Below are 72,089 nucleotides of genomic sequence, written 5' to 3' on the forward strand. Positions count from 1 at the left end.
TTCTATATGTTTCTTGGGACAGAGACGTTCACAGGAGTTGAATGATGGAGACCTGGGGGGGTGGGACTGGAAGAGATTTAGATTTAAATAATTGATAGGAATAAAACATTAAATTTTATTTGTTTTAATGATAATGGGCTTCATAGTTCAATTAAAAGAAAAATAATGTATGCTTATATGAAGAAGATGAAAATTAATGAACTGTAGAGTCTGCTAACAGCAAATATGTCCACGCACATGAGGGTGAACCAGTGACTGACTTTATTTGAATTTCACGTGCTGCTTTAGGATACGAGCCACTTCCTGTCTGGAATGCATTGGTCTGTGGGAGTTATGTCAGCATGTTGAAGAGTCATTGCCTGCTCAGTGCTATGCCACAAGGAAGTGGTGACATTACCTTATCAAACATGGACTCCTGAGAAGGGAAGGGGGGGCCAATGCTATCTTGCGCCAATTGATTGGGGCAGCAATTCAGCCCATCTAACCACATGATCACTCGACCATCTACAATATAATTTTTTTTTAAAAAACCTATTTGACTGAAAAAGAATATGTGAAATTAAAAAGATAATAGTTGGTCAAGTGGTATCATCATCATTTAATTCTAAAGCAAAAGGTGTAGCAATATTAATAAAGAAAACATTACTGGTGAAAATTCAAAGTGTCATAAAAGATCCTGTGGTAAGATGTGTTTTGGTTCATTGTCAAATTTATTCTGAAATGTGGACAGTTATGAATATCTATGCACCAAATGTAGATGATGAGAATTTTATACGATACTTTTTTTTTACATTTGTCAGAGTCACATGAAAAAATATTAATAGGTGGTGATTTTTGTTTGGAACCTATATTGGATGAATCAACTACATAGGTAACAAAAACTAAAATGACTAAAATCACATTGAGTTTAATGAAGGAATTTAATTAAATAGATATTTGGCATAAGTTAAATCCTAAAGAAACAGATTATTCTTTTGATTACCATAAACATGATTCTTATTCAAGAATAGATTTTTTGTACTTTCTTCACAGTTACAGAGAGGGATTAATTTTGACTATAAATCAAGAATTTGATCAGATCATTCTCCACTTTTAATGGTATATACAATACCTGATAAAGAACCTTCTCCATATAGATTTGGGCTTAATACTATGTTGTTAGAAAGAGTGGACTTTTGTGATTTTATAAGAAAACAAATTCAATATTTTTTTGGATATAAATTCTAATTCAGTGGAGAATAAATTTGAAATATGGGAGCACTTAAAGCTTACTTAAGGGGACAGATTATTAGTTATTCAGTGAAAATTGAGAAAGATTATTTGAAAGAGATTAATCAGTTGGAACAAGATAGGAGAATTGGAAAAAGTTGCAAAATAAATTTTACGAAGAAAAGAAAAGACAATTAAGAAACAAAAAACTTCAATTTAATACTATTCAGACAAATAGAATGGAAAAAAAATAATTCAAAAAACAAAACAGAAATATTATGAATTGGGTAAAAGGCCCCACAAAGTTTTAGCCTGACAATTAAAAGCAGAACAGACATCCAGAACAATTAATGCAGTTAAAAATCATTCTGGGACAATTACATATAAACCACAAGAAATAAATGATTTTATTATCAATTATAGCAATCAGAATCAATTCAAGGTGAAAATAAGATTAATAAATTTTTGTATCAAATAGATTTGAATTGTCCTTTTACAGTGAAAGAGGTAATTGAAGCAATGAGTTATTACAAAATAGTAAGTCATCGGGGGAAGATAGGTTTCTGATAGAGTTTTATAAAAAGATTTAAGGATCTTTTAATACCTCCATTATTACAGTCATTACTATAGTAATACCTAAGAAACACAGAGATTTATTGAAACCTCATATAGACTGATTTTGTTATTAAATGCTGATTAGGATATATACACGATTCTTTATCCGGACATCTAAAATCCAGAATGCTCCAAAATCCAGCAAGTGAGGAGAGAGGCAACAGCGTGAGTCGGGCAGGTGAGAGGGAGAGACCGGCAGCGTGAGTTGGGCGAGTGAGAGACCGATAGACCGAGTCGGAAGGCCAAGAGACCGACAGAGTGAGTCGGGCGGGCAAGGGGGGGAGACTGGCAATGCGAGTCGGGCAGCCAAGAGACTAGCAGAGCAAGTCTGGAAGCCGAGAGACCAGCAGAGTGAGTCGGGTGGGCAAGGGGGGGAGGGAGACTGGCAGTGTGAGTTGGACAGCCGAGAGACCAGCAGTGTGAGTTGGGTGGGTGGGGGGGAGACTAGCAGTGCGAGTCAGGTGGTCGAGAGACCGGTAGAGCGAGTCGGGAGGCCGAGAGACCAGCAGCACGAGTCGGGCAGGCGAGAGACTGGCAGCGTGAGTCGGACAGCCGAGAGACCAGCAGCACAAATTGGGTGAGCGAGAGGGGTTGGGGAGACGGCAGTGTGACTGGAAAGGGGTGGGGGTGGATACGGCACCACAATTCGGATGGGCTTAAATCTGGCTTTCCGAAATCTGGAAAAATCCAAAATTCAGAACACACTGTCCCCCAAGGGTTCCGGATAAAGGATCTTGTACCTGTATTAGCAAATAGATTGATAAAATATCAACCGAAGTTAATACATATGGATCAAACTGGATTTGTTTAAAATAGGAAATTCACAGATAATTAATATATAAGAACTCTATTGTGAAAGTAGTGACTAATGGTTAAATTTCAACAACTTTTCGATTGACTAGATCAAGTTGACAATGTTGTCCACTGTTGCCTACTTTATTTGTTTTCACAATTGAACCCTTTGCTGAATTAACAAGACAAGGTTTAATAATAAAGGGTATTAAAGAGAATCAGGAAGAACATAAAATAAGTTTGTTTGCACATGATTTTTTGATTTATTTAACAGATCAGTTAAATTCGTTGCACCAATTTAAATTTAGATTAAAAGAATATGGAGAAGTATCTGGTTATAAAATTAATTGGGGAAAAAAGTGAAATTATGCCTTTAGTAAAAGGGGATTATACAAATTGTAAGAGGTTAATTTATTTTAAGTGGCCATATGTGGGAATTAAGTATTTAGGTATTCGCATGGAAGCTGAATGAGAACATTTCATTAAATTAAATGATTCCCCTGTAGCAGCTACTACAGAAGAGCTACGAAAGTAATACACACACACACACACACACACACACACACACACAGACACAGACACACACACACACACACACACACACACACACACACACACACACACACACACACACACACACACACACACACACACACACACACACACAGAGACACCAGATTAGTCAACTCAACTCAAGACTGATTTATTCAGAGTTAACAAGCTTCTTTTATATACCGCATGTTCCGGGCTCCACGGGACAAGATAGGATGTCACTACGAGTTTGCTGCCGATCCATGGGACCGGCAGGTTTAAATTGAGCCTTGTGAGCATCCTGCGCCTTCCAGCAGGAGACTCCACATATCAACATGCCGTTCCTCGGCACTCAGTATCTCTCACGTGCAGTCCATTAGGTGAGTATTCAGCTGTCCGTATTATGGTTCCACATGCCCACAAAACTGCCCGCTTGGTCCACTACACAGCTGCTACATCACCCCCCCCCCCACCCCAGAATCATCACCAGAAACTAAAACACCGCTTGCATTAGGTAGATGCCCACACCGTCTGGGCTGGGGGAATTGAATGGGTGCAGTGGGATCCACATGGTCAGGCTTGAGCCTGCCTACACTAAATAGCTGTGTATGCCCCCCAATGTCCAAAGTAAACACAACCCCATCCCTCTTAATCATGCGGAAAGGGCCCTCATATGGTCATTGTAATGGCACTCCTAGCACCTGTCTGCATATAAAAACAAAATCAGCATCCAGGAGCTGTGGGGGAACATGTTGTTTAGGGGTTACATGCCTGTTGGTAGCAACAGGTTTGCTGCTAGTGATACCACGTCAAAGCTGCTGAAGGATGTCCCGGTCAGAGTTGGTTGCAAAATGAATGTCCCCTGGAACTGTAAGGACCGTACCATAAACCATCTCTGCAGATAATGCAGACAAATCCTCCTTTGGGGCTGTGAGAACTCCCAATAAAACCCATGGCAACTCATCGACCCAGTTGGGACCAGTGAGTCAGGACATAAGTGTGGACTTTAGTTGTCAGTGGAAACATTCCACAAGGCCGTTGGACTGTGGATGGTATGCCGTGGTGTGGTGCAGGTGTGAGCCACAAAAGCACACAAAGGCAGACCATAATGCAAAGGTGAATTGTGCTCCATGGTCTGAAGTTATGTGGGTTGGGACACCAAATCTAGCGATCCAATTGATGATGAATGCCCTAGCACATGTTACAGTGTCACTGGATGGCAACGGGATGGCCTCTGGCCAGCATGTGAAATGGTCCACCACTGTTAGAATGTATCTCATGTTTTGAGATACTGGCAATGGTCCAACCAGGTCCACGTGTGTGTTCAAGCCTCCTGCATACTGCTGGAAAAGGCTGAAGAGGTGCCTTGGTGGGCCGCTGAATTTTGGCCGTCTGGCAGGAGGTACATGCATGTGCCCATTGAGTGATGTCTTTCTTTCGTTCATGCTATATGTATCTATTTGACATAAGCTTGACTGATGTTCTGATGGATGGATGAGACAAGCTGTGTATCTGTTCAAAAAGGCGTCGCCTCCATGATGCCAAAATCAATGGTCTAAGGTAGCCCAAAGACATGTCACAAAGAAGGCTTAGGTCGCCCTGTTGTGGTCCCACCCGTTCTATGTCCAGGTTAGTAATAGCTGTACTGTATGCCTGAATATCGGTGTCTATGGCCTGTTCACTGGCCAATTCAGGAATATCGATTCCACCCTTACTATGATATACAGTTGGTCTGGACAGCATATCTGAGACAAGATTGTCTTTTCCTGAAACATGGCGCACGTCCGTCATGTATTCTGAACCGTATGATAAGTGACGCTGCTGTCTTGTCGAACATGGATCTGCTATTTTGCTGAAGACAAAAATGAGTGTGTGTTGGGGAGCAGATCGGATCCAGTGGTCATGGTACCGTTAGTTTCAAAATAATTATGGAAAAGGATAGGTCAAGTCCAAAGATTAAGGTTTTTGAGTGGGGGAAAGCCAGATTTGAAGAAATGAGAAGGAATGGTTTGGGCTGATTTGTTTTATGGGAAGAAGGTAGAGGAGAATTGGAGGTCATTTAAAGGTGAGATTTTGAGGGTGCAAAATCTTTATGTTCCTGTTAGGATAAAAGGCAGAGCCAAAAGTTTGAGAGAGCTGTGGTTTTCAAGAGAGATGAGAAACTTGGTTCGAATTAAAAGGGAAGTTTTCATTAAATATAAGAAACAAGGTATAAATCAGATGCTTGGAAATTACATGGATTGTAAAAAACGAAAAGAAGGTACAAGGTGGCGATAGTGAACAGAGTGAAAGTAAATCTGAAGGGTTTTTACAAATATGTAAATAGCAAAAGGAGAGTGAAGGATAAAATTGGTCCCTTAGAGAATCAGAGCTGAAAACTGTGTGCAGAGCCAATTGAGATGGGGGAGATATTGAACGAGTTCTTTTCTTCGGTATTCGCTAGGGAAAATGATGTGGAATAGAGAGGCAAAAGGGGTGATTATAGAAAATGTAGGGATTAGGAAAGAGGAGGTGTTGGAACTTTGGGGCATATAAAGGTGGATGTCTCCGGGTCCTGATGGGATTTTCCATAGGACTTTGAGGGAAGTCAGGGAGGAAATAGCGGAGGCTCTGACAGTGATTTGTCATAAGTCACTAGAGAGGCGGGGGGGGGGGGGGTCATGGTGCTGCAGGATTGGTGTATTGCAAATGCAGTTCCTCTGTTTAAAAATGGCTCTAGGCATTGGCCCTGAAATTATAGGCCAGCAAGTTTGATGTCAGTGGAAGGTAAAATAATGGAAAATATTCTTAGAGATAATATGTATAAGTATCTAGAGAGGCAGAGACTGATCAGGGACACCCAACATGGGCTTGTGCGGGGAAGGTCATGTTTGACAAATCTTGTTGCATTTTTTGAGGAGGTGACGAGGAAAATAGATGAGGGTAGAGCAGTAGATCTAGTCTATATGGATTTCAGTAAGGCTTTCAATAAGGTTCCACATGGAAGGTTGGTAAGGAAGGTTGAAGCACCAGGTATTAATGTTGAGATAGTCAGATGGGTTCAATGGTGGCTAGAAGGTAGATTCCAGAGAGTCATGATGGATAACTGTCTGTCAGGATGGAGGGTGGTGTTGAGCAGTGTGCCTCAGGGATTGGTGTTGGGTCCCTTGATATTTGTCATTTACATTAATGATTTGGATGATGGAGTGGTAAATTGAGTTAGTAAATATGTTGACAATACAAAAATAGGGAGAATTATAGATAGTGAAGATGGCTTTCAGAGACTGCAGAAGGATAGGCTGAAAGATGGCAGATGGAGTTGAATACAAATAAGTGTGAAGCGGTTCATTTTGGGAAGAATAATCAAAACACGACATATGCAGTGAAGGGGGAGGGCATTGAGGAATGCAGAGGAACAGAGAGATCTTGTAATAATGGTTCATTGTTCTTTGAAAGTGGAATCACATGTGGATGGCTTTTGGTATGCTGGCCTTATAAATCAAAGCATAGAATATTGGAGTTGGGAGGTGATGTTGAGACTATTCAAGGCATTGGTGAGGCTAATGGCACAATTTCACTTTTATCACAATTAACTTTTTAACCAGATATTTCTCCATAATCTGTTAATTTTTTAAATATAATGAACATAATGAATTTTCAGGATCTGTTACATAAATTAAAACATCATCAGCAAACATACTAATCTTAATTTCCTTCTTCTTAACTTTGATTCCTTTAATACGAACATCTTGTCTTATTGATTGTGCCAATGGTTTAATCGCCAAAACAAATAATGCTGGAGACAAAGGGCAAGCTTGTCTAGCAGGCCTAGTTAACAAAAAAGAAGTAATTTGTCCATTAGTAACTACTCTAGCCAAAGGATTTTTATATACAGTCTTAATCCAATTAATACATTTTGTTCCAAACTGAATTTTTTCTAAAACTTTAAATAATTCCATTCTAATCTATCAAAAGCCTTTTCAGCATCTAATGATAAAATTAAGGCTAAATATGACATATTCTGAGATACATGAATTAAACAGATGAATTTAGCAATATTATCAGCAGAATACCTCTTTTTAATGAATATGAATTGATTTAAATACTCATTCAATCTATTCAGTAAAACTTTAGCTACAATCTTACAATCCACATTTAATAAAAATATAGGTCAATATGACTCAGGTTTTAATAGATCTTTGTTCTTCTTGGGTATTACTGTTAGAATAGCATTGGAAAAAGATTCCGGTAATGAATGAGTTTGAGCTGCTTGCTTTAATAAAGGCATTAACAAATCTTTAAACATTTTAATGAATTCACACATAAATCCATCTTCACCCAGAGATTTATCATTTTGCACAGCATTTAAAGCCTTAATAACTTCTTTCAACATAAAGGGGAAATCTAAATCTATTCAGGCTTGGCAATTTCCCTACATTGTTTTTTGATTGATTCGTATATAACTTAGTATAAAATTCTTTAAAAGAAACATTTATGTCTTGTGGTTTATAAGTGTGATAAAATATATAGAAATATTTTTGGGAGATAAATTAGGAAAAGTAGAGTAGGTTATATACACACACTTTAAAAACAGATTTTATTTGAAAATACTGGAGAATTCATATTATGAGCAACTTTGCAGAAACTGTGGAAAAGAATTGACTATTGTCTTTAAAGCAACAGTAAGATACATCCTGCCTCCTAATACCTCTTTGAAGTGCTTTTGACAAAAGTGCTCAAAGGTCACTAATGGGTTCTTGTTTATATAAAAACAACAGATGAACCAGAAGACAGACTTCTATTGTTTGCTGGAAAAGGTTATGGGGCCAGTCAAACAAGCTGGCAACCTTTCACTGTGTGAATCAGAGTCTCGGAGTGAAAGAGAGAGAGAGAGAGAGAGAGAGAGAGAGAGGGGGGGTGTCAGTCAGTGAGAGAGAGAGGGACAGATAGAAGCTTGCTGGAACTGAGTGTCAAGCAGAGGCTATTGGAACTGAAACAGAAGCTCCAGAGTGGTGGATGGCTAAAAGTACTGGCTGTCTAGTATTTCCCTTGGAATAAGAGAAACAGAAAGGAACTCTGTGGTAACCTAAAAGAAAGATGTTATCTTGAGAACCCTAATGGGGAAAGTTTAAGCAGCAAGACACTGAGGTGACCAATGGTGGTACCTCAGATGTGGAAACCCTGGAACAACACATCTCTCTCTACAGAACCTTCCTGAGAGGTAACCATTTATCTTTCGAGCACCAAAGCCTGCTGAACTTTATACATGTTAAATTCTGTGCACAGTATAAGAATTGCCTGCAACCAGTGAACTTGGAAGAATGAGAAGTGATATTGGACTGTGAATCAAAGAACTTTTCTAAATTTATACTCACATTACATACAAGTGCACTTAGAATTAGAATAGGGTTAAGTTGGGTTAAGTTAAGTAAGTTAAAAATAGAGATAAGTTAAGGTTTGATTCTGTTTTCAAGTTTAAAGATAATTAAAAGCAAATTTTGTTTAAGTAACCATTTGTCGTGGTGATATCTATTGCTGCTGGGTTTTGGCGTCCTTTGGGCTCTTAACAAGTAATTTTAGAATTCTTCTTAACAGCATTAATAACCCTTGACATTTGTTCCATTTTCAATTACCAAGCCAAAACCCTATGTGCTCTCTCTCTCTCCCCCAGTTCAATAATGGTGAATGATCTGATACGATTCTTGGTTTATATTATGCATATACAACTCATCCTTGCAATTGAGCTGAAATTAAAAAGACATCTATTCTGCAATAAGAATAAATCAAGATGAATAAAATGAATAATCTCTTTCCATTGAGTTCAAATTTCTCCAAATATCCACTAAATTCAAATCTTTCATTAAAGTCAGAATTATTTAAAAATTTTTTGTTTCTATTAAATATTTTTGAGATTTATCAAACATTGGGTCTAAACAACAATTAAAATCTCCACCAATTATTACATCTTCATTTGCTTCTGTAGGATTAAGGAAAGTATCTTGAATAAATTTCTTATCATCTATATTAGATGCATAAATATTCATAAAAGATCAAGATTCTGAATAAATTTGGCAATTTACCAAAGCAAATCTTTGCACAGAGTCAGTAGCCACTGATTCTAATTTAAATAGCAACTTTTGATTAATTAAAATAGTTACCACTCTTGCTTTAGAATTAAAAGAAGAAGCCATAACTTGACCAACTCATTCTCTCTTCAACTTTTGATGTTCTTTCTCTGATAAACGAGACTCCTGCAACAACAAAAAAAATCAACTCTTAACTTGTTAATATAAGCTAAAACACACATTCCTTTTAATTGGGTTATTGAGCCCATTCCTTTTAAATGCTACATAACTCAATCTACGTGTCCCAATAATATAATTTCAAAAATATTTGACTCCCATTTCCACTCTGGCATGTCTCAGCTCCACAGCCAATCTCCAAATAACAAAAAAAAATTAAAAAAACAAAAAAATACTGATAGAATCAGCACTAAACTCTTTTGTAACGGGAAATGGCTCTCGCCACTAGTGGCACATGTCCTCGGAAGGAGAAGGAAGTAAAAAGACAGAATATCATAAAGAATATCAATCAATCAAGTGTGATAAGCTTCTTGAAGATCTCTATTAACTTGATTTCAACTTCATTTTCAGTCAGCTTCTGGCTTGAAGATTCTTCCCTCAATTTATCTTGGTTCTTTTACATTTGCTGAGATGTATAATGCTGACTTCCATTTTGCTTATTATTAGGTAATGAATTGGCAAATTCCAAAGCTTCTGATTCATTAGCAAAAAATTGTGCTTGGTGTTCTCCATAAAATAAATGCTGGGTATTGAAAAGCAATTTTATATCCTTTCTTCCATAAAACTGATTTTTCTGGATTAAATTATTTTCCTCTCTCAACAATAGCATTTACTCAGGTCTGCATAAAAGAATATTCTATTATTCCAAATCATTAACGGACCTTGCCGTTCCCTGGTTTTTTGAACTGCCCATCTCAATATCATCTCTCTATCTTGGTAATGTAAACACTTAATCAAAATAGAGCATGGCAGTTGTCCTGGATACTATTTATTTTTAACAGCCGATGTGCTCTATCAAGTTCCAATCTATTTGGAAAGATTTCAGACCCCAGAATTTCAGGCAACCAGTTTAGATAAAAACTTTACTGGATTAGTGCCCTCAAAATCTTCAGGAAGTCCAACAATTTTGACATTATTTCTTCAACTCTGATTTACCAACATATCCACTTTTTGCAATATTTTTTTTCTGAACCGCCCATGCCGTGAACGAAAAGATAGAAAATTCTTTAATTGTATCCTTACATTCTTCTTCTTCCATATGACACCCTTGAAAATCTTCTTCAAATTTTTGAACCTTAATTTTAATTTTGTCAACAGTTTTTATACATTTTGCTATTTCAGTCTTCATTGCAGTCATTTCTTTCTTAATATCTCCCAATTGTATTATAAATTCTGTTTTTCTTCTGCAATTTTTTCACTCATTAAATTCATTTGCTCAGAAATTTTATGAAAAATTTTGGGGTCCAGAGGTTCTAGAGTAACTTTACCTGGAATATATTGACTTCTTCCTTCATCTTCTGATTCCTCTCCTTGTAACTTCTTTAACTCTGATCTCTTCTTCTTCTTCTGTAGATGTTGTCAATAACTGTGTGCGAGCCCTTTGCTTGGTTCTCATCTGGTCAGCAACGCTGGTCAACATGGGGCTCACAGGCTCAGTACAGACTATTTCCGTTGTGCACGTTCGCAGCTGTTCCTGAGTCACATCTACAGCTTTCCTCTGTGCTCCAGCACCACCTTCCTCAGTTCCCTGAGGAGGTGGCACTGGAGATTGAATTCTTACCTGAGGAGGTTGCATCGAACAAGGCTAGAGAGGAATCAAGACTGGAGGTTGATCTTTCAAGGTAGGCCCAGTTTCTTCAGTTACTGTTGGTTCTGTTGTAGCTATTTTCTTTACAGGTTGAGCTTTACATTTTCTTGTAGCCATTGCTAGAGATCTTAGAAGAACTTTAAAGTTATTCACTTACAAAAAAAAAAATAAAGTCAGGTTTTAATTAATTCTGCCAGGAGAGGTGTTTCCCAATGTCTTCCACCTATGCCATCATGCCACATTCCCTGAATGAGAATTATTGTTTTGAATTATTTTTAATTATGTGTTTTATTATATGGGTTTAAACTAATGGTAGTCTATTACTAAATTTTGCAACTGTTGAAAATAGTCACAGATATTCAATGACAATGACAAATTGGTCAGTGTAGGGATGGAGCTTTTACAGCCATTTTTCTGACCCTTCCCTGCACTCACCACACACACACACACACACACACACACACACACACACACACACACACACACACACACACACACACACACACACACACACACACACACACACACACACACGTCAATGTAGCACTTAACAATACCAAGGAATAGGCAGCTTGCCATTTCAGGGCTTGAGAAGATTTAGCCAAATTTTATGTCCACTGTGACTTTAGTGGCCATTGGCAACACATCAGACTTGGAAGTTGGCACCTCTTCCTTAAGGAACCAAGTAGTTAACAGCCACCAGCCACGTCGAACTGGTCTTGTGGACATACAACTCTTCAGAAAGGTCAGGAAAGTTAAGCTTCTGGGAATAGCCCATCTCAGCAACCATTTCTTTTACAAAGAAGTGAATTCATTGCAAAAGAAAAGCAATGATTATATCAATCCAAGGAAGAGGACGAACAGCACCAACTTTCAGAATCTTTTGAGAGTAAAGCGGAAAATTGCTCACAGGAGGTTAATTAAATATGATGAAACCAAAATTAAATACCTATGCTTCATATGCAGTGCAGGAAGAAGAAATCACACATCTCGCAATATGCAATGTTACCCTGCCACAGCTGGAGAGGTGGAGAGGTTCCACAACCTAAATTTCAATGCAACAGAACAACTCAAGGCTGCAAACAGATGTTTGTGATTTTGGTCAAGTTGTAGGGCAGTTGTCATAGACATGAAGTCTGCTGGAGCTAGTAGCAAAATATTTCATTCACCCCAGACTCCAGCAACCACAAGGAAAATACTATTGTACCAATCTGGGATTTCTACAACACAGAGTGCATTGGCTGTGTTCATGAGTGCAGTGTCCAGCGCTCACTTGAAATAAAAAAGGTTGGATTGTTTAATAGACATCTACAATGCAGACACCAGTTGGAGTTAATGAAGGGGAATGTTGGCTGTTCCTTCTGCCAACAGAGCATTACTCTTTGATTTCCTGATGAGGGGGAGCACTTTGGAGACATTCTGTGAGGAAATCATTGATATTTTCTGTAAGAGAGACAGAAGGCCATTTCTAAATTCTTTGAAGTTCTGGTATAACTGCAGACTAGTTTTATTCAAGCCCCTCAGGGAGAGGGTGGGGGGTGGGGGGGGGAGAGAGAGAGAGAGAGAAAGATAAACTCTGACAGCGCTGCGCTTTGTGCTTGTTCAAATTTGTTTTCCATTTTATTCCCCATCTCACCTGGCTTTTATACAACCCAATGGTACAAACATTGAATCCCCATTTTCAAGTAATTAGTTTCCCCTCTGTTCCTACCTCTCTCCTTCTGATCTACCCAGTTCCTCCTACAAAGCTCCTTGCTTTTTAACACAACCACAACTCACTCCCTTAGAACCCAGTTTCTTTCCCCCTGCCCCACCTCATTCCATCAGTCTATCAGCAACGCACTGGGTCCCCAATCCCCTGCCCTCATCATTCCAATCAGCCCACCATTCCTACCTTATCTGGTTCCATCATCAATTTCTTTTCCATCATATTCCATAATATGAAGCTAAACATAATCTGCTGGAGGAACTCAGCAGGTCAAGCAGGATCAGTGAGAGCAAAGAATGGTCAACATGTGGGCAAGATTGGACTTCCCGATGGCCACAATTTTGAATTGTGGCCCAAACCCTTGACCATTCTTTTTCTCCCACTGATGCTACTCAACCTGCTGAGTTACTCCAGCAGGTTATATTTAGCTTCAGATTGCACCATCTGCAGTCTCCTGTGTGTCTCTATTTCTCACCTCCCAGCCTTCATTACTATCTCATACCTTCCTTCCCCCAACAGTAATGTGAGTGTGTGTGTGTGTGTGTGTGTGTGTGTGTGTGTGTGTGTGTGTGTGTGTGTGTGTGTGTGTGTGTGTTGGAGAGGGAGATAAAGAGACATTCACACACCTGAGACACAGCTTCAAAAAGAGATGAAAAAGGAGTAGAGATTTGAAGGGATCCCTGCTGGGGAATTGATGATGTATAATGACATGCTTGAAAGTTAACAGAGTGTAAGCAGGCAACAGCAGAGCTTCATTTGCATCTGTTCAATGGGTAGCATTGTCTGTGTTTATGGTGAGAGTGGTGAACAGGTTAGACAGTGATGAGTGTTGTAGATCAAGAGAACCCAATATGCAAATGAATGACAAATGTGAAAAGCCCCTGACTGCTTTCAAACTGCTGCCTCACTTTTAATAAGTGTCTTTCTCTTCAGTGATCCAAGCCTCCAAACTTGTAGTCAGGTGATCAATACCTCAACATACAGATTACTCACTCAGGTGATTCAAATAAGATGCTATCATCAGAACCATGCGGATGGCAGTTTTGCAGAATTCTGTTTGCCACCCACTTGCTCCAGACATAAGCAGTCTGGTGGACGTCATGCATCTATTCATGACACCAGCAGCTGAGCTTCCAGGAAGCTCAAATGGGAAGAAGTCACAAATGACCAAAGTCACATAGTGGAAGAAAATTCTGCAAAAAAGGATTCTGACAAGATGACATAGTGAGACAACTAAAGCTCTACAGTTCATTTGATCTCATCAGGTCAAAATGTCAACCTGTAATCTTTCCTTCATCTGTATTTTTCTGCACCATTGAAATACTGCATTTTTTTTATCTTGCACTAACTGTAACAATTAATATTTATCTCTATCTTTAATGTTTATTATCTCTTCCTGTGCTGAGTTAATTGGATGTACATTATTGGAGTTGTTTTTATAACAAAAGTGTCTGGCAGCAGCAAGATTTGAATATGAACACTGTGCAAGTGTTACACAATTATTTATTTATTGAATTAATTTATTTTACATTTAAATTTAGAAAAGCTCATGATGCCCAATCACACAAAATTATCCTACACCCCCCCCCATACATTTAGACGTTTAAATTTACATTTAAATTTAGACAAGTTCATGATGCCCAATCACACCAAATTATCCTGCACCCCCATACGTTTAGACTTTTAAATTTACATTTAAATTTAGACAAGCTCATGATGCCCAATCACACCCAATTATCCTACACCCCCCCCCCATACGTTTAGATATTTAAATTGACATTTAAATTTAGACAAGGTCATGATGCCCAATCACACCCAATTATCCTGCACCCCCATACGTTTAGACTTTTAAATTTACATTTAAATTTAGACCATCTCATGATGCCCAATCACACCCAATTATCCTACACCACTCCCCCCCCCCCCCGCCATACGTTTATTTTTGAAGGGTAGAAGGAAATCCACGCAGACACATGGAGTACATACAAACTCCTTACAGACGGCGCCAGATTCAAACCCAGGTCCCTGGTGCTGTAATAGCTTGTATACCTGCTACATTAACCATGCCCAATGATAAATTGAGTAGCATCACCTTGTCCCAAACTGCATTTTCTGGTAATTGATCACCCTGTCAGTTAAGACATGTTACTGATTCCTTGCTAAATTTGTGCTTCACTGGTCCGGATCCTCACAAGTAAACATTTAAATGGAGATAAATGTTAAGATTGGTGGGTCTCAAGCCTGTGCAAGGGAACATACTGGGTGGCTGAAGGATAGAGGGAGGAATGGAAATTGCCATAGCAGAATCTTATTCAAAGTTCAGATTTATTGTCAGAGTACATTCATGACATCACATACATCGAGGGTGGCCATTCCAAAGGAGGACATGGTCATACCATTTATTACCATATAGATATATGGTAATAAATAATAACCTATGACCATGCCCTCCTTTGGAGTGGCCACCCTATATACAACCTGGAGATTCTTTATTCATGAGAGCCACGCCAAATTTCTACTTATCGGTAGTGCAAAAAACTATACTCGGGAAAAGATACGTATAAAAAAAAGAAAGAAAATGTAACAAAGCAAGGAATGTAAACAGACTGTGCAATACAGAAAATAAATATTCACTAATAAATAATGTGCAAAGTAAGTGTCCTTAAATGAGTCTGTTGTTTAGGAGTCTGATGGTGGAGGGGATGCACATTGACCACCGCCAGTGGGCTGATATCGCCTCAAACCGTGCATCTTGGCGCCTCACAGTTTGGCGGGCAGCAACCTCCTTTGAAGAAGACCGCAGAGCCCACCTCACTGACAAAAGGCAAAGGAGGAAAAACCCAACACCCAACCCCAATCAACCAATTTTCCCCTGCAGCCGCTGCAACCGTGTCTGCCTGTCCCGCATCGGACTTGTCAGCCACAAACGAGCCTGCAGCTGACGTGGACTTTTACCCCCTCCATAAATCTTCGTCCGCGAAGCCAAGCCAAAGAAAAGGTGGAGGGGATGCAACTGTTCCTGAACCTCCTTCATGATGGATACTGTGGACTGGGAGTTTTCCTGAATTTAAATGGTGTTCTAAGATTGTAATTTTTTTTTTTCATTTTTCTTGCTTGCATTTTCATTGTCTATATTGTTATTAGCTGGTAAAATTCCAGATATCTTATAAATATTGTCTCATGTAATGTAAAAGCAAAACACACTCTGGCATAAAATATATGATTATAATACTTACTAGGACACTTTCAAATGGTTTCTATGGAACAGTTCGTGTTCTCATTAATCAAACACTGTTGACCACTTACAAGGTCAGAACTGCTCCTCACTTCTCTGAATGGAATAAGCTGAAATACAAAAGTAAAATATGAAAGTCTGCAGACACTGTAGTTGAAGTAAAAACACAAAGCTGGAGAAACTCAGCAGGTTAAACATTATCCTTTATATAGCAAAGATAAAAATGCATAACCGACATTTTGGGCATGAGACCTTCTTCAAAAATGCAAAAATGTCAGCAGGTGTCTGAACAAAAGGGAAAGGGAGAAGGCATAAGCAGGAGGTAATAGATGATGAAGGGAGGGAGGGCAGTGCAGTAAGCAAGGGGAGGAGGGATGGGTAGGTGAATAGTGAGGGAAAGGGGTGGAGAGCTGATGGGGGAAGGGAAAGAAAGGGGAAAGGAGAGCAGGTTAGCAGAAGCTGGAAAAGTCGATGTTAATGCTATCTGGCTGGAGTGTGCCCAGACGGAAAATCAGGTGTTGATCCTCCAGTTTACAGTTGGTCTTGGTGGGAGAGTACATGAGGCCATGGACGGGCATGTGAGTATAGGGATGTGACCATGAATGGTCAGCCACTGGGAAGTCCCTGCCACTGGTGCAGACAGAGCAAAGGTGCTCGATGATCTCCCAGTCTCTCCAATGTAGAGAAGGCCACAAAGGGAGCATCAGATGCAGTAAATCAATCCTGCAGATACACATGAAGTGTTGCATCACTTGAAAGGCCTGTCTGGGGCCCCAGACTGTGGTAGGGAGTAACTATATGTCATTTTACATTCACAGTATCTGAATGAGAACTTTTATTCCCATACTAGAATTACAAGCTTCATTCATTATTCTAAATATTCTCCTCTGAAATACTGATTATGCAGTTGGGTTAGAGTATTCTTCCATTGGAAGCAGTGCAGAGAAGGCTAATGAGTTGATTCTGGATAGGAAGTAATTGATATACGAAGAAAAGTTGAGAAGGTTGGGCTCTATTCTTGTGTTTAGAAGAAATGAAAGTTATCTTCCTGAGGAAAGGCAGAGGAGAATAGCAACGACTGTTTCACAAAATGGGGTGGGGGGATATATGTTCTGAGAAGATGAAATAACAGTTTCAGAATGTTGGGAATGAATTTCTTCTCTCATTAGATCATAAAGCTTTGGAATTATCTATACAGGAGATCCATGGAGATAGAGGCATTAAATATATTTAAGGTGGAGTCTGCCAATATTTGCACTTGGGTAAGCTAAACAAGGGCAAGACTTTCTAGCTAAATGGTTGGCCTGAGGGAATGGAGCAGGGCAGAGATGCATGAAGGTACAGGTGCATAGTTCTATGAAAATGGTGGACACGGCTGGACAGGGAAGTGAAGAAGGCACTTGACATGCCTGGCTTCTTCAGTCAGGGCATTGGGTGCAGGAGCAGGAACATCATGTAACAAATGAGCAAGATGTTGGTGAGGCTGTACTTGGAGTATTGTCACCCAGCCACAAGAAGGTTATCATTAAGCTGGAAAGGATGCAGAAAATATTCACAAGAATGTTGCTGGTTGGCTTGAATTATATGAAGTGGTTGGATAGTTTTAGAATTTTCTTGGAGTGTAGGAGGCTAAGGGAGACATAAGGAGACATAAAATCATGAAGGACATCAATAAAAGTAATAGTCAAAGGCTTTTTATAAGGGTAGAGGAATCTAAAACGAGCGGGCAGAGATTTAAGGTAAGAGGAGGGAGATATAAGAGAAGCACCTTCTTCAAACAGAGGGATTGGGTATATTGAAAAGCAGCAGGAGGAAATAGTAGAAACCAGTTCAATTGTAATGTTTGAAAGACATACAGACAGGTATATGGCATATGAGCTGATCCCAGGCAAGTCAGATGTGATTGAGAAGAAGGGCTTTTTCCCCTTTCTGAAGAACTTTGCCTCTGTGACTCTGTTGAACATCAAGGGACTTAAGGGGTTTGAGGAGAAAGTGGTGTTAAGACTAAGATTGGATCAACCATAATTTTAGGAGCTGAGTGGCCAAATCGCACTCACTTATGTCCCTATGTACCATGGCCAAAGTGGTGTGCCACTTATATTATGGACTGACTTGCATGCATAGTGTGCAAAACAACGTTTTGCTCTGTATTCTGGTACATTTGAAAATAAACTATTTAATTCAATTTTTTTTTTAAATCCCATTCGCTCCAAATCAAATGTGTAGCCATGGGCACTCGCCATGTAATTGATTTTGGTTTCTTCCAATTGGCTATTATTTGATTACAGTGATATTGTGGTCAAGTGGCAGGCCTGGACATTCAATAGCCAAGACAAATAATTCTAGAGACTGGGTTCAAAGGATGGTGCCCAGAAATTTTAAATGCAGTGGATTAAGTCAATTCTCCAAAATTCAATTGAGTAATTGGTGATTGTTGTAAAAGAGCATATATTTCACTGGGGAAGGAAACCAATTGTCATCAACTGCAGTTCCCATACAGTATAGTCCCAGTACAGGGGACTCTAGTCTGCTACCTGAAGAGACCCAGCAAATTACCACAAAGTGTTCAATAAGCTGATTCACTGACAAAGAGCAATAGATCATCCATAAATTAATTTTTTAAAAATTCACTGTCTTAACTATGGAATATATTAATATTTGCAGACTTTATCTGGAATTTTCACTAAAGCGACAATGAATTACAAGAATCCAAAAGGATGTGAAAATAAGAGTATGTTTATTCCATTCGTAAAGATTCAATTTGAGATCTTCTAGCCTGAGATCATGAAGTCATGAAAACAATAAACTGAACATGTATTTCAATGAGGAATAATCAACAAAGTGCAAAAGTCCAGGTGTTGAGACAATATTAAGGATTATAATTGTATTATTTAAGTGTGATTTGAAAATGGAACTGGCAGGTGAAAGTGCAAAATTAGCTAGCCTCAAGATTTTTTTTTCTCAACAATTTGCAGATGAATAGAGCATATTTTCTACCAAACTGGTTAAAAGCAACAAGGATTACGTGAGCAGTTTCTCCTCTGTTCCCCTGATTGAGATCAGGAAGCTTAATACAACACAGGAATTAAAGATTGTAATCACTTGATCAAGTGTAGTTCACGAATGGTCCAGGGAATCTCAACCACTTGCTCGTCAGGGGTGGCTCAGTTTGCATTTTACTGGCAAATACTCAACCTGATCTTGTAATATTGTGGTACTTTAACCCTAGAACTTTTTTTTTTCAGAAAATTAGGTTTTAGTAATGTGGCCAAACCCCAATTTATTTTACATGACATGAAGAGCTATTTGGACATTTTTTTTAATCCTCTGATTCAGTGTCCTCATTTATTGCTGGCTATGGGCTGTGAAAGATTCTGTTCACCACAGATGGTAAAGAAGCCTTTTGGCTAGAATCAACAAAATTATGTTCAAGATAATTCATCTGTTTTATTACGTTGATCAGCAATTTCCTCGATCTTTCCTGAATTGCCTTTGGGTATCAAAAAAGTATTCATTGATTTTTGCCAAAATTTTTGTCAGCACAGTTTTCTTTTCCTCTTCCCTCAGGATATTTTTATGTCTTTATTTATACTCTTGAAAGCTTTTTCTTGTTGAGGAGCTCCGGTGTGTAATGCAGCAAGCATGGATTTTGCTTTTTTTTACTGTGTAGTTAATTTAATGAATGTAAACGTGCTGGAAATGGTTTGCAGCTTGTGTCCACTGCCATGCTAGTCTATAAACATCCAGTCCAGACTTCTATTGGAGATGCCGGAAATTAAACTCAAGCTGGGGTGGCATGGTTAGCACAATGCTATGACAGGGCCAGCAAATGGCGCTGTCTGTAAGGATAAATATGTTTTCCCTATGTCTGCATGGGTTTCCTCCAGGTGCCGGTTTCTTTCTACTGTTCAAAACATACTGGGGGGGTGTAGGTCATTCGGGTGTAATTGGTCTCGTGGACCAAAAGAGCTGTTACCATGCTGTCTGTATAAGCTCTCAAATAGTTAAAAATATGTCACTGTGTCAACTGTACTCTGTCATGCATTAAGAAAGTTCACATTGGTGATGAGCTGTGTTTGTATGACTTGCAGAGATCAAAAAGTTGAGAAAAATTGTAGATTCAACTCAATGAAAACAATGTAACCTTTGAAATTAATGAGTACACTGGCACAGCTAAGAGAGTTGCTATGGTCCAAAGGTTTAATCCTCACCTCTGTTACTGTCTGTGTGGAGTTTGCATGTTCTTCCTGTAACCACAAAGGGTTTCACCCAGGTGCTCCAGTTTCCCCACATAAACAAAAGTCATGCGGGTTGATGGAGAAAATTAGAGTGAACCAGTCTATACCTGGCATTGATAATAGCCAATAAATGACCAGAGTTGTCCATCAATTGTTATATCTAGATCTGACTCCCATCTCACTCTGGATTTATGCAAATCTCACTTTGGACTCCCTCTCATCAATAAAAAGTACATTCTCGAAATAAATTTATATACACTTCCTTCATGGAGTAGTTTCTCCATTTCAGTGAGTCCCGGTAAAGTCAAATTAGCCCTAAGGAAGGCTCTGAACTGGAGGAAACAAAAGGAGGTCTTATTGGGCAAGTTATGTTTCTTCTTCAACTGTTCAAAAGACATGAAAAGCCCTTTTTCATAGCAATCATCCTGACGTTGGATTCCGTTATGGTACCAGGCTTCCAGAATCTTGTTGTTCAAAGTAATGGGTATAAGTTCATTTTGTCTTAAAGGTGATTTTGGTGATAGTCCTCTTTTCAGTCCAGAATTTCCACAGGTCTCACACCATATTCTAATCATGTGTTTTAAAATGGGTTGTCTGTCCTGTTGGCTATCATTCTGAAATTCTATTTATAAATAAAATCATTGTACACGTTCTCTTTTCGGGAGTGCAATCCAATTTGTACCCATGAGGAGGGATCATCACCTTCAAGAAATGAAGATATAAATCTCATTTGGGCCGCCAAATAATAATTTTTGAAACTAGGCAACCAGATTCCTCCTAATCTATAGTCCAATGTTAATTTTTCCATGGATACTCTGAGTATTTTAAATTCCATATAAACAGCCCAGCATGCTTATTAAGGGTTTTAAAAAAGGATTGGGGTTGCGGAATAGGCAAGGACTGGAAAAAATACTGCAGTTTCAGCTTTATTTATTCACCTTCACACATTTGATTCTGCCAATTAGAGTGATGGGAAAGTTCACCCACCTACTCAAATCTTCTTCAATTTTACTAAGTAACGGGAGGTCATTAAGTTTACACAAATTCTGAAGCTCATTATCTATCATTATTCCAAGATATTTAATATACCCGAGAATCATTTGAATGGACTTGTTTGCTGTACTTAGTGTAATCAAAATTTGTTAGTGGGATAGTTTCACTTTTTTCCCAGTTTATCTTGTATCCTGAAACTTCATCATAAGCTTTTAATATAGTCTGTAATTTAGTAAGGGAATTAACTAGATTTGTTAAGTAGAAGAGTACATAATCTGCAATAAGATTAATTTTGTGATGTGTCTGATGCACTTTAAAACCTCTTACATCTGAGTTTTGTTTGATTGCCTCTGCTAAGGGCTCAATAGCCAAGACAAAAGTCCTGGAGATACAGGGCAACCCTGTCAACTCGACCCGCTCAAAGGAAACGTTGCGGAGATCTGTCCATTAGTTGCAGCCCTGGCTTTGCGTATGTAATAAAGAATTTTGACCCAGTTAATAAACAGTTTCCCAAACCCAAGCTTTGTCAAGACTCTAAACAATATGGCCATTCCAGTCTGTTAAAGGCTTTCTCAGCATCCAGGGCCACAGTGTCACTCGGTTCACCCTTAGACTTTGCATAATGGATAATATTAAAGAGTCTACATAGGTTGTTTGCTGATCATCATTTAAAATAAAGCCACTCTGGTCTGGATATATTAATTTCAGCAGGTATTGGCCAAGACTGTAGACCAGGGCCTTAGAAATAAATTTATATCTTGAGTTAAGTAATGAAATGGGCCAAAATGAAGAGGATTTTAATGAGTCTCTGTTTTTTTTTTAAAATGAATCACAGGAATTATGACATTAGAATTTTTTTTAAAAGAAATGTGAAGTTAGAGGGATGAAACCAAGAATCAAATTTTAATGGGGTATATGATATCATTCAAAATGGCACCTTAAACCAGCAACTCTTTGTGTGCAGCTCTAATGGGAGTAATCAAATATTCTTGTTCAGAACTTCTAAAAATCAAACAAAAAAATGAGAAACATAAAATCAAGCTTACCCAACAGCATGGAGGTCCTAAGATAGCTTGAAATCAGCAGAACCAGCAGAATCGGTAAAATTGACAATCTCCGTAAGGCTGAAGGATCATTGTGGGAGACTTCAATCAGGCCAAGATGAAGAAGTCTCGATCATCACGTCACAAGAATGCATACCGAGCTATACCACGACTGCAAGTCTGACCACCTGGCTGTACATCTACTCCCAGTATACAAGCAGAGGCTGAAGACCACAGCACCAGTGGTGAAGATGGCGAAGGTGTGGTCGAGGGAGGCAGAGGAGCGGCTGCAAGACTGCTTTGAATCAGTGGCCTGGAATATATTCAAGAACTCATCCATAGACTGGAATGAATATGCAACAGGTGTCACCAACTTCATCAAGACCTACGTGGATGAGTGTGTGTCCATGCGCAAGTAATGGTGTTCCTCAACCAGAAGCCCTGGATGAATCAGAGAGGGTGAGAACATGGGCATTTAAAGCCAGGGATTGAGATCTTTACAAGAAGCCCAGGTACGACATGCGGAAGGCCATCTCCAAAGCAAAGTGGCAACTCTGGAGGAAACTAGAGGCAGAGACAGATACACGCCAGCTATGGCAGGGAGTGTAGGCCATCACAGCCTACAAAGTGAAGGCAAACACTATAGATGGCTGTGATGCTTCATTACCCGATGAGCTGAACAATTTCTATGCCCATATTGAGAAGAACCAAGCTGTGCCTACTAGAATCCCTGAACAGGCTGAGGACCCTGAGATATCTATCTCTGAGGGCGATGCCAGAACATCATTCAAGAGAGTGAACCCTCACAAGGTGTCCTGCCTTGACAGCATACTGAAAATCTGCACAAACCAACTGGATGGAGTGTTCACAGACATTTTCAACCTCTCAGTGTGGCAGTAAAAGGTTCCCACCAGCTTCAAAAGGGCATCAATCATCCTGGTACCCAAGAATAGTAGTGTGGGCTGCCTCAGTGACAACACTCAGTAACACGAACTTCTAATATGATGAAATGCTTCAAGAGGTTGGACTGCAATTTGCTTATTGTCACAATTGCTCCTCAACACTATCACTGGGTCTCCACTCAGCTCTGGACCACCTTGAAAACAGCAATTCATACATACAACTGCTCTGCATAGACTACAGCTTGGCCTTCAAGACCATTACTCCCTCAGTGCTGGTCAAGAAGCTACAAACTCTGGGCTTCTGTACCCGACTCTGCAACTGGATCTTTGACTTTTTTATCAGAAGACCACAGTCAGTACAAATTGGAAACAACATCTCCTCCTCACTGATCACCAACACAGGCACACCCCAAGGATGCATGCTCAACTTGTTATACACCCATGACTGTTTAGCCAGGCATAATTCCAATGCTATCTACAAGTTCGTCAATGACACCGTAGTTGTTGGCAGAATCACAAACGGCATTGCAGAAGTGTACAGGAGGGAGGTAGATCAGCTTGTTGAATGATGTAATGACAACAACCTTGCGCTCAATGTCAGCAAAACCAAGGAGATGATTGTGGACCAGGACGAAGTCAGGGCAACGCGAACTAGTCCTCATCGAGGACTCAGTAGTGGAGATGGTCAAGAAGTTTAAATTCCTGGGTGTCAACCTCTCCGAGGATCTGTCCTGGAGCCTCCACGTTGATGCAATCACAAAGGCTCGCCAGCATCTGTACTTTGTGAGGTGTTGTCATTGAAGACTCTCATAAACTTCTACAGGTGTACTACGGAGAGCATTCTTGCTGGTTGCATCACTGTCTGGTATGGAGGCACCAACTTTCAGGACAAGAATTAACTCCAGAGGGTTATTAATACAGCCTGCAACATCACAGGCACCAGACTTCACTCCATTGAGGTGGTGTCTGAAGAAAGCAGCCTCTATGCTCCAAGACACTCACCACCCAGGCCATGCCCTCTTCATTCGGCTACCACTGGGGAAAAGGTGCAGGAGCCTAAAGACGAGCACTCAGAGGCACAAGGCTCAGCTTCTTCCCTGTTGCCATCAAATTGCTGAATAATCAATGAACCAAAGACACTGCCTCACTTTTCATGCACAATTATTGTTATTATTATTTTATTTTTTAAGTAAATGTCGTAAGATGGTTATAATATGTATTTTGTGCTACAGTGCTATGGCAAAACACCGAACTTCACAACTTGTTCACACATGAAATCCTGATTCAGATTCTGTATTGCAGAAGAGAAAATTAAATAACAGCATTAAATGAATGACATTTTTTCAGGGCTGCCAAGAAATCTTGTGCCAGGGTGTCAGTGTTAAATGTGAATGAAGTATGTAAAGACATTTTTGAAAACAATTAATGAACCAAAGTGCAAATAATCTGTTTAGAGAAGATCAAGGAAGCAAGAGCATCTCAAGAGTGAGTTTCAATAACCAACAATGAAATTAGGTCAGAAATTCTGAATGATTTTGTGGAACTGCTTAATTGTTTAAAAGAGCGAGGAAAGTAATGAGACTAGAAATATGGGACATAGCCTCAACATTTGGGGGAATAGATTTAGGATGGAGAAGAGGAGGAACTATATTTTTTTCTGTAAAGTTGTGAATTTGGAGAATTATTTGCACAAGGAAGCAGTAGTGGCTGCTTTATTTAACATATTTAAGACACAGATAGATATATAGTAGGGTAATTAAGGGTAATGGGGAGAAAGCAGGAAAGTGGAGCTGATTCCACAGCCAGATCAGCCATGCTGTAATTGAATAGCAGACCAGGCTCAAAGGCCAAATAGTATCCCTGCTACTATTTCTTATTTTCTTATATTGCTTTTTGGAAGTAATTGCATCTGACTACAAATCAGTGAGAATTAAATAGGAATCCAGTGATATAAATAGTTTCTGTAAAAGAGATATGCCAATCGACCGATGATTATCTTTTTATCTCCAGACATTACCTCAAGTGGTAATGTCTGGAGATAAAAAGATAATGACAGGGTAATTAAGTTGAAAAATTTGATGAGTGAGAGGAGGATGTGAATTATTTTAAAATTTGTTTTGTTTCAGATAGCAATTAGAACATGCCATCATTGAGTACAAAGCAAAGTCAGGCAGTGTAGCATGCAGCACAACACTCACCAACAAGCTAAATATGTTCTCCACTTGATTTGAACAGGGAGAAAGTGAGGCAACCACATCCACCTCAACTACTTCGTGTTCCCCTGATCTTGCCGTCATAGCTGCTGAAGTCAGGTCAACCTTCTCATGGGAAAGGTACTGGTCAAGACAGAGTCCTGGGGCATGTCCTGAAAACCTGTGCCGAAAAAATCAGTGGATGCATTTACAGATATCTTTAATCTCTCCTAACAACTAGCCATAGTTCCCCGATGTTTCAAGAAGGCCAGCATCAGATGACTCCAGAAGAAAAGCACAATTACAGTCCTAAATGACTATCGGCTGGTCGGTCTCACATCCACTATCATGAAGCACTTTGAGAGATTAGTCATGGCTCACATCAACTCCAGCCTTGCAAATAGACTTAACCTATTTCAATTTCCGTACTGACCAAACAGATCCAAACCCAATGACATCTCCCTGGCCATCCACTCAGCCCCAGAACACTTGGGCATCAAGATCATGTGTCAGACAACTGTTTATTGACTACAGCTCACCTTCAACACCACGGTCCCAGTAAACTCGTAAGCTCCTATCAAAACATCAAGATCTTGGCTTCAGCAAACCCCCCCACTCTACAACTGGATCCTTGACTTCCTGTCCAAACAAAGGTCTTTCAGTGAAGCTGGATAGCATATCCAGCACAATCACATTCACCACCCTGCAAGGATGTGTACTTGATCCCTACTCTAGACCGTGGGAACCCAACTGACAATACCACAGTCATTAGCTAAATATCAAATAATGATAAGATGGAATGCAGGATGAAGATTGAAAATCTGGTGGACTGGTTCCAAGATAACAACCTCTCTCTCAACATTGGTAACTCAAAGAAGATGATCATAGACTTCAGGTGGGGGTGTTGGTGGTAGACCCCATTCCCCCGTCCACATCAGTGGCGCTGAAATTGAGACAGTTCTTGAGAGTAAAATTCACCTGACCTGGACCAACCATATAGAAGTGGCGGTCAAAAAAGAACAATGCCTCTACTTCCTGAAAAGGTTAAGGAAGGCTGGCATGTTCCCCTTGAACCTCAAAAAACTCTATAGATGCACCATTTCAAGCACCCCAGCTGGATGCATTGCAGTGTGGTATAGAAGCAGCTCCACCCAAAACTGGAAGAAGCTGTGGAAGGTGGTGAATGCAGCTCACACAAGCCTCCCTTCCTTCCATCAATTACATCTACATCTCCAGCTGTTGAGGGAATTGTCAATATCCTGGGAAAAAGTTAGTAAGCATTTACTTTATCCATGCCCCTCATGATTTTATAAACCTTTGTAAAATCATCCCTCAACTTCCTACAATGGGGAATAAAAACCTATCCCATCCAATCTCTTCCCATCACTCAAACCCTCTTGACCCAACAAGTGCTGATAGATCTCCTTTGCATCCCTTCCAGTCTATTGCTCTCCTTTAAATAACTGGGCAAGCAAAAATGCACACAGTACTCCAATTATGATCTCATTAATGCTTTCTACAGGTGAATCATGATTGTCCAACCTTTGTACTCAGTACTCCACCCAGTAACGTCAAGCAGACCATACGACTTCTTCACCACCTTATCTACCTGAGTTGTTGATTCCAATGAACCATGCATGTAGAGAATCCTTGGAGTTCACAACACTCTCCAGGCCACTATGACAGTCCTATCCTGGTTTGACTTATCAAAGTGCAACACTTCACTTGCTACTTGTTGGCCCACTGTATTAACTGGTGTAGATCCTGTTGTAAACTTAGGTAGCCTTCCTCACTGTCCACTACACCATTAATTATGACGTCATCTACAAATTTGCTCATCATTTTAGCTACATTGTCATTCAAATTGTTAATATTGATAACCAACAACAGTGGAAACAGCACCAAACCTTATGACATACCACTGTTCACAGGCCTCCAATCAGAAAACCATCTCTCCACTACTTCTTTCTGACTCCCTTCCACTAAGCCAATTTTGAATCCAATGGGCCAGCTCCATGGGTGACCTTGCCACGTGTGACCTTTTGAAAAGGCATGCTAAAATCCATAAATGAAACATCCACTATCTTGTTGGCATCTGTACTCCTTACCACCTCTTCAAAAAACTCTATCAGATTTGTGAGACACAATTTCCCATGCACAAAGCCATACTGCCTACCTCCAATCAGACTCTGCCTATCCAATTGTTGGTAGGTAGATCGTCCTTCAAAATTTCTTCCAGTAATTTTCCAACCACTGTCGTCAAGCTCACTGGTCTACAGTTCACTGGCTTGTCCCTGCTTCCCTTTTTAAATCTTTGGCTTGGCTTCGCGGACGAAGATTTATGGAGGGGGTAAAAAGTCCACGTCAACATTAGCCACCCTCCAGTCTTCACTCTCCACTGTCCAGCACTTCACCTGAGGCCAAAGATGATGCATATTTCTCAGAAGGAGCATCTGCAATGTATTTTCTAGCTTCCCACAAGGTGCGTCAGTTCTTCATTAGGCCTTGGAAATTTGTCCACCTTCACTCTAAGACAGCTAATGCCTCCACTCAGGGATGACTGAAAATCACCTAGGATGTAAAAAGTCGTTATTTACTCAAGTTTCTCTTGAAATCGTCATCGTAAATTAGGATTATCCCAACTCAAGTTGAAAACCGATTAATATTAATTTATAATAGCAGGTGCAATGTGACAAATAAACTTCAACCTGCTGAACTTGAACTTGAATTTAAAACTAGGAATACTATTAAACTCTTCTATCTCTTTATTTCCCTTTTTAAACTTTTCATTCCTTCCTCTATCTGAGCAGGTACGAATAAACTTCTAACATTCTGCAAGTGCGAAAGAAATAATTGGAAAGGTCAAAATTAAAGACTCTCATTTATCTTAGAAATGAGATAAGGATGTAGATGCATCTCAGGAATGACACGTGGAATAAATAGAACAATTAGCTCAGGAAGTGAATAACACATGAACACATTTCCAGATGAACCCATTTGCATTTCTCATAGTTCCCTGAACTAACTAGTAGGTTGTTCTTTAAAAGGTGTAAAATTGGATTCTCAAGTTAAATAGCAACTCCTTCCATGGATTAATCTTTCCTATAACAAATGATTTTTTGTGATTATCTGATAACATTGCTGGTAATTCTAAGAATCAGCACAGGCTGCAAGTTGCTTCAGCACACCTGTAGGAATTTTCTTTTCCATTCATTTGTTACTTTGAGGTTTAATCATTAGACTGGATGACTTTTGTCTTGTGTGACCCATTGTGTTTTGGTCCTGGAATTTCACCAGATCATTTGTTATGTCTAACTTTTTTTTTAAAAACGGAGGAAAGAAATTACAAATTGAAACATAAGAATGTACCTTTTTAAACCAGCAGACATTTTGCAAAATAATAGTTAATGGTATAAGAAAAGATGAGAGAACAAATTGGTTTTGGGTCAGAAATTAAATAGGATTTTGCATAATAATGAATACTGGAGTTGAAGAAACATCAATTATTAAACCTTTGGAGTTCATAATATTAATTAACATCCTCCAGAAAATTAGAAGATAGAATCATTCCAAGAATTTACAGAGATTTAAGGGACAACTTTAATGGTGAATTTAGGCGAATCATACAGATGGATTCCTGTGCAGGAAAGAAACCAGTAATGTTATTGATGTGAAGTCAGTTAATGCCTTGGTCCCTTTTTGATTTCTGAATTCATGAAGGAATTTTGCTGGCTGAATCAGTGGTGTCATAAAATAAGCAAGGAACATATCCTTCTAAATCCTCAAATGGCCACCGTTATCTGCAACTATCCAGAAAAAACTCGATAAATGATTGAAACACTTCATATATAGTTTGCAAAAAAAAATGCAGTGAAGTGAACACAGAGCATGAGTTCTTGCTTTGCTTTTCACATACTGCCTCCAGCTTTGACAAAATAGAAAAATTACAAATCTGCTTGCGGGCATCAACGGTAAAATTAATTGTTTGTCATGAATTTGCACATTTAATGGAAATTAATCTTACCACAAGCATTTAGGGCTGGTAGTCATGTTAAAACAACCCTGTTATTGAAATAATTTATTGTCCCCACAGAATGTTCAAACGTAGAGGATCAAAAAGAAACTGGAGTCACGCTTCAGCTGGTTAGAGATACATTTGCAAGCTTTTTAAACTTTTCATCTGCATAGGCACAATCCACACTCCTGCAGTTTTCAGACAGCAGAGGTGCTTTTGAAACTCTGAAATGCAAATCAAGTAGAGATTTTTCAGAATCGGCATTTAGTATGCAATACAGGCCACCCAGAAGGCCCAATAGCTATGGCTCGTACAATTCCCGGAGGACTCAGTGGTCCAGCAGGTCATGAGGCATGGGCATGACCACACCAAGCCCGCCCCTAGCACTGCAGTAGAGCACCCAGCCCCTGCAGGGGCCCCCAAGAGCATAACCACGGCCACAGCATCGCTCCAGCCCTTTGCTTCTACCATCAGCACTGGGGAGCCAAGGCTCGGAAGTGTTGTCAGCCCTGCTCATTCCAGGGAAATGACCAGGCCAGCTGCTGTTAATGGCTGTGGCAGCTGGCCAAGGACACAGCCTCCTCTACCTGCGGGACTCGGTCAGCGGCCAGCGGTTCCTCGTTGACACTGGAGCCCAGATCAGCGTCATCCCGGCCATGGCCATCGAGTCCAGGAACCAACCTCATGGACCTCCCCACTGTGTGGCCAAATCCGGACGATGAAGACAAGACAGTCCACTTCCAGATCGGCCAACAAAATTTCACGTGGAGGTTCACTGTCTCGTCCCTCCTGACTGCCAGCCTGGGTGCAGACTTCCTCCTCTCACACGGGCTTCTGGTGGTCATCTGAGGTAGGTGCCTGGTGGATGCCCATACCTTCCAGGCCATTCGCCTCGACGCCTCCCGCTCGGAGCAACCGCAGATGGCCACAATCAGCACACCCAGAGACGAGTTCCAGCGAATCCTGGACGAGTTCCCAACACTCCTCAAGCCACAGTTCTCCGCTGCCTCGCCGCGCCATGGGGTGTTCCACCACATCCCCACCCAGGGCCCACCGGTTCACGCCAAGGCACACCGGCTCTCATCTTATAAGCTCCAGGTGGTGAAGGAGGAATTTTCGCACCTGTTGGAACTGGGGATAATTCGGCAGTCTGACAGCCCATGGGCCTCACCGCTCCACCTGGTCCCGAAAGCCTCCAGTGGCTGGTGTCCCTGCAGAGACAATTGACGGCTCAACGAGGCAAAAGTTCCTGACTGTTACCCCATCCCTCATATCCAAGACTTTACGGCCAACCTGCACAGTGCGAGGGTTTTATCTAAGGTTGAGCTGGTGCATGGATATCACCAGATCCCGGTGCACCCTGAAGACATACCCAAGACGGCCATCATCACCCACTTTGGCTTGTTCGAATTCCAGCGCATGCCGATTGGGCTCAAGAATGCTGCTCAGACCTTCCATCGCCTCATGGATTCTGTGGGCAGAGACTTGGATTTCGTCTTTATTTATTTGGATGACATCCTCGTTGCCAGCAAGGACCAGGCGCAACACAAGGCCCACCTACGCACCCTTTTCAACCGGCTGGCCGATTTCAGCCAAATGCCAGTTTGGGAAAGAGTCCATGCAGTTCCTGGGCCATACCATCACGGCCGAAGGAGCCATGCCTGCTGCTGCAAAGGTCACCTCTATCAAGGAATTCCCACACCCGGACAGCCTCAAGGGGCTGCAGGAGTTCACAGGTATGGTCAACTTTTACACCACTTCATCCTGGAAGCTGCGTGAATTATGCAGCTGCTATTCACCCTTATCGCAGCCAAGCACAAAACACTCGCTTGGAATGCAGATGCCTGCACTGCATTGGAGGCCACCAAGGACGCTCTCACGAAGGCCACCATGCTCGCCCACCTACACACCGACCTGCATATGGCACTCTCTGTCGATGCCTCTGCCACAGCCATCGGTGCCATCCTGGAGCAGCAGGTGAATGGGCATTGGAAGCCGCTGGCATTCTTTAGCCGCCTGCTTTGCCCGCCGGAACACAAGTATAGTGCCTTCGATCGCAAGTTACTGGGCATGTACCTGGCGGTGCGGCATTTCCACTATTTGTTTGGAGGGGATGACTTTTACCGTCTTCACCGACCACAAATCCCTCACCCAGGCACTCAAGATGGCAAAGGATCCCTGGTCATCCCCCCAGCAGCGTCACCTCTCCTTCATGTTGGAGTTTTCCACTGACATTTGGCACAAGGCGGGGAAGAACAATGTGGTTGCCGATACACTCTCGTGACCAGCCATCTATGTGCTGATGCCTGGCCTCGACTTCGACCAGCTCGCCCGGGACCAGAAGTCTGAGACAAGGGCCTTCGAGACTGCCATCACGGGCCTGCAGTTCCAAGACCTCCCGACTATGAGCGGCGAAGGCACCACCCTGTGCGATATCTCCATGGGCACCCCATGACCAGTGGTTCCCCAGCAGTGGCGCAGGCAGGTCTTCCATCACATCCACGACATTTCACATCCGTCCATCAGGTCCACAGTCCGGATGGTGGCAGAATGGTTTGTATGGCATCAGCTGCGGAAGCAAATCGTGGGCTGGGCCAGAACGTGCACCCATCGCCAGACGTCCAAGGTGCACAGGCACACCAGGGCACCCATACAGGAGTTTGAGCACGTACGGGAACGGTTCAGGCACATTCACTTGGACATCGCCGGGCCCTTACCTGTTTCCCGGGGCAACCGTTACCTGTTTACAATGGTGGACCGCACCACTCGCTGGCCTGAGGCAATCCCGATGCCAGACGCCTCCACCGACTCCTGCTCCCGAGCACTGTCGCATGGTTGGGTCGCCTGGTGCGGCCTCCCGGGTCACCTCACAAGCAATTGGGTGCCCAGCTCACATCTGCGCTCTGGGCACAGTTCGCCAACAGGTTGGGGATCCAATTACACCGCACCACAGCCTACCACCCACAGGCCAATGGACTGGTAGAACATCTGCACCACCACCTTAAGTCAGCACTCATGGCCCACCTCACCGGTCCCGAATGGGCAGATGAATTGCTTTGGGTGCTCCTGGGCATCCGCTCCACTCCCAATGAAGATCGGCAGGCGTTATCTGCTGAGCTGGTCTACGGTGAGCCGCTGGCACTATCTGGTGAGTTCATCAATGCACCTCGCAATCCCCAACGGTCACAGCACGAACTACTTCCTCACCTCAGGGCATGCTTGGACTCATTCAACCCCCACCACCGCCCAGGCATGGCACCCACCCCTCTTGTGTTCCTGGCTAACTGCTTTCCGCGGAGTACATTTTTGTTCAGTGGGGCCCGACTGCAGCACCTCTGCAGCGACAGTACGAGGGGTCATACAGGGTCGTACAGAATTCGAGCTCCACATTCACACTGGACATTGGTGGCAGGCGGGAGCTGTTTACCATGGACAGGCTGAAGCCTGCGCACCTTGATCCCACTGAGCCTGTGGTCGTAGCCCAGCCCAAGAAGCGAGGCCACCCAGTGAAAAAGGACATTGGTGCCAGTTCTGGGGGGAGTGGCTGTGTGGTGGCTCACCACTAGACAGGCGAACTGGCCCCGCTTGTAAGCCACGCAGCAGGGCAGCCAGCCAAAATGGCATGATCGGAGGTGTTCCCTTCCTCCCAGCACAGGGCTCAGAAGCCCATGCTGAGGGACCACGTGATGCCTGGGTGACGCCAGCACCCTCCAGCGTGGTTCTCAGCCAGGTCCGGGCTGGGAGTATAAGTACATCCCAGCAGCCTGCAATAAACGAGTCTGCTCATTGAGCTCAACCCGTCTGATTGTGTGTGTTCTTTCAGGAGCAGGGTAGCTGCCGCTACAAGGCCACCTTTCCCTTCCCTGCACTTCCCTAGTTTGGATCCGGGCCAGCTCAAGTCTTCTGTGCAATAAAACCTTTTGTTCCCCTCAAGTCTTTGTCATTGCAATTATTGGGGCCACTGATAGTGCCCAACACTCCTCTTGGTGTTTCATCTCTCTTCACCAATGAACTTTAGAGAGAGAAACATGGAAAGCACAGAAAAAGAAAGAGGATGAATTGGAGACAAAGTAGATGTAGAATTTAAAGAGTGAAATGAGCAAATTCAAGAATGTGCTCAAAGTCTCCTTGGAGGAATTCAATATCCATTAGTGAAATTTTGCAAATCTCTCATACATCATCACTCAAGGTACACAAAAGGATGCAAGGTGCACAAAGGTCCGAGCAAAGTAAGGGCAATGGATGTTATGGGAGGGAGGGGAGAAAAGGAAGATCTCCTGGAAAGTCTGTGTAAGATAGAGACAATGGAGAAATTCAGAGCGAGCTTCATCATCACGACTGCTTACGATGTCTTGCCATCTGCCATGAATCTCAGCCAGTGGTTTGGAGAGGACCCCACATGCTCCCTCTGGCTGACTTCAGCAACATTAAAACATATTTTGGTGGGCTGCAAGACCAGCATCATTTAAGGCCGATATACCTGGTGTCATAACTAGGTGCTGCAGTGTCTTTCATCAGTGTGGGAATATCGGTGGACAAGGTTAACACTCTACCACCCCCTTCATCCCGCTGGCTGCCAACAGCATTTGTCTGGGAAGGTGAGGTTCAAGTCAGAATCACCACATCAAGATCAGATTCCGGGCAACTAGGCAGGGCACATGATTGGAAGATGGCGGCAAACTTAGGCCAGAGGCTTGGCTTCCAAAATGAAATCACAGAAACTAACCTCAATCCAGACCTTGTGCTGTGGTCGACCTCGTTCCATCTCATTTATATAATCGAGTTTACAGTGCCCTGGGAGGATGCAGTGGAGGAGCCCTATGAATGCAAGAAACTGAGTTACGCTGAGCTTGCACTGATGTGCAGCAATGTGGCTGAAAGGCAAGGGTCCAACCGATTGAATGGGGCTGCAGTGGATTTGTAGCGACATTGACATCAAGGCTACTCCGGGAGTTGGGAATGCGAGGAAATATACACTGACAAGAAGTCAAAGATCTCTCCAGAGCTACTAAAAAGAGTAGGTTATGCGACTGGATGAGGAGAAAGGATTCCACCTGGGCACCAAAGTGAGTGAATGGCATCTAGGGGGTGAGCCCAGGAGGCAGAGATTCACTGCTGAACGCTCCGAAGGTGCCGTGGGTCTATCAACGAAACACTGAGGAAGGAGGGCGCCCACTTGATAACCCAGAAGATGCCACCACTCACTTGGCTACCCTGCAGAGTCTACGCAGCAAGTCTCAAGAGTGCAGTAAGGGATATTAACATCTAGTCCTACATAACATACCAGGAACCAAGAAGCACACAGAAGCTCTGTATAAGCAATAGAAGGATTGCACCTTTTCTCAAACTACAACTGCTTTCCCCATCAGACACCTCCTGCCCATCTGTGGAAGAGAGAGCCGTTTTCACATTGATCTCCACAAAGATGAGTTGAAAGAGACTTAGGTGAAGCATAAATATCTGTACATGTCTGTAGCAGTGAAGGGACTCTTTCTGTGCTTCCAAAGACTGATACATTTATATTTACATCATGTCATGGATCAATGAAAGATAAAGTGTGCAAGAGAGCGCCAGAAGGACAATGTATCTTTAAAAATAAAAAATGCACGTGTTTGACATCAGTCCAACCAGAGAGGTATCAGATTTAATAGACATGGACATTTACCTGCAGTCTTGAAATATTTGGATATTACTATTTCATTATTTGGCACATGTGACACCAAAATGTAAACTCTTCCCTTTTTGTTCTTAAATGTGCTTCTAGGTCAAGAAAATGTCAACAGGAAACATTGTTTTAAGCTTTGCTGAGTTCGATGAAATCAAACGATTTGATTCATGTCTGCTGACAGTTCATGGTCACCTTACAATAATAAACTATAATGTAATCTAGATCCTCTCAGTTTACCATCTTATTTATGCTGAGTATCACCATTTACATTTGACATTTTAATGCAAATTACTATTTAATTCTGGCAAAACAAATTAAAGGTAGGCACACAATCAGTTTAAAGAGGCAGCAGTACAGAAATTTATTCTGCACAATCCATTGGAGACACTGAAACATTTTTCAGGCCTTAATGGAAAACTTGCAATTTCAAGAGGACTAGCCTTTTAATAAAAATGAATTCATTGTTCAATGTATACTTCTTCAAGTATGTAAATATGTATAAGAGGCAATAGATTATTCTTATACCTTTAAAAATATCTTCAAAATCATAAGTCAATTAAAAACCTGCACAATTTCCTTGGTGAAGAAAGTGATTAAAAAACAAAATAGCAAAAAAAAACTCCAAATTCACTTTCGCAGGGATTCTGGAAATGAGAGGGTTGGTAAATTATCAGGCATAGCAATTGCTAACTCGTTTAAACCAATAACAGAAGGCTTTTTCACCCCGCTGAGTAAAATGGGGATTCTCTTGAATTGGGGGTGTGAAAATGTTGGCCCGGGAAAATTATCTGGGACCGCAGCCTTAGGGCTGCGGACCCAGGTAATTTCTCCAGGTCACTCTCTCCCTGCGGTGTGAATTAGCAAATAGTGAGCAGTGGAAGCATTGTGTCATCAGCGCTTGCATGCTGTGTTACAAAGGCAATTAAAATAAAGAATCAAACTAATGAAATCCTGACACTTAGCGTGCCTTTGGGGCACTTCGGCATCTCGTGGTGGCAGCTCAATGCGGGATCAATAGCTGTTCTCATTACCAACAATCCTCTATGTAGCTGGAACTGGTCTGCATTTCCTAGAATGGTTCCAGCTGCATGGGGGATTATGGGTAATGAAATCGGCCTTTGATCCTGTATTGTACCGAAGTGGCCCCGAAGTGGATGGCTGAAGGTGAGGGGGGCGGACAGCCGGGGGCAGGAGGGGGTGTCAATGGATGGCTGGGGTGGGGGGGCGGGGTTCTCATTAAACTTTTGGATCATGGCACCAAATCACAATCTCATTCAACGCCGATTGGAGAACCGGGTAAAGAAATGCTTCACGACACATGGTTCACGTGATGATGAAGTAAGAACCTTGTATCTAGTTCTCATATCAGTGAAAATAAGTTTCAATGAAGAATGGGGAGCGATGTAAAAATCCAATTCCGAGATCCTGAGAACTCTGGTTAGAGTAGCCTCTTACTCCTGTGAGTGCATAACATGTCATCGCTGGGGGTAGGACCCCCTAAATTTCCAGGGAGGGAAAATTACAGGTAATTTGGACTGCATGTGAAAAACCCGGGAGGTCCGGCCTTCCTGAGAATTTCACCCGGGTCCAAGTAGGGTCATCGCTTGCCCGTGGTGTGAAAAGGCCCAGAGATTGATTTAAAAACTCTCCAAATGCCATGACTCAAGGGACTGAAGTAATTCAAGGTGAAGAAGGGCTTGGCATGAAGATGTAGGCAATAGTACAAGGCTAAATGCTCTTATTATTGCGCCACCTTCAAGTGTATCTATTTACCCAGGTAATAACTAAAAATAAGAGACCTGCGGAGACTTGCAGTCAGCCATAAACCAGATGTATGGGGAACTGTGTTGTTAATTTTGCAGGACGGGCAAGATGCTCCAAGTAGCAATCGAGGTCACCAACGCACTCAGTTTTTCTGCCTTTTGACAAGTAAAGTGATAATCTATGAACTAGTTAACCGGAGTATAAAGTCAATGATCAATTAAGCATTCAGCACTTTGACTTCTGTCTTCTCCCTGGAAGACAACAGGAACAGGTCAAAACTATATTGCTACATTTCTCAAAACACAGGAGTTACTGATCACCAATAGATTCCTGAACATTTCTTTATCCTCCTTGTTTCTTCTCACATCAGTGCTGGGTGCCACTTCTTGAATTTGTGTGGATCTTTACAATTAGTTCTACTGGGAGGCTGTTCTCCTGAAAGTTGGAATACAAATTCCAAGCTCATTACCATGATAGATGATTTGCTCAAGGAAGCACATATGCTGACTGTGTAGCTTGTTCTAACCATACATGCTGGCATCTAAGATGGCTCAGTTATAAGTCGATCCCCTGAATTTCACCAAAAATGTAGGTTTTGAGCTATACTCACTGTATAAGATTACTCCAAGTTTGGCACTAACCACTCACCAGTGGAGTAATGCTACTAGGCATGTTTAATGTACTAATTCACAATATTTTAAAAGCAAATTCCCCAATAAAGGTTTAAATTTTGTTGGCATACTTAAAAATAAACCACCGTTTAAAGCCTTTACAGAGCCAACGGCAGTTGGACTGGTGGATGGACCCCATGGGGGAGCGCTGAGACTTTGCTGTTAAAGTTTGGATTTTATACTTGGCGTACAAGATGACCCTTGGTTTTGGGGTGACATTTTTAAAGTTTAAGGACCATCTCATACACTGGCGTGAGAGAAAAGGGCACAATACACAAAGACTGAAGTGAACTGGCACCCAGCTTTATGGAGACTTGCTCATTTCTCTCCAGCTCTCAACATTCTTCTCTACGAGAATGTCTGGGCACATTTATCTAAACACAATAATAATTATGAGTTTTTGATTTGCACAATGTATATTTGCACCAAAATTCTTATTTTCACCAGCAGAATGGGTGCTTTGTAAAGGAAGTAAAGGATCCCCATGGTGTCAGTATAGTTAAATTTATAAAATAAATACATCGATAATAGATACTTACAGCACAAGGTAAAGAATGGCATTACAATCATGCAAACAGTCTTTTTTGTGGTGTTGGAGCAGCCCTCGATGACTGTAATGAGTGGAAGTTCAAGAGTCAAATAGCTTTTGGAAAGAAACTGTTCTTGAACCGAGAGGTGTTGGTCTTCAGGTTTTTGTACCTTCTCCTTGAAGGTAGCAGTGAGAAGAGGTTCTGACCTGGGTGATAGGGAGACTGTTATGATGTTTCCTGCTATCTTGAGGCTGCAAGAGTGGGAGGTTGGATCCTGTGAAGGACCTGGCTACATTTGGTACTTTCAGCAGCCTTTTCTATCCCTGGGGACTCGGGTTACCAAATCAGTCAGTATACTTTCCACAATGAAAGAATATTGACCGAAAGTTCAACGACATGCCAAATCTCCTCACACTTCTAAGGAAGTCGAGGTGTTGGTGTGATTTCTTCATAGCTGCCTCGATGTACTGGTTCCAGGACATCTCCTGATATATGGACTCTCAAGTACTTGAAGGTACTAACTCATTTCATCTCTATTTCCATCAATCCAGACAGGTACGTAATCCCTTGGTCTTCCCTTCCAAAAATCAACTATTAGCTCCATGGTATTGGTGGTGATGGGAGCAAGATTGTTATTCTGACACCACCCAAACAGGTTGGCAAGAATTTTAAGGGTTAACATTTCTGAGTCCTGTCTGTTTTTAGTCAATGCATTCTGTCAGGTCTCATTTTGTAGATCAATTGGAGATGCAACCTTGATAATATTGCAAGGTGAAGAGAGTGTGCACATGACTAAGAAGCGTCCAATGTCCATGGTCTTGAAACACTGGAGGTGAATCAGAATTGCATCAAAAATTAAGGGGAGAAAATATAAATGTAATCATCTCATATATTTCATGGTATTGTGGTTCTTTTTTTGCACTCACTCTAACATTAGATCATGAGGCTTTTTCAGCAGGTTATGATTAATGATACAAGGAAAACTAGTGACATGATTTCTTGACTCATCCAACTGATGGAAAGCATGCACATGTGTAGGTGGATGAGGCTGAACTGATAATCGTGATTAAAATAATGTATGATCGAGGATACTGTGAGAATAGTAATAATTCATCCATACTGAGTGAGAGCTTGGATTTGGAGCAATACGTCAATGAGCTTGTAATCATTAAAGTCTCTTAAGAAAATCAAATATATCTGCTTATTCACATTATGTGTACATGATTTAACAGAAAAATGAAAATTTCTCCTGATTTATTTCAATATACAACCAAAGGTAATATAACAGACATATACTTGAGATGTTATTGGCAGATGGATATTGGAAGATTTGTATGCATTATAATGTCATGGAATAAATGTGCAGTTAATCAAGACAGCAATATATTTCTTTGCATCATTGAAATATCATCGTCTAAAGTGCTGCATAGTAACAATACTGAATTTGGTTAATATTATCAATGATTAAATGCACGTCAAGGTTAGGCTAGGTACATAGAATTACCTTGTTTCCAAATGTGTTCCAGCCTCCATTAATCACAACAGATAGATCCTGTAAATTCTTCTTTGGCTTGGCTTCGCCGACAAAGATTTATGGAGGGGGTAAATGTCCACGTCAGCTGCAGGCTCGTTTGTGGCTGACAAGTAGCCATTGTTAACAACATTACAGGAGAAATATGTAGCACTTTGTGCTCATTCCTTAGAGCTGATGTGCCATGATGTGCCCTGATTGATCTTGCAGATTGGCATCCAAGAATGCCCCCTGATTTTACTTTTGGCTATGGAAACAATAGATTCACCATTTGCTCTAATCTCTGCCCTCTCATTAACCAGTTCCCCCGAGAATACAAGAAATTCTGTGGCTGTTCTCATGTCGGACAATCTCTTCATCCATGTTAATGCGCCATCCAGACAGCTGTCCAGCACACAGGGAAATGAAACAGTGTTTCCCTAAAGAGTAATGTTTTACATTTTAAAAAATCATAAACCAATTTTAGTCTCCAAAAGCCTGACTATTTGTGGATGGATATTTACAAATCTTTTGGAAGAATGTTAATATGCATCAACACTGCTAAATTAACACTGTTAATTAGTAATTAATTTATTTGGGTCAGTGTGAAAACATGTCCAAATGCTGTTTATTTTAATTTTTCATAACATATTGTGCAGTTATGAGGTTTGGAATTGAATCTAGATCTTTGGTTCAAATCAGATCAAATTATCAAGATAAAAATGTCTCTCTTTTGACTTTGTTTTGTGCTATTAATTGATTTGAAAAAGTAAAAATTGCAGATGCTGAAAATCTGAAAGCAAAGAAGAAAATGCTTGAAATAGTCAACAGATGCCTCCAGATGTGCTGAGTATTTCTATAAATTTCTATAAATTGATTTGAAGTTGACCCAATTTTCCGGACAGTATGACATTCCTCGTGGCTCCAGTTAGAAATGGGAAATTACTGTTGGCAAAGTAGATGGCAATTTTCTGAATTTTGGTTTACTGGATATAATCGTGAAAATATAGAGGGAATTTTACTTTGCTTCTCATTGTCAAACACTTGGAATCTTCCAGGCAACAGGGTGAAAGTTCATCCGCAGTTGAATGCACTCAATGTACAGTATACAATAAAACCATTTGGATTGAATTACATTCCCAAACTTTGTTCACCCTCATTTTGATGAAACTGAATTGTGGAAATGGGACACATCACCAGCACAATCTTGGAATTACCACCTAAGGCCATGGATTAATTACCGGGTCCATATATTATACTGGGCAAAAAAAAGACCATACCATCATGCCTTTACTGAAAGAGTTGCTCAAGTAATTTCATGTCACTGCCTTCCCAATAGCCCATTTAATAATTTATTCAATTTACTTTAGAAAATAATTAGAAAGTAATTATTTCTTCCATTTTCAGCATCCCTTCTGGTCATATATCCTAGATTATGATAACCAACTGCATGAAAAGATTGTTTTCATCTCTAGAATTTTTGCAATTTTCTTGAAGGTATGCAAACTCCACACAATCGTTTCAGCCTGCGTTTGCATGCATGCATTCACAGGTTAGAGTAAAGCCCTCGGAGAATTCTGGTGAAACCTGGAAGAACACCTTTGGTTTCCTGACCCTGAAAAACTTAAATCAAGAAATATATTGTCCTACTTCTTGAAACCATCACTCATTTATCCCTCGTAATTACAATTAGGATGCTTTGCGGACCACTATTATTTAACATTAATCATGTCAGAGGGAATGGAGACAGCACTGGATGAAGCACAATTGAAATTAATCAGTCAGTGGATCCTGAGAATTTGTTGACAGTTGGAATTTTATCAAAGAGAATTCTAAATCCTAGTTCAAAAGCATACCAATGATACAAAATTAAAACTGGAGTATCCATAAATTCAAAATATAGGATCTCAGTACCCCAACAGTTCTTTGGCTTTAATTTAGAGGAACAAATGTTAAAATAGTCACTAAATTATCATTGTGTATTTTTAAAATTTAGTTTATGTTTGATTGTCCAACTTCTGCAGCATGTGTAAGCTTCATAACATCTCATGTGTCCCATGATTCACGTCTACATTGAGATTCCACCTGCTTGAACGTTCTGTCAATATCTAAACATGAGAAGCACGTCCATTCCCTGGGCAACACCAGCCAAGCTGCATGTTGACTGGGTTGTAGACACTAGAAATGTGTTCTGATATATAAAAAAATAACTGGAAATGAGTTTAATCAAGAGTCAAGCAAACTTGTGAACATTGCCTGCTTTCTTTGTGCCGTACAAGATTTCCTTTGGCTCTGGACATACTTCTGATGCAGTGATTTCAACAATGGTGCAACTATTATTTTTGGCTCTCAGTTTCATAGGTTATAAAAACAATAATTATTCCTTAATCACAGAAAAAGCATGTTTTACTCATCCAATTTCTTTCCAAAATAATACTATTTACAAAGCTAGAGAAACACATGAATTGGAGGTGCTGCATGTCTGAGCCAAACAAAGAGAAGTTGGAGGACTTCAGCAGGAAAGAGAAAGGTTCAGTCAAAATTTGCATTACACTGTTGGCACTCCACCACGAGGAAGGAGGAGTTTCCCGGCCGTCATCCTTGCCTTATTCCCAATAACATGTAGTAGTGAGCTCCAGGACAGCAAAGGTATAGTGACCAGAGAACTTTCAAACTGTACCACTGAAGACTTGCACTCAAGAGCCAGTTGTATTGCTGGCAAAGCTTCTACAGTGGCAGCTGTTTAAAATGTCCTGTTCGCAACCAACGTCCTGTTCTTAAACTCTCAGCCATCAGCAAAGTGATGGAAGGTGTCTTAATTGTGCTATCCAGTGATGTTTATTCACCAATGCCCCACATTTGGTTTCACAGGAACCACTCAGCTCTAGACCTCATCACAGACTTGGTCCAAACATGGACCAAAGAGCTGAACTTCAAAATCCTGGTGAATGTGACAGCCCAAAGTTGTTTTTAATTAAATGTAGCATCAATGACCCTGAGCATCTAAATACAAAAACTTCAATGGCTGGAGTCATATCTTGCATGAAGTAAAATAGTTATAGTTGCTGAAGGTTTATCACCCAAACTCCAGGTCACCATAATAAACAATCCTCAGGGCTGTCATGCGTGCAATCATTTTCAACTGCTCCATCAATGAACTTTATTCCATCATAAGCTCAGAAGAGCATAGTGGTTAACACAATGGTGTACAGCACCAACAACCTGAGCCTGAATCCGCCACTGTCTGCAAGGAGCTTGTATGTTCTCCCTGTGTCTGCGTGGGTTTTCCCCAGGAGCTCTGGTTTCCTTCCACCCTTCAAAAAGTACAGGGGTTGTATGTCAATTGGGTGTAACTGGGCGCCACGGGCTCATGAGTTCGAAGGGCCTATCACCAAGCCTGATGTCTAAATTTTTTAAATAACATTAAATATAAGAGATGATTTTTTTTTTCTCCAGCTACTCTTTAGCCTCTGATGGAACACTGTAGAGGAGTACCAGGACAGGCAATGGAGCATGGGTCGAAGGGCAGGGTAATTTGTGTTTAACAAGGCATAACTTATTTTATACATTGGAATTGAATCTGTAAACGCATACTGGTTTGTATTTATGTATTGCAGCCAAGATACGGTGATGAAGATAAAGGGCTGATCCTTCCTGATGCTAACTACATATGCAGCTGAGTGAGTGTCAACAACAGGGCCAAATTAATGTTCATTTTATCAGATTGTTGCTTAGCATTCCATTATCAATCACGACTGGACATGGAAGCACTGTGGAGAGTGCTGTCATTCTTTGGTTTTAGGTTTGCTTGATTCATTTCTGGATGCACACTTTTACCATTTCTCAGCATGCAGTCTTGTGCCAGAACAATGATAGCATATGCAGAGCAATTATCTCTGTGCTGTTGGTAACTGTCCAAGTGATATTGATCGTTTGTGATTCTTTTTCAGATACATCTAAACTGGCAAAAGAAAGAAGCTTCCATCACATTCTCATGAATTAGAGCTGTAGACCCATGAGTAATGGCATCTAAGGTTGACCCAGAACCTACAAAATAAGTGATACATTCTCAAACATTCAGGTGAACGCCCACGAATCCAAGATCCTCTGACTGCACGACGAAAGTGGTTCATCCTGAGTTGACTTTCTTTCCACCTCCCCCCTCCACCCCCACCCCCACCAATGATCAGTGAATTTCTTGATTGTACATCCTCACTAACACTTTTAGTAAAAGTACCTGGATGAGGTTTGTGCATCACGGAGAATGAGTTGGAAAGACTCCAACAGAAGAACCCAACGCAGCATCATTTTCTTCTTCCCCTTCTCACTATTGCACTTTGCAGGATATTGGAATAAACATTAAAAATGTATCAATGTCAATACCAAAACTATAACAAAATAGCTATTGCAAACAATTCTTTGTCAGCACGCACTAAACAACCCCTTCAGGGTTGCTGGTAATTGCCTAAAGTATGACTGCTCACAGTATTATTCTTCTTCTTTGGCTTGGCTTCGCGGACGAAGATTTATGGAGGGGGTAAATGTCCACGTCAGCTTCAGGCTCGATTGTGGCTGACAAGTCCGATGCGGGACAGGCAGACACGGTTGCAGCGGTTGCAGGGGAAAATTGGTTGGTTGGGGTTGGGTGTTGGGTTTTTCCTCCTTTGTCTTTTGTCAGTGAGGTGGGCTCTGCGGTCTTCTTCAAAGGAGGTTGCTGCCCGCTGAACTGTGAGGCGCCAAGATGCAAGGTTTGAGGCGATATCAGCCCACTGGCGGTGGTCAATGTGGCAGGCACCAAGAGATTTCTTTAGGCAGTCCTTGTACCTCTTCTTTGGTGCACCTCTGTCACGGTGGCCAGTGGAGAGCTCGCCACATAACACGATCTTGGGAAGGCGATGGTCCTCCATTCTGGAGACGTGACCCACCCAGCGCAGCTGTATCTTCAGCAGCGTGGACTCGATACTGTCGGCCTCTGCCATCTCGAGTACTTCGATGTTAGGGATGAAGGCGCTCCAATGAATGTTGAGGATGGAGCGGAGACAACGCTGGTGGAAGCGTTCTAGGAGCCGTAGGTGATGCCGGTAGAGAACCCATGATTCGGAGCCGAACAGGAGTGTGGGTATGACAACGGCTCTGTATACGCTTATCTTTGTGAGGTTCTTCAGTTGGTTGTTTTTCCAGACTCTTTTGTGTAGTCTTCCAAAGGCGCTATTTGCCTTGGCGAGTCTGTTGTCTATCTCGTTGTCGATCCTTGCATCTGATGAAATGGTGCAGCCGAGATAGGTAAACTGGTTGACCGTTTTGAGTTTTGTGTGCCCGATGGAGATGTGGGGTGCTGGTAGTCATGGTGGGGAGCTGGCTGATGGAGGACCTCCGTTTTCTTCAGGCTGACTTCCAGGCCAATGTGCTAAAAATGCACATTTCAAGGGATTAACCTAGAGGAAAGGGATGTTCCAGTCTAATCTATAAAATTCATAAATAATTTAATTGTATTTAAAGTAAGCAATGACTTCACTTCTTAAAAATCTAGAGCATTCGTTAATGTTGAACACCTCACCATATTAAACATATTGAACACACATTGCCTGTCAGACATTACTTCACAATCCAATACACTAGTGCAAACAAGGTGAAAGGATCACCCAGTGTTAAAAAATTCAGTCAAGCATAGTTGCTCATTCTTTTGCGCTTGCAGCCATTAAATAGAATTGATATTCCTTCATTCCTTTGTCCAAGATGGAACAATATTCGCAGGACAGTGCTGAGACCTTCTGCTCGGCAGAGATAAGTCTACCTACTGGTTAAATGCAGGCCCTTCTACCCAGCCAAGGAATTCTCAGCCATGCTGATTACTGCAGTTTATGTTCCTCCTTCAGCTAATGAGGGTGAAGCGATGAAGGAGCTTTACGGTGCCCTCTGCGAAGCCAAGACATCCCATCCTTGCCGTGACTGTTGCTGGTAACTTCAATCACGCCAACCTGAAATCAGTCTTACCATGGTTTCACACCAGAGGAGAAAACACCCTGTATCAGGTGTACACCAATGTCCCTGATGCGTACAAGATTGCACTTCACTCCCACCTTGGTTACTCAGATCATATATCTGTCCTGCTAATGCCAGCATGCAGACTGCTGGCAAAGCAAATTAGGTCTCAGTTCGCAGAGAGATCAGGACATGGCCAGGCGGGAGGGGAGAGGGAACAGCAGTGCTGCAAGACTGCTTTGATACCATGGAGTGGAGTTGTTTCAGTGAGACAGACACCCACCATGGTCATATAAACATGGAGGAGTACATGAGCTCAGTGACTGGCTGCATCAGCAAGTACATTGAGGATTTCACCGAGATCAAATACTTCACACCCAGGGATAAACAGAAACCATGGATGGATGCAGAGATCTGAGCTTGTGATGCTGCCTTCAGGACAGGGGATATGCTGGCACTATGTTCAGCCAGGGCTGAACTCTCCTGTGCAATCTGGAAAGCAAAGGTGGGGAGGGGGAGAGGGTACATACAGAAGATCCACAGACAGCTGTGCAACTTCAGAGGCACGTGACGGGGATCAAGAGTAATAATGGATCACAAATAAACCTTGTGAGTTAAGGACAATAACATCTTCCTTCCGGATAGACTGAACATCTTCCGTGCATGGTTTGATGAGAAGAACAGGATGATGCCAAAGAAAGCTCTGTGTCCCCCTGATGGACAGGCCCCCTGTATAGCAGCAGCTGAGGTGAGGATAACACTATCCAAGCTGAACCCACACAAGGTGGTGGGACCAGACAACGTACCTGGTCGAGTACTGAAGGACTGTGTAGATCAATTGATGGAGGTCTTCAACACCTTTCTGCAGCAGACCACAGTTCTTACATGGTTCAAGATAGCCACCATAATCCCAGTACCCAAGAGGGTGACAGTAACAGGCCTCAGTGACTACCGCGCTGTACCATTGACCTCCACCTTTATGAAATACTCGTCTGGTGATGGAACGCATGAAAACACACCTCCTCGAGATGCTGGACGCATTTCAATGATGCTGGACCCATTTCAATTCACCTATAGAAGAAATTGTTCCGCATATGATGCCTTCCCCTTCACATATATAGCCTTCCCCTTCACTCCATCCTGACCCATCTGGAGAACAATACCTCATTCACCAGGCTGCTGTTCTTTGACTTCAGCTTGGCATTCAATACAATCATTCCCCAGAGTCTGGTGGAGAAGCTGTCCTCACAGGGACTCAACACCATTCTATGAACTGAATTCTGGTCTTTCTGAGAGAAAGATCACAGTTTGTCTGGTCGGTAGCAGAATATTGAGCGCCGTCACGCTGAGCACTGTCGCACCTCAAGGCTGTGTGCTCAGCATGCTCCTGTTCATGCTACTGACCCATGACTGCTTTTCCAGATCCATCTCCAACAGTGTCACCAAGTTTGTAGTGTCATCAGCAATAACGACGGTGTGTCAAACTACAGAGAAGCGGTGGAAAATCTCATGAAATGGTATTAGAGTAACAACCTGAGTCTCAACATGGAATAGTCAAAGGAGATGATCAGGGACTTCAGGAAGACCAAGAATGACCATCCTCCACTAGTGGAGAGAGTAGAGAGCACCAAGTTCCTTGGAGTTCACTCAACTAGTGACCTGTCATGGACACACATGTCCTCACTTGTCAGGAAGGTGCAACAGTGACCTCACTTCCTAAGAAGACCAAAGTGGGTAAAAGACCACCAGCCACCATTATGTCAACCTTCAACAGTAGCTCTATCCAGAGTGTCCTGGCCAGCTGCATCACAGTGTGGTATGCTTGTTGGAGATAAGTGGATCGCAGTTCAATCTACAGGACTGTGAATGACAGAGAAGATCGCTGGGTCGCCCCCCCCCCCCCTCCCAATCATCGACGTGATCTACCGGGATCATTGTCTGAAGTGGGCATGTAAAATCATTGAGGACCCCTTCCACCCTGCGCACAGCATCTTCCAGCTGCTCCCGTCAGAGGATCAGAGCCAGCAGGCTGAAGGCTAAGGAACAGCTTCTTCCCATGGGCAGTGAGAATGCTGGACGTCAAAAAGAAATGCTCAGACTAACCATTTGAGACTTTCATATTCATGATGCAATATTTATCTATTTATTTGTATAGATGATTACTTGGCCTGCATATGTATTAATTGTCTGTGTATATGTTAAGTCTGGCTATTGTGTCTCCATGTTTGCTCCAAGGACTGAAGAATGCTGTACTTGTGGAACAAGATAGCAATAAACTTGACTTGATGAATGAGTTTCAGAGACTTCTACAGATTTATTTTAGGATTTATTTTACAAAAGTGAATATTATTTTCAAATGTTATGTCCATATGCATGTGAAAATAAAGATGTCCAATGATTCATATTTATGCAGTAATTTTTTTCCATTCAACAATCGAGTTATTTGTGCATAAGTTGCTCTTTGAATATGAACGTCCACAATTAACAGAAGAGTTGGAATATTGCTATTTCCATTTAAATCATTATTTTATTAATGTATTAGGACTATCAACCAGTAGCTCTTACATAAACAGGATGAAGTGATTTGAAAGGCTGGTGTTGAAGCATATTAGTTCCTGTCTGAGCAGTGACATGGATACATTCCAGTTCACCTATCATAGCAAAAGGTCTACAGCGAATGCCACCTCACTGGCTCCACACAAAGCCTGGACAGCAAGATGCATTTATCTGAATGCTCTTTATTGACCATAGCATTTAACACCACCATCCCTTCAAAACTGGGACTCAACAGCTCACTGTATAATTGGATCATGGATTTCTTCACCTGCAGACCACAATCAGTAAGGATTGGCATGAACATCTCCTTCACAATCTCCAGAGCACCACAGGGCTGTATTCTTAGCCTCCTGCTCTATTCACTTTACACTTATGACTGTGTGGCTCGGTACAACAATAACACTGTAGAGCTCGTCGAAAGAACCAAAGACTTGTTGATCCAAACCAAGGCTTTTATTAGCAAAAGACAGGAGCTCTTCACAGGTGGCCGACCAGTCCGGAATGATCCGACCTGGCTAGGGACACAACCCTTTAAGGCCCAGACAGTAGGCATGGCTAAGCTCTCAGCCAATAGCTGTAAGCACAGTCATTACACTCTAGATACTGTAACTATATACATTGGTGATAGGTCTGTACTATCACAAACACCATCTACAAATGTGCCAACGATACGCTGGTAGTGGGTTGTATAAAGAAAGATGATGAGTCAACACACAGCCTGTGATTGAAAACTTGGCTGAATGGTGCATCAACAACAAACTTGCACTCAATGTCACCAAAACCAAGGAGCTGATTGATGACTTCAGGAAGGGAAAAAAAAAATCTAAGTTATACGATCATTGGGGTTTCAGAGATGGAGAGGGTGAGCAAGTTCTTGAAAGTTACTATCTTGCAGGATATTTCCTGGACCCAACACACTCATAGCATTGTGAAGAAAGCACATCATGGAAACGTAAAATATTTACCTGTAGTGACAGTTGAAACTTTGAAAGTTTGTTCTGAATTACCTTAATTACTGGATTGTGGCAACATTTATTCTCACTCATTTAATGCATTTGAACTTAAAAGTAGTGCCAACTTTCTATTTGAAACCATTTTCAAGACATTGAGGACCCAACCTTAAAAGTGGATTAAGAATGAGATAAAATTACACTGGCAATTGACACTAACAACAAAAATTTATTTTAAAAAAATTACTCAGAAAGCCAAGCAGCAGGTGCAAAATAAAAATTAATTTAAGGTTTTGGGTTAAGATCAAAATATTTTAGCATCCAGAGGAGGAGGAAGAGAGGATAAAGGGAAAGTTCTGTGAAAAACAGAAGCAATTAAATGATAGAAAGAAGCTAAGGTGCAAAATGAAATTATTTTTGAAGCAATGCAGGAAAAATAATTCGAAGTAATAAAAGGATTAGAAAGTAAACCAGAATTAGAATGCTAGAAGTTATTCCCTGAAATTGTCATGTTAAGGCTGTAATGTGGAGTAAGAGGTTATAACAATGTATAAGATTAAGAACAGCAAGGTCTAAGTGTAAGTCAGAGAGAAAATTAAAGTAACAACTGGCTTGAAGCTCAATATTCACCCTGAATGATGTGCTCACCCTGTCTTTATTTGGTCTCCCCATTTTAGACAAACCCTCATTGTGACCAGGAAAACAATGAACCAAATTGTAAGAATTTAACATTGCATTGATTGAAATATTATTATTTAAAGCCTCTTTAACTTCAGGGAATAGGCAATATCTTTCACAAGATGCCTACATGTTTTTTTATATAGTTTAGCACCTTGCTTCGGGGCACCATACTTATGGAACATTTATTTATGGAACAGCGGAGACAGCAGTTTCCTTTATGTCTGCAGTGATATTTTCTGAAAACCTGCCAAGCTGTGTAGCATAAAGCAGACCAATCTTTGTTTTATGAGGTGCAAAAATATTTTTAACTGCTGCAAACTGATGCTTTCTATCTTGATTCAACAACCTCATGACTAAGAAATTCCAAACCTTCCTCATATCTTGAATTTGTGTTGCTTTAAAATTTCAGGTTTCAAACTTGATAGTAGCTGCTTTCCAATTTTCTCCTCTTTTAATTATCTCAGCTTGCAGTGTTGCATTTCATTTTTCATCTTGCGTTTTCATTCTTTAGTTCAATGAAAAAAGAGCTAAAGTCTTAAGCCCATTAAAGATTGCAATGAACTAAGGAGTTCTCTGGTGAAAGGCATTTGATTGGCTGGAACCCGTGTGCCATGGAGTTTCTGTGGTGAAAGAACAAACAAGTATTGGATCAGTGTGGGTCCACACCTGAATGATACTGAAGGTCACATCAGTTTCAGAGGAGGTTGAAACATGGAGAAAGAGTAAAACTGCAGGCTTTTGATTTTGGTGTAAAATTGGGACATATCCCCTGCACTGTTAGCATTTCACTTAAACAGAAACATCTATAAGGCTCATAATTAGGCAGAATTGAAAAATTGAAAATACTGCTGAATTCAAGGCCAGTGAGAACAGGGTGACTCGTGGGGAAAAAGTTATCATCGATGACGTTACTTCCCACATATCACATAGATGGAGTCAAAGAGAGAAGGTACATTTTACATTTTACAGTAATTTTAATTTAATTTATTTTTTAAATTTAATTTATTTTTTTAATTTAATTTAGCCCGCCACAGGCTATTTTGGACCATGAGCCCAAGCTGCCCATTTACACCCAATTGGCCTACAACCCCTGGTACATTTTTGAATGATGGGCGGAAACTGGAGCCCCAAGGGAAAACCCATGCAGACACAAAGAGAACGTACAAACCCCTCACAGACAGTATGGAATTTGAACCCTGGTCCCAATTGCTGGCGCTGTAAAGGCATGGCACCAACCGTGCTGCCCCACCTTTCTACCAAGCCTCTCGCCTTTCATCAAAATGCATGATGCTGAGGGAGAAAGGGGAGAACCTACCACGAGACCAGAGAGCTGGACTTGGCTGACTGATCAAAAGGATCCTGATGGAAGCCCCCCAAACAAAGAAGGAAGTAGCAACTACAGAGGGAACATTAGTGGCAATGGTGCTATATAGTTAACTAAAGGATTTACACTGCAATTATAAGTAACAAAATAAATATATGACACTCTGGATGTAAAAAGACTTTGAATGGGTTTCCTTTGCATATATTTATATGATGAATAAAGTTTAATTTTGAAATAAAAAGGATCTTGACAAAGGGATTCTGCTGTGCATGGATGCTGGTAGATTTTTAGTGAGGCACTGAGGTCATCCTGACACTTATTTCTGCCATTAAAATACTGTATGAGCTGGGTGTTGTATGTCTGCTGCTGGGTCAAGGGCAGGGGCAGGGCTGCACCAACCTCAAAGGGATGTAAAAGTGGACCTACAATTTCTTGACAAATAAAAACAAATACTGTTACAAATTTCACCATGCTTTGTTATTCCTTGCAAAGCGCGAGAACTCCGTTACAGCTAAAGTCACTGCCACACTCAGATCATCTCACTACAAGGGAGACTTCTGCATGGCTCACAAGTTGGATATTTATACAAACAAACTTCCTGCATTTCAAAACATTCAAAAAGACTTTCAGATTTCTTTTTCATATAAGTACATGTTTCTTTTGATTTGTTACACCGTATTCTGTCTCTTACCCATTGTTCATTCTTTTACTATCTGCTTTAGTCTTGCTGAACCATCAATCTAAATATAATGGAATCTGCCCTGTTTCTCCACCTTATCAACACTTCAAGGCTCACATTCTTCAAGGGCATTGTTGTACCAATGCCAAAGGGGAAGTTCTACACACCCAAAGGAGCAGTTCTACACCAACCCCAGCTAAGAATTTTCTATACAGCACAAAATCCAGAGAATCTTGAATATTTTGTTGATAATTTGTGCATTGAAGATCAATAATCTTGGCAATCAACAAGCAGAATTGCAACCAAAATTGTCTTAACATCTTTCGCAGCAACACACAAAATGATGGAGGAACTCAATGGGTTAGGCAACATCTGTGGAAGGCAATGGACAGTCAGTTGTTTGCCTCAATTTCTGTCCCCTTCACTGATCAAGATATTGTAAAATATTTAGTAATTCAAACAAACAACTTTAATAAACTAAAGAAAAGCTTATGGTGCCACAGAACATGCCTACAATGGCTTTCTTCCATAGAGGGAGACCATAAACAATATTGCAACTCCATGAGTTGATTACATTATAGAATTCTTATGCCCTCCATAATGGTTGGGACAAAGACACTTTTTTTTTCCTTTATTTACCTGTGCTCCTCAATTTTAAATTTGTTATGTAGCAATTCACATGTAATCAAAGTGCTTCATCTCCATTTTATTCATGGTTATTTGTTTTACACTTTGGTTTGACCATGTAGCAATTACAGCACATTTTATACATAGTTCCCTTATTTCAGGGCACCATAATGTTAGGGATATTTAGCTTCACAGGTGTTTGTGAGTACTCAGCTATGTTTAATTGCTTCATTGGTGCAAGTATGAGAGAGCTAGGCTTGTTTCTAAGCTTTTGATAGTTGCCATTTTTCAACACGAGGACCAGAGTTGTGCCAATGTAAGTCAAAGAAGCCATTATGAGGCTGGAAAACAAGAATAAAACAGTAAGAGACATCACCTGAACTTTAGGATTACCAAAATGAACAGTTTATAACATTATTAAGATGAAAGAGTGTACTGGTGAGCTCAGTAATCACAAAGCGACTGGAATTCCAAGGAAGACCTCCACTGCTGATAACAGAAGAGTTCTTATCATAATGAAGAAAAATCTCCAAATGGATGTCCGACAGATCAGAAACACTCTTCAGGAAGCAGGTGTGGCCATGACAATGACTAATTTCCACAGAAGACTTCATGAACAGAAATACAGAAGCTACACTGCAAGAAGCAAACCATGGCAAAGGTAGTATGCTTTGGATCTTGAGTAGTTCCTTTGCCCCTCCCCACACTTTACTCCTGCCATTACTCTGATACAGGTTAATCTTGGTCTCATCTGTCCACAAGATCTTTTTCTAGAATTCCACAGGCTCTTTTAAATACTTCTTGGCAAACTGTAATCTGCTCATCCTTTCTGTTGCTAACCAGTGGTTTGCCTGGCTCTCTTATACCTGCAACAATGAAGCAATTAAACACAAACACCTATGAAGCCATGTCCATAACATTATGGTATTCTGAAATGAACGATCTATGTATAAAGAGTGCTGTAATTTCTACATGGTCAAACCAAAATATATACAAATAACCTTGAATAGAATCTGAAAATGTTCACTTTAATTCCATGTGCATTATTTGATTACAAATTTAAAACTGTGGAGAAAAAAAAGTGTCTTTGTCCCAAACATTCAGAAGGGCACTGTATATTAGGAAATGCCACATCCACTATAAAGCTGGCAATAAATTTGACGATTTGAGCATTAGATGAAATAGACCAATGTGATGTAAAAATTCAACATTTCATGCAGTCTCCATAGGAATTAAGGGTAACCAGTGTTTTGGGCCTGGGCACTTTGCCATGACATTGGTGGTATTTGCATAGACCAATTTAACCTTGTATGATACACAATTAATATTAATGCAACATCTTTCATTAAACAAAAATGAACTGATATCAGTACTGGAGCATGAAAATGTGCTTTGCAATCGAATATCTAACCTGTTTATTTCCAAATTGTGAAAGGAAACTTTATCAGTTCAATTCAATTTGTATGTAACAGATCAGAAATTGGATTAAATCTTAGGAGATTGCTTCATTGAGCACTTTCACTCTGTCTCCTGCAACAGAAAGGGCCTCCCAGTGACCAACCATTTCAATTCCACACCCATTGCCACACTGAAATGTTTATCCATGGCCTCGTGTGTTGCCAAGTTGAGGCCACCCGCAAATTGGAGGAACAGCACTTTATATTCTGTTTATAAGAAATTTAAATGATCCAACTCAAGCTGCAACATATCATACAAGCTTTTCCACCTTCTTATTCTTGGGACCAAATTTAAATATGCACTCCGCCCTCAAAAATTAGAGGCAGCCAAACAGACATTCTCTCAGGTTCTTACAAAGGAGATGACATGTCCATGAGAGAAATTATTTGAAAGTATGTTAAAATCCTTGTTCTGCTTTTATTTCATGATATAACTGCATGTTTGGAATTGCCTGATAGACATTTCAATCCAATGACCTCACTTGATTTATTCTATCTTCTTGCAAGGACAAATCAATGAACAATAGCAGCAAAATGTTATAGAATGGGTCTTGAGGAGTAAGGATCTTCCACACCACACTTTGCACCTTTTGTGGGAGATGATGAGATCAGGATAAAACCTCAGAGGCAATTTAGTAACATCGTATCTGTACAGTTGTTATGGGATTTCTTTTTCGAAACAACCCAGCCTAAAAAGCTTTCACATTTCTCTCAGCAAAATTAACTCTGCAATATGAAACAAATAATTTCTCCTTCAGAGTTTTGTGCAAACGTAACTAGATTATGTTTGAAAAAAGAAAACATGTTGTACTTCTAAAAGCGATAAAATCCAACTACACTGTTGAAAAGAGAAGAGAGGAGTAAAACACAAAAGTCTGCAGACACTGTGATTGAAGTAAATGCTGGAGAAAGTCAGCAGGTCAAACAATGTCCTTTATATTGCAAAGATGCATAACCAATGTTTCAGGCTTGAGCCCTTCATCAAGGTAGGAACAAAATGTAGGCAGGCACCTGAATAAAATAGTAGAAGGAGGGGCAGGGGGAGGAGCACAATCCCACAGGCAGGATGTAATAGGTGGATAAGGGAGGGGGGCCCAACAGCAAACAAGGGGAGGGGTATACCTCTGTGAAAGGAGAGGGAAGGTGGCTGCAAGCTGTACTTGCATGTTTGCTTAAAACAGATCAAATTTTATTAAAACTTAAAACAGTTATTTCCAGAGGTCATGTGGCACATAAATTCCAAATATTCGTCCCTCCCCTCCAAAGAAGGACAAATGCACCAAGAGCGCACTTAATTTTGGAGACACATCAAATACGGCAGATGTTGGAATCAGGAGCAACAAACAATCTGCTGGAGGAAGTCAACAGGTCAAACAGCATCCGTGGGTGAAATAGAACTGTTAATATTTTGGGCTGGAACCCTTCATAAGACCTGGAGAAGGGTTCTGGCCCAAAAAGTCAATGATCCTTTTACCCCCACTACTTTCTGTTCGGTAAGACAGTGTGAAGTTTGAGTGAATGAAGCATCCAAGGTAAAACAACAACAGATTTCTGTCTTGAAATGTTCCATGAATGAAGGCTTTTTCTCTGGTTTGCAGTGATCTTTCTCAAGTTTTACATTTCAACACGAGCCTTAAATATCCAAAACCTAATCTGTTGGTGATCAAAGTCTGAATTAAAAAGAATATGTCAGGGCGTTAACGTGATGTGGTTTGTCTAACCTTCTCACTCGCTTCTCTTTCCAACATCACCCAGCTTCAAGTCAGGCTTGTCTTTTCTCTTGACACCTTTGGAAGACTACACAAAAGAGTCTGGAAAAACAACCAACTGAAAAACCTCACAAAGATAAGCGTATACAGAGCCGTCGTCATACCCACACTCCTGTTCGGCTCCGAATCATGGGTCCTCTACCGGCATCACCTACGGCTCCTAGAACACTTCCACCAGCGTTGTCTCCGCTCCATCCTCAACATCCATTGGAGCGCTTTCATCCCTAACGTCGAAGTACTCGAGATGGCAGAGGTCGACAGCATCGAGTCCACGCTGCTGAAGATCCAGCTGCGCTGGATGGGTCACGTCTCCAGAATGGAGGACCATCGCCTTCCCAAGATCGTGTTATATGGCGAGCTCTCCACTGGCCACCGTGACAGAGGTGCACCAAAGAAAAGGTACAAGGACTGCCTAAAGAAATCTCTTGGTGCCTGCCACATTGACCACCGCCAGTGGGCTGATAACGCCTCAAACCGTGCATCTTGGCGCCTCACAGTTTGGCGGGCAGCAACCTCCTTTGAAGAAGACCGCAGAGCCCACCTCACTGACAAAAGGCAAAGGAGGAAAAACCCAACACCCAACCCCAACCAACCAATTTTCCCCTGCAACCACTGCAACCATGTCTGCCTGTCCCGCATCGGACTTGTCAGCCACAAACGAGCCTGCAGCTGACGTGGACTTTTACCCCCTCCATAAATCTTCGTCCGCGAAGCCAAGCCAAAGAAAGAATATAAAAGAATAATCTAAATATAATATAAAAGAAATAATAATTCACTGAATTGCACTGAATGTTTCCAGTAGTTTTATCCTGGCACCTAAGGTAACTCTGTAGCTTAAAAACCCTAATAGTCATAAACATCTGAATATATCTATGAGAGACACAGGAGTCAGCAGGTGCTGTAATCTGAATGGGGAACAAACTGTTGGTGGCACTCAATGAGTCAGGCAGCATCTGTGGAGGCAAATGAATGGTTGCCATGTCAGGTTTTGACTCTGCAGAGTTTCAACCACAAAAATGTCTCCACAGGTTCTGCCTGAGTTGCTGAGTTCCACTAACAGTTTGTTTCTAACATTTGCTGCCTTGTTTACACTAGGAGCAGATATTCCAACCACCTGATAAATTATTCTAGTAGGTCTTGTGGATAAAATGTAACATATTTGCTTCTAGAGTTTTGATGGAAATATAGAAACACAGATTAATAATAAAGCCACATGATTCTTTGAGTATTTTCTGCTGCTCATTACAATCCTGGTTGAATCTCCATCTTTAAATCATTCCTAAATCCCCATACCCCTTGATACTTCTTGTGTCTTCAAATAAACCTTCCTCTTTCCTAAATATATTCAAGAGTACAATTCCCATGCCTTCCACATTCTGGAAGTGAAAAAATTTCTTATCTCAATCACAAATGTCTTGCCCCATATGCTGAGACTGTGATTCCTACTTATAGACCCTTCCAGCCAATTGAACCATCTTCTCCACTTGCAGTGTGACTGGTCCTGTCATAATGTGCTCATTTACACAACATCCTCTCTCATTCTTCTAAACTCTTGATATAAAGCAAGTCTACTCAATATCTTTTCATATGGCCACACTTCCATGAGAGGAATCTGATGAACCTTTGCTGTTACTTTCAATGGTAATTTTGTCTTTTCTTAATTAAGGAGAGAAAATTGTCACAGAACTCCTGGTGTGGTTTTACTCGACTCTGTATATCTGCAGTAAGGCACATATACTCAAAGCCTATCAGTTGCCATTTTTAGACTTGCTGTACTTGCATGTTTGCTTTCAGTAAACAGTGGCAAATAAGATCCATTCTACATCAATATTTTCCAATCTTCACCATATAAATAAGTCTGCCTTTCCTTTTTTTTATATATCAAATAGAATAACCTTACATTTATCCACATTAGGTTGCATCTGCCAAATACCCACTCATTCAATTTGTCCAATTTGACTTGAAGCTCCTTTGCATCCCTCAACACGCTTCCATGCACTTCAATTTTGTCAGCAAACTAAGAAATATTTCATTCAATTCCTTCATCCAATACATTGATTTACACTGTGAATAGCTCGAACCAAAACACAGATCCCTGTGCTACTTAAAATGTCACTCTGATCTCAAGTTCAAGTTCAATGTTATTGTCAGAGTACATACTATAAATGACATCACATACAACACTGAAATTCTTTTTTTCAATGGGCCAGGCAGAATTTCTACTTATCGGTAGTATAAACTGTACTCAAGAGAAAGGTGCAAGAGTGAAATGCAAACAAAGAAAGAAATATAAACTAATGGTGCAAATACAGAAAAAAAAACCATTCCCCTATAAATAATGTGCCAAGGAAGAGTCCGAAAAAGTCTCTGACTGAGTCTGTTGTGTAGGTGTCTGATGGTGGAGGGGTAGCAACTGTTCCCTTTCCTGGTGGAAATAGCAATAACAGAGCATATCCTGGGTGATGTGGATCCTTGATGATGACTGCTACCTGTGATGGCAGCATTCCATGTACATTTCTCCAGATAAAGACGTATTTATTCCTGCTCTCTGTTTCTTGACTGATAAGTAATTTTGTCCATGCCAATATATCACCTCTACTCCATCATGCTTCAATTTTGAAATTGACCTTTTATGCTCTATCCACTCTTTTTCCCGTATGTTCCACCTGTTACATCCTCAACTAACTCCAATAGTCTTGTCAAACATAATCTCACTTTTATAAATCCATGTGTCCTAATATTACATTGTTTATAATAGACTCTGTCATTTTCCCAATAATCAATGGGATGTGAGTGGAATTCATGAAAAACTGATTGTTATCACATGTTAATAAAGCATGAAGCATTTTATATTTGTGAAATTGTCTGTGGAGCACACACTAATCACATCAACATGATGGAGTGATTAAACGGCTTTAATAACCAAAAACTTGAGCATTACTGATACATTACTTGGCCAGGTTCCAGGTACAGGAACAAGAGGGAGCAAGTCCGAGCATACCAGACTTTATTGGGAAATCTGGGGAGGAACCAAGGGAGGACTTAGGGGAGGTCAGGGACGTTCAGACTGGCCAGTCCATACATCCATGCAAATGCATTTTACCACATTACCATACAAGGCTTTCAGCATCAAGTGGTCTGCAAACTTTTCCTGCATCTTGAGGGACATTCTGGTCTAGAGAATTGGACTTCATACTCTTTATATTGCATATCTATTTGAAATGGTAATGCTTAGACTTCAGGCCCAAAATAGTGGATCATTAAAGACCCATATTACACAAGTATATACTACTGTTTGAAAATACAGCACAGATAATTTGAGGTTTTCCAGAAGTATCCAACAGCAAACTAATTCAAGGCACTGCAGCTGATAACAGCATTCTCTTCATAAATCTGGACCTCAAGCTCTAAGGCATGTAACAGCATGACTGTTCAATATCAGTAGAGAGAAACACAGATCAATATATTACTGGCAGGCAACAAAATCTGAACAAGATCTTCTCGATATGAGAGTCCACAATGTGAGTATTCGTGCATTGGAAAAATGTCCTTGAGTGGTATCTCTCTAATAGTATCTCATTATAGACAATCCCATTCCAGAAGATCACTGGTTAATGATGGTGCTTGTGAAGAGAATTACCCATCAAGGTGAGATAATGAAGATGACATCCGAGTTTTTGATTGAATTTCTTACAATTCCATTTAAGGAGATCTAGTGAAAGGAGGATGGAGGAGGAGCAGACATGATGCAATAAGTTTCCCAGTTTTGCCAAGTGGCTGCGGCATCCTGACACCCTGAGAAGATTCATCTCTCTTGGAGTCATAACTTGTGAGTGTGTAGAATAAGTCAGGGGTGTGCAACCTTTTTTATAAAACTCAGATTCCACCTTAATCATTCCCTATGCTTAAGTGCTCTGTGATTGGTAAGGGATTGCTTAAGGTGAGATGTGAGTGGGAAGGGAAGGTTGAGAACCACTGTTCTAGACTCAATTGTTACTAGAATATTTTGCTTGAGAAAAATTGTCATTGGTCCATTTCATTTGGATTTATGAATCCGTGCACATAATGGGTCAATTAGGTTCGATTAAGACATCTTTATTTCCATTCACATACCGCCTTAAACAATCGCTTATTCATCACAGAGCATTTATAGCATAGGGATTGCTTAAGGTGGAATGTGAGCTTTTTTTAAAAAAAGGTTGCCCACCCCTGGAATAGGTGGAAACAATCCTTTCATGGTGGGTCTAAACTTGAAAGTTTTATTGGTCAGACTTTGCCCAAATCCACGTGTACTTAGCTGGTCCTAAGACAAAGAGAATTGTTATTGTAATGTTTTAAAGCAGTTTTTTTCAAACTTTTTTTTTCCACTTACAGATGTTATTGCAAGAACTACACAGAGAATTAAAAGGAAATTCAGTCTTTACGTTTGTATTGACAAGTGAGGCAAATGAAAATTTTGGCATTGTGTGAAATGAGATGCATCAGATCACTACCCCTCTTCTGCCTGTCAACTTTTCAAATACAGTCAGGAAAATCAGATGTCATCATTTATACTTGTCTATTGACGAGAGGTAGTAATGAGTGAGCATTGAGCTGCTAGAGGAACTATCAGTAGAATCCATACTATCCATGGATAAAAATGGTCAGTCAATGAATCAGGTTAGGACTCTTAATTGAGACTAAAATAGAGAGTGATACTACATATATGAATGGGGAATGGAGCTGGAGAGGGGGCCAAAAAAAGATAGGGTATTGGACAAAATGTGGGAGAGAGGGAGAGACAGGAAGAGGGAATCGATAGAAGTGGGCAAAATAAGAAAGAAGAGTACAGAATCAGAGAGAGATGGGATTTCTTAAAATTAGAAAAATTGATGTCCATTGCCATTAATTTTAAGGCTGTCCAGGAAAATATGATGTGCTTTTCTTATTTGTAGTGTTTGTGTTTCTCCAGGACTTTTAATGAAATTGAGTTCTCTCTAGGATTGTGTGTTGTACAATACTGAGAGAGGCAAAGTAACTATAAGAATGACAATAAGTGGCAATGTAAGTGCTGAAGGAATTTTTGCCTGGTCCTGTTAAAGCGGTGCAACCTTAGTAGAAGAGTTCATGTGGCATGATGTTTGTTAGTGTTTCCTGCTTCTCAATTTAGCTGACAAGATATGCTGAGCATTTCTGTGTGCAGTCAATTCTAAGTTGCATGCATGAAGATAAAATATGTGAAGTTGACAACAATGATGGCTGCTAGCAATATTGTATGAACCAAGCATAAAAAAGGCCAAAGTGCAAATGAGTGAAGCAACTACCACTGTTCATCTGAAGGCTCTACTCAAGCTTGGTATTCGTATGTGATGAAATGTTTGTATTCATACCTGAAGACAGTGCTGACAATAGATTAAAATATAGAGAATTATAAGAATAAGAATAATTAACATTAAATCTCTCCTGGAAAAAATATATTGATAATGAAATAGTAGATAGCTTGAGGCAAATTTGTTCCATCCAGGGGCAACAGAAAATGCAGCAGTTTGAGAGTGTGGGGAAAAGCAAATAATGCATTTTTATGAATTTATATTCCACTCTGATGACCTCGATGAAAACTTCCCACAAAGACCATGATCTCATTGGCATGGATCTCCATGTTATCAGTGTTAGTGATCAGGAGTTGAATCAATGGAAATCCCTAGCATTCAGTTAAAATGTTGCCTTATAACAACATAGAAGTTTGGTTTTCAATCCACCAACTCCATGCCAGCTCCCAGCTATACCTCATTAGTCTTATTCTCCCTCAATTTATTTCCCTCTACCCATGTAACTTATTCTCTCTCATACATGCATATCAAGTAGCCTTTCATTCTTATTAACACATGCTAGCAGGTAAGTTATAGAGGCAAACTGGCATGTTTTGGAATGCAGGAAGGAAATCACAACAGCTGAGGGGAAAACACAAAGTCACAATGAAAGAATATGCAAACTCCAAACAAGTAGTACCTGAGGTAAGGCTCAAATTCTGTTCTCTGGAACTGTGAGTTACCAGCATTAGTTGCTGTGTCACCACCCCATGTTGCAGCACCATGACATACCACGTGATCAGGCTGGCTGTGAGCACAGGTCCATTGAAAAATTCTCACAGACAATATACTAGAAATGAGAAATACACATTTTGTAACTCCGGCTATAATACTTCTGTAGAATTTTTTAAAAATTTGTAAAGATACATTTTTGATAAGGGCAAACCTAAATTGTCATAAATAAACATTTTAAATAAAGTAAAATAAAATCCATTATATTGTGAAGTTATATGAGGAAATCATGGTTTGCTATTATAACACCCTGGACTAATGCAAAATTGTATCTTTAGCATATTTAAAGATCTGAATATTGTATTAAGTGAATAATTGCCCTTTACAGCTTTGCCCAGTTTACTGGAATATTGTTCCTCCTTCCCAAATCTCTCTGCTACATTCTTATCAGGTTGCCAGCCCTTCACACAAAAGGCTTAAAGCTCTTTCATCCCTTACTTCTACAAGTGTGAAAACTGGGGCTCTTCCTCTGCTTCTGCACTAGAGGAATCTCCAACTTCAGGTTCAACTGCAATTCACCAGGAGCTACCAGAACTTCCCAATATCTGTCACATTTAGCAGGTGCTATGATTGAAAGATTGCATTGCCTGTTGCTTATGGATTAATTTAGAAATAAAAGGTTGGCCTTCATGATAACATGGACTTGAATCAAATTGTTTTGACAAATGTTTCAGATGTAACAAAGAAACAGGAACCTTATTACATGCAGTTTGCTCTTATGAAAAAGTGGGAAAATTTTGGGAAGAATTGAATATATTATTGGGACAAATTATGAAGATACAGATACCAAAAGATCCCAGAATATTTTTGCTTGGTGATTTATATGACGCTGATACTAAACTGAAGTTTGACAAATAACAATGAAATTTTTGAGTGTAGCACAGAAATGTATGGCAATAACATGGAAGTCAGATAATTTTATAAGGTTGGATAGATGGCCTACGGAAATTCAAAATTGTATACCATTGGAAAAGATTACTTATAATTTAAGGAATCAACCTGAGAATATTTATATGATTTGGAAACCATGAATGGATTTCGTCAGCAAGAGTCCATCCACATCATCCCTAACACCCGCTCCTCCCAATTAATATGTACAGGATAGAATAATATGCTAGGAATATATGAATAGTGAATGATAAATAAATTCAGACATTTTTTTTCTTTTTTTCTCTCTTTTCTTTTCCTTCTAGGAAAGGGATGGGGATAAAAAAAATTAAAATTATATACAATTTTGTATCATCTTTATTACATTGATGTGTTATATGATGAAGTATTATATGTAGGTATTAATGCAAATGAAAAATAAAATTTACAGAAAAAAAGATTCATAACTAATTCTGAATGCCTCATATTACCATAGTATAGAAAAATAAATGTGAGTTCTTTTGAACTGATGCAAATCAAATTCATTTATTCCTTGATTTACATTGTTTAGGTAGTACACAAAATTAGGCAGTGGATTTGAACTCCCTATCTTCTAGATTGACAATGATTGGATTGTTTGCTGTGAACAGAAGTCTTTTGACCCTTTTAGGCAGAGCAGAAAAGAGATATCTCTTGCTTTCAATAGTAGTGCCTTTGTATATTTTGATAGTGAATTATTTTATCTCTATACGTTCAGCTATCAGTTCCTTTATCTGTCAATTCACCACAAGCAGAAAATTACATTTCAGACCATAAACATCCCTTTACTGCTTCTTTGCATAATTTGACATGGATTTAACGCAAGGCATATATATAACTAGCAAAACAAAATCATCAAATCATCCAATTATAAAACTTGAGTATCAAACTAATCAACTTCATTGCAGCTTAACATTTTTAAATAAATTAAACTCATTACTTCATTGGTATTATGTAACAGTTGAAAAGGCTTTATTGCCCTATAAACTTAAGACAGTATATTTTTCGTAAGGGTTTACAATATAAAACAAGTATTCAAACATTACTGATGTGTGCTGAAGAATCATTAATTTTTTTTATGATACTGCCGCTTCATGTAATATGTGTAACAAACGTATTGGCTATGCACTATATTGATCAAGTGTCTCCAACAGGCCCAAAGGAAAAGTTGGAAATTGCTACATTTTGTGCCAAAAGTAAATTAGAGGCTTCAAATGACAGCAAACAAAGCACTTGTCGTTTTTAATATTAATGAATTCAGAAATTTAAGGAGAAAGCAAATGGATATATTTTATTTGCTGCTTAAGATTATAGAAACATTATTTTAGTAATTTGTGAAGATTTATAATGGTAAAACTTTTAAAAATAGGAAAGTAATTTGTCTTTATCCACACAGAACCAAATAAACTTCACTGAATTGGGTCTATCTGGCAAACAAACTTAATTTACACATAAAAATGTATATTATTGTCACAATAGATTTTGATATAAATTAACATAGTGCGTCTGGATATATGGCATAGTCTCAGGATAAAGGATCTGTCAATCAGGACTGAGAATAACAAGAATGTCTAAAAATTGGATACATATGGGTGTAATTTTAGGTGCAAATTGCACAATGAAGTTATTGGCATGTATTAGATTATGCTAGTTTTCTGAGTCAGTTAGCAAGCATTAGGAAAATGGCCTCAACTCTTTGGTGTGATTCATTTTAGTACATCTGCCAAGAGACTACACAACTGCCTTCATTAATAGGATGGCAGTGAAGAGGGTTAGGACCTTCAAGTTGCTGGACATCTGCTGAAACTAGCAAACCAGGCAAGTATGAAGACGGCACAACAATGCTTCCACTTATGAAGAAGTTTGAGAAGATTCGATTCGCCATTAAATACTCTATTGAACTTCTACTGTGGAAAGTACACTGATTAGTCACATTCTGGCTTGCTTTGGAAACTCAAGTACACAGGAATATAGAAAGCAGCAGGAAGTGGATTTGACCTTCTATCCATCAAAAACATCAATTTGAGATGCTAACTAGACTAAATTGTGCAACAAATCAATTTGCCTGATGTAGATATATGCCCAAAAACCCAATCCAACATAATAGAGGTCTGGAGTATAATCCCTTCTCATTCCTACCTTCAGACAGAACATACAAAAACCTAAAGTCCAGCACATTTAGGGTTAAAAATATGCTATGTTCCAACAGCAATCAGGCTCTTGAACCTGCCCAATCTATTTGAACACTAACTACTTCGGGACCACAAAAAGATTTGCACTAAATGTAACTTTAAATATTTATATATTATTTCATATTTCTTATCTTGCACTTTCTGTCATACCAAATTGTGGTGCCTTAATTGAAACTATTGTCATTGGTGTTCCTTCAGTATCTGTGTGGCTGCAACAATTAAAAATTTCAGTCCAGGTATATATTGTATATGACATCAAAGTCTTGAATTAAATCATATTTTTTGCCTTGTATCAGTGCATATTTCCCCCATTGCAGACAGAAATTGGAGATCCTAGGGGTGATTTATTAACTCATGGGAAAAAAGGACCATTTTGTGAACACTTAGAAATTAGAAGACAATTTAATATTCACAAAGCCTGCTCAGAGCCTTTTCCAGCCACTGTACTGAGGCTTAGACCAGAAAAAGCTCATTGAATGGGTAGTACAGTGCTGTTAATGCACAGCTCCAACAAGCTGAGTTCAGTCCTACCCTGTGGAGTTGTCCATGTGAGTTTGCACATTCTGTGGATGACAACATTGGCTTCCACTGATTGCTCCAATTTCTTCTTTTACCCTAAAGCAGGGGTGTCAAACTCAAATTCACGGAAGGCCAAAATTAAAAACTTGGACTAAGTCGAGGGCCGAACTAAATATTTATTAAAAATTTTCAACAACATCTGCATGTTTTCTCTTCTTTCAACATATGTAATGTTAAACTTTAGGATATAACTTTAGGAGGATAATGTTACAGGTCAGGAGTAGGTAGCTCAAGTTCACCCTTTGCTTGACCTGAGGGAAACCTATTTTGTCCCTGTGGAGATGTAGTCAGCATTCACAGGCTGTGTCCATTTTGGCCTGCATCAGGACTCAGCATTTCCTACTCACTCCTCAGGCTCTAGGCCTCTATTCACCCTCGACCCACCATCCCTCTACCTGACCAGTCCTTTACCCAACCTCCTCTCACCCCTCACTCCACTCGCTCTGCCTCTACCCACCCCATCCTATACACGCCACTCTACTGCCTCTCCCCTCAACCTGTTCCTCCCTCTACCTGTCTCTCACCCTCTAATCACCCCTCCCCTACTCGCCCTGCCCCTCCCCTTTTACCTCTTCCCTATCCACCCCTCCTTCTACTCATCCCTCCCTCTAACTGCCCCTCGCACCACCATAACTTCCTCTGCCCATTACTCCTCACCTACACCCTCTGCCCACCCCTGCTTACCCACCCACTCAGGCCCAGCGCGCTGCCGATCAGCCTTTGCGGACAGCCACCATCTCTCTCTTCACGTGCAGGGCCGAACCAGCCGTCCCTGGGGTCCGCGCGGGTGCAAGCGCTGAAGGCCGTGGCAACCGGGAGAAGTGCGCTCGTGCTGTAGAAGGGCCGTCCGGTGCCAGTCGCGTGGGGCTCGCACTGCCCGGGGGCCGTGCGCAGCCTGCCATGCCCATCGCGCCGACAGAAAATCACAAGCGCTAGCCCATCCGCCGCACCGCTCGACAGGTGGGAGAAGTGACTGGTTGTGCAGGGAGCCTTCCAACCGGCTTGCCGGCTCATGACATCGACAGACTTCTCATGTTACAATTTCTCGTGTTACAATGGGGAAGGATGTGCAATGAAGGGGGAGGATGGTGGGGGTGACATTACCAAAAAACAGCATTGGCTCTCGCTGCAAGGCGGGCCACCTCTTATACATTTTTGAAATGATCTTGTGGGCCAAATATAATTATATCGCGAGCCAAATTTGGCCCGCGGGCCAGAGTTTGACATGTGTGCCCTAAAGGATTGCAGATGGGATTGTTGTCTACTGAAAGTTACCCCCTGTTTTAGGTGAAAGACAAGAGAACATTGAGACTAGGTTACAAGGAAGTGAGTGAGTGGATGGAACTGACAGGAATTCTTTGAGAACTGGCAAGAATCATTGGGCCAGATAGCCTTCTTTATCAGAAAGAATTTCGATAAATAAATTGCAGGTTTCTTTAACCATTAATTAACTTCCTGCTGCACAAATCAGCAACAACATGAGAGCTGTGAGTTCAGTAGAGAAGTCCAGATGAGCACTACAAAAATAGCACTTAAGTGGGTGAATTTGAGTGCGAAGCACAACAGTGATACTTTCCATATAACTTTGGCCCAAATTTACCAAAGAGATATAAACACCATTCACAGAATGTCCTTGGTACATAATAAGAATAAACAAATTCTGAGCAGATTTTTCTTCAAGTAAAATATCTGAAAATGGAATTCTATAACTTGAAATAGATCTTCTTCTGGCTATCCATCCCATAGGATGATAATGGTTCAGTTAGTTTGTGGGGTTTGATATGAGGATATCCCACTCCTCAGAAAGGAACAGTGTGTGTGTGTGAATGGATTTTAGGTGAGTAGGGTTGCACAGGGCCAGACCCACCCTCTCGATATCGCCTCCTGGATCCAGTGGCATGGTGAGATCCAAGCGAGCTGGGGAAAGTTCTGTTGCAGTGAATGGCCAGACCAAGCTTCCATGCAAGGGATGCCTTTTCCGTGCTTCAGTTTGCTAGATGGCCATTGACCCTATGAGAGGGTTCACCTGCCCTTTGACAGGTCTTGTTTTTCATCCTGCAGGGTGTCTTGCCACCCTCTGCACCAGGCATGCCTGGTGGCGGAGCTGGTTTAGTTGCCGACCATGCGACAGGTAGTACTGGGTTACACTCAGCGAGTGACCTGAGACAATGGATACTCAGTCATTGAAGATATTCTGGAGCCCCAGTGGAGTGTGAGGATTGAACTGAATTAGCCAAGATACTGTATGGTAGAGCAGGTACAAGAGACCAGGTCACATTTTCTCTCCTTGTTTTCTTAGCATCTATGTTCTCAGTCTTCTGAAAATTGTATTTTTAGATAAGATCATCAACACCTAATCGGGAGCATAACTCAGCAGATCAGGCAGAATCTGTGGTCAATAATCAGGTCAATAATCTTTCATTGAAACTGAGAAAAGCAGGAAAGTTGGAGAGGGGAGGGCAGAAAAAATGGAAGGTTGCATGACAGGGTGGGGGGGATGAAGAGACACTAAATTATTTGAGTGGAGGTATATAGGCTGAAAGCAGCATCAAGACCTCCACTACCTTTTCCATTTAGTCTCCTGACTTGCAGGCAAACATGGCATTTCCTTTTTTTTTTGTTCTCTCTTCTCCTGCCTTCCTCTGTTACTTTTAATGTGTTTTACTTCTGCTGAAAGATTAAATCTGTTTCCCTCTCGACAGATGGCTGCCTAAACTGCAGATGATTTCTCTTATGTTCTTTTATTTCATATTTCTGGCATTTGGAGTATTTAGCATTTTGCTTATTTTAAAGTACCTTTAAAATAATGTTTGGCTATTAAATTGATGCAGGACCTTACCATGAGTAAGGACAGCCGTTGGTCATCAAGGAGACGGCTGCAAAACATGGATCCCTACATCAAAGCTACAGCATTGAAACGGTATCCATCCTTCAGGCAACTGCAGGGGTCTGCTTTAGTGTGTGAATTTGTCTTCTGAGCACCATTATGATCATGTTCACCTTTTTTCCCCACTGATTAACTTCACCACACATATTTAAAAGGCTAAATGAAGGAAATCAAGTTTTAGGCAGAAGTCTCAATGCTGGAGGTCAAAAATAAAATCTTTGTCTCAAAGGGTGGAGAATACTTATTCAATGAGAACATTCTGGAACACCAAGGTAATTGAGACATGGTGATTGGGTGGGAATATAAACAATGCACTCACTTTACATCTCATTATGTTTAATATTTTGTGCATTCGAATAATCCCTCCCATGGTGTCATTCCAAAATAAACGCTGCCACTTATTGTGTCCAATTTTTCACATAATAGTCCATTCCTTCCCTTGAGATTTCCCTTGCCTTCTATTTAATCAATTTCCTTATAATTGTTTGCTATTGGTATTATTTTCCAGTTTTATTGAAGTATTAATTTGCCCATCCATTTTGTATGTCCTGACGAGCCCATAGATTGTTCACAGCAATTCCTGCTTTTGTTTTAGATTTCAAGCTGCTGTAGTTTATGTTGCTTTCCATCTTTTTATTTACAGAATTTTCATTTAACTGAAAAATGATGCTTGCACTATCGATTCACATTCTTTATGGAACAAAACGACAGGAATGGAACTTACTCTGCAATCCATAGAGTCTAGCATTCGGAAGAACAGAAGGAGATTTGGAATACCTGAGTATAATGTACACAATGCACATACTGAATCTCCAAAGGTCAGAAACACATCATTTTATGCAGTGAAACTCATTAATTCAGAGGTAATTCATTTTTCTTATAAATGCATCATCATCTTCTATAACGCTTAACGATTGCTTATTGTAAAGTGAATAGAGTTAATCAGAATATGTGCCAATTGCTATAACCCTCTTGAATATCTCTGCCTTGTTGTTAAATAGGCATGACGACATTTGGGACAATATGCTGACTCAATGTCTCTGAATATACAGTAGGAAGGTCAGTATTAACTCTTCCACTACATACAAGGTGTTGAAAACATTTCTGAGCTGATTGCATGGCAGCCTTACAGAAAAATGTCCCACAGTGTGCCAAACTAGATGATTATACGATTAAAGAACAGTTAAATAGGAATAGATCAAAGGGAAGGGAAAGGAAAATGCACCTAAGGGAAGACATTGAGTAACTATTCCAGTGTAGAAATAAACTCAGTTCTCCCACCACTCTTCTTGCGACATCATTCCCTTGTTTTAATCAGCAATTCCACATAGGAAGTCCAATGGAGCACCAGTTGGATGTGTCCCTAGCTTAGCTTAACAGTGACATGCACATCATAGCAGGTATGATGTAAGAAAATAAGCAATTTTACTGCAATGCAGTAGATAATAGCTTAGAAATTCTTCAGCACCTTTGAATGGGTGCAAAGCAGTTATTGTACAGCATGGTCATGTTTGTTTCAGTCATGGGACAAGGCTGAGTTTAAAATCTACATCCATATTTAAAATAAAATAAATTGATGTTGATCTTTTTTTTAAAAAGTTAGCGCATCATGAAAATAAACAAAAAAAATACAATCTCAACTTTTAAATTAAGTTTAGCAGCCCATTTAAATGAGTGTTAGAGGAGGCTGGCATAAAGCTGAGGCGTCAGCTCTTCAGCTAATGGAACTCTGCTGGATGCAATGGAGAGAATGAGATGTGTGCATATCTGACCTCCAGTATGTTCCAATCTTCCCCATTGCTGTTTACAGGCCCAGAGGTGTAGAATGCATTCTTTTATACACTGGCTCCAGCTGCCAAGTCACTGTGGAACCTTCAGCGCTTTCCAACCCATTGTATATGCAGGAAATTTGAAATCGAATCAGAAGACACCAGAGTCACATATCCGGCATTAGATTTTAAAACTTTCAAAGATTGCAGATATACTAAAGGTTTAGGGAATAGAGCAGTTGTATTGGTTTCTTAAAGAAAGGACAGTCACTCTAATTATTACATTGAAAGAATTCAAAACAGGCCCATGACAGATGTGCCAACTTTCTTATGGAGGATTGGTCAGTCAAACAGAAAACAACGATGTCTCAGCATTCGCCACGAGTTCTTCTTGATTTCTTCTTCCTGGTTTTCAACTGCTCCCACTGATCAAAGTCTTCTATCAAGGCAAACATTGCTTACCACAATGGATCCACTTCAAATAACTTCATTTCACCTGCTCGATTTTTACTATTTATGTCACAAATGTAAATGCATTGTTTCAACACTGTGCCCATCATAAGTTACCTCAGGGCATTCAAAACATATGAAGTACTTCAGTCAATTCCTCTCTGATAAATTGAAGTAGTTGTGATCCTTCATCATCTCGACCTTTATCCAGGTGGACAGCATGGACAACTATTCCAGGAAAGCTCTCTGGGAACAAATTTAGCTGATTTGACTGTTTTATCCATCTGAAATATTTGTAATTCCTTGATCTATTTTTATTAGAAACTATGCTGCAGCAGACATAATTTGTTTTTTTTAAAAGCTCCATTGAAACTTAACAGAATAGTAAGCTGAGTAACTGGTCCTCAGTTTGGCCAGGGCACATCACTGTGTTCGGCACTCACTAACGAATGCCCAGACTTCAGGTTACTCTCCATCCCTGACTCTAAAGTAATATTGCTCAATCTTTTTCTTTCCATCTGTACCAACTCAGCTCTTTTCCTGATAAAACATGGTTTGATTCTTTATTCTGATTCTTAGCATAGGGACATTTTGAAAGGACACGTGTTCTTGATTCAACTGATGACGTAATTCATTCCCTCGGCACCACTAACATTCCCCTTTCAGATGCTGTTGGTTAGTTCTCTGCAGTCTATGCTATACAATCCGCAACACGAGACTAATATCATTCTCTTGTTCACGGATCTGATGAAGTGTCACCAACATGAAAAATTAACACTATTTCTTGTTCCACAGTTTCAACCTGACATTCGCTCCATTGCTGCAGACTCTGAGCACCCTGCAGACTCTACTGGCCTTTAAAATCTGTCTGACCGTCAGAATATTGAGTAATAGAATCAGAAAAAAAGTGGAACACAAGGATTTAAAATGCAGTGAAATATCGCAACATAGCGGCCACCAAGGCCAGGTCTCACGAGACGTTGGCTAACAGCCAACATGGCAGCCACCATCATTAGGCCTGATTTTCACTGTAATCACATAAGTTTTATATATTTCTTTATTTTTCAGACGTATGTCCGGATGGATGCAAGTCGCATAGGTCGCAAGTCAGGGAGCACCTGAATTATTACATATTGTGTGTCACTACATGACTGCACGAAAACCAACAAGGTCGGGTCAGATACAGCAATGAGCTATCCGAACCCTTCTCCATTGACAATGGCGTGAAGCAAGGCTGGGTCTTCGCACCAACCCTCTTTACTATCTTCTTCAGCATGATGCTGAAGCAAGCCAATAACGACCTCAACAATTTACATCCGGTACTGCACGGATGGCAGTCTCTTCGATCTGAGGCGCCTGCAAGCTCACACCAAGACAAAAGAGCAACTTGTCCGTGAACTACTCTTTGCAGATGATGCCGCTTTAGTTGCCCATTCAGAGCCAGCTCTCCAGCGCATGACGTCCTGTTTTGCAGAAACTGCCAAAATGTTTGGCCTGGAAGTCAGCCTGAAGAAAACTGAGGTCCTCCATCAGCCAGCTCCCCACCATGACTACCAGCCCCCCCACATCTCCATCAGGCACACAAAACTCAAAACGGTCAACCAGTTTACCTATCTCAGCTGCACCATTTCATCTGATGCAAGGATCGACAAAGAGATAGACAACAGACTTGCCAAGGCAAATAGTGCCTTTGGAAGACTACACAAAAGAGTCTGG

At 40.7% G+C, this 72,089-nt stretch overlaps 2 long non-coding RNA genes across 2 annotated transcripts; one reads left to right on the forward strand and one right to left on the reverse strand.

Annotated features, from left to right (window-relative positions):
• Window positions 1-6,846: 6,846 nt before the first annotated feature.
• On the reverse strand, window positions 6,847-27,112 carry LOC138752642 (uncharacterized). Its single transcript, XR_011350801.1, has 5 exons — window positions 26,937-27,112; window positions 25,334-25,508; window positions 15,961-16,069; window positions 9,285-9,377; window positions 6,847-6,954 (listed from the first exon to the last, which is right to left on the reverse strand). It is a non-coding gene; the product is annotated as an uncharacterized lncRNA (long non-coding RNA).
• LOC138752641 (uncharacterized) lies at window positions 16,942-21,675 on the forward strand. The gene is made up of 3 exons (XR_011350800.1): window positions 16,942-17,221; window positions 18,624-18,690; window positions 21,549-21,675. It is a non-coding gene; the product is annotated as an uncharacterized lncRNA (long non-coding RNA).
• Window positions 27,113-72,089: the final 44,977 nt, after the last annotated feature.

The sequence above is a fragment of the Narcine bancroftii genome, chromosome 2 (assembly GCF_036971445.1).
Source record: "Narcine bancroftii isolate sNarBan1 chromosome 2, sNarBan1.hap1, whole genome shotgun sequence".
In the NCBI taxonomy this organism is placed as follows: domain Eukaryota; kingdom Metazoa; phylum Chordata; class Chondrichthyes; order Torpediniformes; family Narcinidae; genus Narcine; species Narcine bancroftii.